Source organism: Cygnus atratus, chromosome 1, assembly GCF_013377495.2.
Source record: "Cygnus atratus isolate AKBS03 ecotype Queensland, Australia chromosome 1, CAtr_DNAZoo_HiC_assembly, whole genome shotgun sequence".
NCBI classification, from domain to species: domain Eukaryota; kingdom Metazoa; phylum Chordata; class Aves; order Anseriformes; family Anatidae; genus Cygnus; species Cygnus atratus.
The window spans coordinates 108,841,535-108,913,623 of record NC_066362.1 but is presented as its reverse complement, the minus strand read 5'-3'; the positions used below and the strand labels follow the sequence as shown (position 1 = coordinate 108,913,623).

The 72,089-nt window shown below is 40.2% G+C and overlaps 1 protein-coding gene across 1 annotated transcript; it reads left to right on the top strand.

The window, feature by feature from the left end:
* The first annotated feature begins 17,900 nt into the window (after positions 1-17,900).
* Positions 17,901-62,378, top strand: ADAMTS5 (ADAM metallopeptidase with thrombospondin type 1 motif 5). Its single transcript, XM_035545966.2, has 8 exons — positions 17,901-19,016; positions 30,260-30,392; positions 45,312-45,479; positions 50,888-51,171; positions 52,772-52,955; positions 53,358-53,533; positions 54,390-54,565; positions 58,078-62,378. The coding sequence occupies exons 1-8, from the start codon at positions 18,114-18,116 to the stop codon at positions 58,646-58,648; spliced, it is 2,595 nt and encodes an 864-aa protein (XP_035401859.1). The 5' UTR covers positions 17,901-18,113; the 3' UTR covers positions 58,649-62,378.
* The last annotated feature ends 9,711 nt before the right edge of the window (positions 62,379-72,089 follow it).

The following is a 72,089-nucleotide window of genomic DNA, read 5'->3' as shown; positions in this document are numbered from 1 at the left end:
TGGTAGCCTCTTACATCATCTTTAATCAGGTTTCTCTCTGCATCATTGTGTGGGAGGCAGTACGATGAGTTTATTCGAAAGCTGTTACAGAAAGTCCAATGTGAGCCCAGGCTTAATGGCCCACTGGAGTGAACGGGGCTTATGGATGAGCTTGAGTGCTTTGCTGAACCAGGGCCAGCATGGGTGACATTACCTCACCAAGGAGCCAGGCGCCTGGTCTCACTTGCTTTGGAGACACTTCCATGGTATGAGATTTGTTGTGTTTTTTTTTCCTTTTATGGGTTTTTGTTTTGTTATTTTTTTTTAATCAGGAATAAGCTCTCCAGAATGAAAATGTGTGATATCCCCTTGTATATGGAAAACTTCATAAATAAAAACAGATGCTTCTCATGCAGAGGCATTATAAAGGCATTTCTTTAGAAAACAACAGTTAGAGACTCTTCATAACTCTCCTCCTTTTCTTGGATGATGAAATCGTTGAGCACTGAGACCTGAGGTGGGTAGGCCCACTAACCAGTTCCGTCCTCTATAAAACAGACACTAAAAGGGAATTTGATCCAGATCCTCTCTTTTGCACATACCACCACACACCTTGGGTCTGAGCTCAAAACCACTGAGGTCAACTGGATGACTCCTCCGGAGTTCAGGGAATATTGTATCTGGTGCAGACTTGGAAAAAATCAAGGAGGCATTCCCGGTTTTGCTAAGGATGTGGGTTGGTCTCATTAATCATGAACTCAGAAACAGACAATTGGTGCTACATTTAAAGTAAAAATTTAGAGAAAACTAGAAAAGAAGCAATTGACCCATTTACATTCACATTCTGTTTTTCACATCACCAAAATATAAAGCAGGGCCTAAGGTGAAAAAAGATTTTGTACTTGCTTTCTTCTAACACAGCTGTGACAAATGGTATTATACCTTTTATTATTATTATTAAAAAAAAAAAAGCTAAAATGAGACAACAGGGAAAAAAAGATCCTTACAAATAGAGCTCATGATCTCTCAGACAGCCTGCACAATGGGTGCCTCCCTTGTCCCTTGCTCTTGTAGGATGGATCCCCTCCAATTTCCCAGGTTACTTGTTTAAAAGAAAAAAATAAAAAGAAAAAAGAAAAAAAAGAAAAAATAAGGAAGGAAGGAAGGAAGGAAGGAAGGAAGGAGGGAAGGAGGTAGGGAAGGAGGGAAGGAAGGGAGGGAGGGAGGGAGGGAGGAAGGAAGGAGGGTGGGAGGGAAGGAAGGAAGGAAGGAAGGGAGGAAGGAAGGAGGGAAGGAGGGAAGGAAGGAAGGAGGGAAGGAAGGAAGGAGGGAGGGAGGGAGGAAGGAAGAAGGGAGGGAGGGAAGGAAGGAAGGAAGGAAAGAAGGGAGGGAGGGAGGAAGGAAGGAAGGAAGGAGGGAAGGAAGGAAGGAGGGAGGGAGGAAGGAAGGAAGGAGGGAGGGAGGAAGGAAGAAGGGAGGGAGGGAAGGAAGGAAGGAAGGAAGGAAGGAGGGAAGGAAGGAAGGAAGGTAGGAAGGGAGGAGGGAGGGCAGGCGGGAGAGGAAGACCTGATTTTTGCAGCAGAATAAGGTTCTGAACAGGCTGACATATAACAATGCCATTATAATTGGGTTTGAGATGATAGGCAGCAAGACGAATTCATTTACTGCATTATAATGTAAAGCATAGTTCAGGTTGGAATGTAACAAGCTGCCTTCCGTTTTACCAAGGGAAAAACTTACATTTTGAGGTATATGAAAATTCTTCTTTTTAATGTTATATTAGCATTAAAATTACCCTATTTAGCTGGATAAAGACTGTTTTAGTTGAAACCCTGGCTTAGGTGAGTCAGTAAATATTTGTATGACTAACATCAGTAAAGGAAAAATTATGCAGGGCAAGTTTGCTTTTGTTTAGGCAAACAGAATTATAAAAATAAAATTGTGTCATATAAAATTAATGCTTTGTGAAATCTTATTTTTTCAATTGCTGTTATTAGGCAAAGCTGTAGATTTGCCTGCATAGTCCTAACATCAAATGCATGAAATAGCAGGACTGTTTTCAATATCATAGTGATAATATTAATAGGTTTTAGAGGCTTTTAGACATAAGTAAAAAAAACTGTGCTTGAAATTGGTTGGGTACTAAAGAGCTCATCTGTTCCAAGATTCGAGAACAAAGTGAGGTAGAGGTGCAGGAGAAGATAAAATATGCTAGCTGAAGTCTACTAGAACTAAAAAGACTAGCCTTTTCACAGGTTTTCCAAAATCTTCTGTGATTTGGAACAATAAATCCACGTTAATGTTTTTTTCCAAAGTATGTGATTTCAATGGATTGCTGAATGTATTACTAAATTATGTGGGGTTTTAGATAACACCATAGCCATTTCTCAGTGACTTCCAATGGCATGTAGGACTTCCAGAAAGGCCTTAGGCCTGGAATCTGGAATGTGAGTTTGGAAACCTGTGGAAACGATTTTGTTCAAATTTCCCGAAAGCTGTCATGTACATTATTTGCACACACTCCAGCTTATTGCAAATTTGAATGGTTTTGGTGTTTGGATGAGGTTCTGCCATGTTCAAGGTTCTGCCGTGTTCAACATATCCTGAAAAAGTCCAAGAACAACAAGGAAAAATATATATATATGTTATGAGCTCTGAAAGATTCCTCATTTCTCACAGCTTCAAGGCCCACCAGCGTATCACGGTTCAGCCAGGATGTCCATCTGACAGTGTACTGGCCTGCCTCTCGTTTCTTTGTGCTTTGATCATCAATGAATCTGCAAGCCAGAAGGCCAAAGACCTGATCCCTCACATAATGAAACAGCAAAAGGCAACGCACAGAGCAGCGTGAAGGACTTGAAGGATTCAATCAGTGATAAATGAGGAGACCAGAAGATCCTTAGAGGCATCAGCATTGCCCTTTCACTGCTAGCAGGCAGCTGCCCTGTGTCTGCTCGGGTGCTGCGGCAGGGCCTGTGCAGCGAGCAGGGTGCTGGGGAGCAGCACAGCCTGCCCAGCTCCAGCATCTGCCATGCCCCGGACTGCAGCCCAGCCTGCTCTCATTTCACAGCCCGTCAGCAGGTCTCAGAGGAAACAATTAATGATAATGGGGGTCACTGTGTTCCCAGGTCAGGCTAATGTATTGGTCCTTGGCTACTTGCTGCGCTGACTTTTTGTCCCTGTTTAAATGAAAACACCTTTGCTGTTGGGCTTGCCTTGGCTCTAGTAGTTTGTTTCTCCAGCCCAGACTTTCCGTGTGACTCTGGCCACAATACCTGATGTTAAAATACCAGCTTTTCTCAGCTGCTTTGCTTGAAAAGGAGAGTAATGTGAACGTCCCTGTGGTGCAATGCCACACCGCAAGTGACTGCAAGAGTCTCAGATGCTGTGATAAAGGGGACCTTGGAGAAATAGATGCTGTTCAGGCTCCTTGCCTGGTGTCAGTCCCTTTATGAATAATTTCACCTGTTATTAGCCTCATTACATGTTTATCTACTGAATCTGTGCAGCTTCCTGCTGTGACTATTTGGTGTCCAGACGAGTGGAGAAATTGGCAATAAAAGAGCATAGTAGTGATAGGGTATAAAAAGCTAGCTTTTGAATATGCTTGTTTACCAAGCATAGCACTAAAACCATAAAGTCTACAGATTTTTATGTATATTCAAGAGGCAGTGGATATTTCAATACCACTGTGCTGTGGGCTTAGAGAGTTCTCCAGTTTCCAGATCAAAAGCTGCTGTTTCTGACATCTATAGAAGCAGACATTAGCCTTGCCAGGTACCAAATCTGTACTGATTTTTAATCGAGGAACTTCTGTTGGTGTCATGCTAAACAAAAACAAAACAAACAAAAAGCAACAACAACAACAACTACTATGGCCATTAAGCTAAGGACAACTTCATTATTTTGTGAAAGCTTTTTTATTTATTTATTTATATTTTTTATTGCAATTGGTCTCATTTAATTTCAGCTCCTGTTTCTCAACAAGAAGACGCTCCTGCCTCATCCCTGTTCCCTCCCCAGCTCCATGGCAGGGAAGGGCTTCCAGGCAAGTGAGAAGTCAACTTGGCGGCAGCCACCAGCCCTTCCCAGCAGGACACAGCTGGAGGCAAACAGCCTCATGGCCATTGGGAAAAGGTGGAAAGAAGCCACCAACCCACACAGCCAGGGCAGCTGGAGGCCACACTACCGGCGTTGCCTGAGCAGAGGACACTGTGCCTGTGACTGAGACCAACAGGAATACTGAGGCAGTACCTGTTAGTGACATTTCTCAAAAGCACTGCTGGCTGGAGGTAAGGGAGCTGGAAAGCACAAAGTGTAGCAAATGTAGTGTCACAAAAATCTCCCTGGCTTTCGGTGGGTTTTCATCCTTTCTTTATGGAGGCAGACAGAGGCAAAGAGGAGGGAAAGCAAATACAAGTTGAACATTCACAGTCACTAGATACTGCTAACAATCATTAAGCACAATCACCTGAGTCAGTAAAATACCTGTCGTCTCAGCCTCTGATTAAAATGCTACCTAACATCCTTTTGGAGTACACCCTTTTTACAGATGAGAGGTTTCATTATTTTTGGTTTTGGTTTTGGGTGAGTTTTTTTCAAAGCTGTAGGCAGCATCAACATAATGTAAAAGACAGATATCCATAAGTTTGACTTTTCAGGGTAAAAGAAAAAAAAATAAAAGCAGAGGAGTTATTCTGTACTTTTTTTTAAGTGTAACAAAATTTTCATAATTATTCAGCAAACCTCATGTAGAAAGACTTCCCACTACCACTTTCCTCCTGCTCCTGTAAAAATGTTGTGAAAAAAAAAAAAACTTGGAAATGATAGATTTAAATTCCATTTTGATAAAGTAAGTAGGCTGCCAGTGACAAGGAACTTTACCTAAAGCATCTTTCTGAGCCTCAAACAAAACAAAGACTATCTTATCTCCACATCAGTTTACATGCTGTAATCCAGAATGCTTCCATGTTTCATTTTGTTTGAAGTAAAAAAGATTTTACAGGAATTTCCCTCATTTTAAAATGACCTAATTAGTCCCAAAGTTTGTGTAGATTTAAAAAAAAAAATGTGCAGTGAGATATGGTCATTCTTTGCTTTGTTTACCCATCTGTTTCTCTGCACTGGGAGTAAGGGGGGAATGTGGCAGAACTACTTAATGCAAATGGTACTGAGAATATGGAACAAGTTACCAGTGCTGGGAGTTCGTGAAGAGCATACATGTGTTCAAATTACCGAAGATTTGTTTCTCTGGTAGGGAGGATTGAGGGATGAAAACACAAAATCATGGGATTCAGCTAAACTAAACAAAGGAATTGATACTGTATTTTGGAACGGATGCCTTTTTCCTGAAAAGATTTTGCTTTCCAAATGATTCAGGTGCAAACTTGTTGTCTGCAGAGACCGAGAGCCTTTGATATTGTTTCTGGGTGTGACATGTGACTTCAGGCTAGGGTTTTTTTGGTTGTATTTTGTTGTTGCTTTCCCTAAAGCAAGGCTTACCATTCTTATCTGTAAAATATGTGTACTAGGAAAGGAGTTCTACAAGCTTCAGTTGAGGACTGGATTTTGGCCAGGCGTGAGTGGGTACAAAGGAAGAGAAAGATGGGCTGGGGGTGGGGTTTGGTAGGGAGCTGCTTGATCTTCCCGGGAGAGGCTGCTGGGTGCAAGTAGGTACTCTCTGAAGCTGGGTGTATGCTGAGCACTGGTTCTGTAGAAAAATCTGTTGAGCAAGAGGAAGGGTTATGTCATATGCATAACAGAAAGTAGAGAAACACGTACTCCCTTACATGTTTTTCTTCTGAGGCAAAATTCCTCTGACATCCATGGAGGCAACGTGCTCTATATCACCTGAGGACTGAGGTTTACCTACAAGGCATCATCTCAACCCAGACGATTGCAAGGACTTTGATATCTGCTCAAACACAGAACTGAGCTAACATGTCTACAGGACTTCTAAATTAGAGCTGGCTCCTGTCCAGGCAGCTCGGAGCGTAAGCAAAGGAGCCTCAGGTCTGTCTGCAATGTCCGTACAGATGGATTCTCAGATAGGATGCTCTGAAGTGTTGCCTGTTGTGGTTACAGCTAGCATGTGGGTGGCTGAGCTCTCTGAATCACACATTGTAAAAACAGCAGTTTGACAGTCCCATTAACAATATAGATGGTTTTGGTTTCAGTATGAAAACCCTTCTTTTTGGAATTCCCCAGATCTGAGGAGAGGATTGAAGGAAAAAAAAAAAAATCTGATGCAGAACTTGAAAGGAATTCATGTCTTTCCCACAACATTTACTATTGGGAAACATTACTAACTTTTACTATAAGAGCTATTGACCAATAACTCTTTTAGCATTTCCCTGCTATCCCAGTAAAGTGTAAGTACAGAAGCTGGAGTGAGAGAGATTTGCTTTCCAACACTGAAAAATAAAATCATCTCCACCATGTGCAGCCAAATATATACACCTACCTACTTCCTTCAAATCTGCAGAAACTCTGAAACTCAAAATAGTGGTTGAGCTTACTAAAATTCACCAGGCCATGTGAACAGAGGGTGCTTACACCACAACATAATGAAAGCCATCAGAGCTCCAACTTCATGTGGCTTTCATGGACCAACAGTGTCTGCTTACTTTGTTTTGGAATTTTGCCTCTACCCCATGCATGTCACTGCTTCAAGAGAAATATGTGAAGGAGTCACTTTGGGTTTGCAGAGCAGGAGCAGCAGGAACATCTGAGCTGAGTTGTTCTGGGTGCTTGTAAAAACAGGTTTAACCAAATGAGAGAGGAGAAAGGTCCATAAGGGATATACAGCAGAGAACAGACAGTCTGATACACCACTGCCTTGCACTTTTGTGCAGTCATTAATTTCCTCATGTGCAAACTGGGAGCAAGATTCTGCTGCATCGTAATTCCCTTGTCAGTTATAATCTACTCTGTATCACTGTTAATGAACATGCAGATTTAAAAAAATAAAAAAGAAAAGAAAAGAAAAGAAATAAAAAAAGAATAGAGGGCCTCAGCTTTGACTCCCTAAGGAGAAATGGAAATGGAGAATACAGTATATGCACAGTGATATGTATTAAGTCTTTTTATTGAGAATATGCAGATTTTCCTTCCCTCACCAAATGTATTTGCCCATAATTCTTAAAACATAACAGGAAGTGAGACAGCTATGTTGCCCTTCACTAGAAACTGGTCTGAGTTTGACTTAAGAGTAGAGTTAGGAGGTGAAGGTCACATGAAAGTGTAGACAGACCTTCTGAATAAGAGAAAAACATCTGCAATGAGAAATTACCAGGAGGAGTTCTTCAGAAGATGCAGACAGGAAAAGATGGGGGGTTGTGTGTCTCTGAGAGATACAGGAGGGAGTTGCTATTTGAGCTCTATAAGTAGAAGCATGTAAGTATGAACAGACAAAACAGAGTTGGAGTGAGGTCACGTCTTTGTCAGTGCCACCCAGGAAGCATCACATTGCTCAGTGGGACCCCGGCAGCAATGTTCTAGACAGCAGCCATGGGCCTGAATCACAAATGCTCCAGCAGACAGAGGAAAAGAAAGTCACTGTAAGACAGACGGCTATTATTCAGCCTTATTACAGTGTAGTTGCTCAGTGTGGTTCATGTGGATTTGCCTATGCATAGAAAATATGCAGCAAATGTTGACTGTCGAAAACTGATAGACCTCAACATGTGATTGTAAAGAAGAGCTCATTATCAAGCCAGACTTTTCTGCTGCATACCAAAGACCATTGTTCTTGGCACAACACAATTTTGTATTTTTATCAGTAACCTAGAAATAGGCATAGAATCATAAAATAATTTCAGGAGGCAGTCTAAGCTTTAAAATGGGCTGGTCGCTGACATGAATTTAGGATCCTGAAGAATAACTACTGGGCAAAGCAACACATCTGGAAACAAGAGATGTAAGCCCTGACCTTAGAAGAGGGACATGCTCTCCAGAGAAGCAGGGACTCTGAAGAAGCCCCAAGAGGAAGAGGCTGTGGCAGTTAATAGCTAATGTGAGCTCCCGGTGTGATGCTCTGCCCAACGGGGTTACAGCAAGTCAAGCTGTATGTGTATTCTACACTGGCGTGAGCAGCGTCACTTTATCCAGATGCAGTAGCTGCAGCTTAGAGAGGATTTGCTAAATTGAAGGAAGCTAAGAGAAGAAACCTGAGATTGACCGAAGTATTGAAAAATATGTTTGCATAGGCACAAGGTACTTATTGCATTGTAGCCTCACAAAGAAAAGGTTAGAGCAACATGGCCATTATTTGTAATTTTACAAACTTGGTAAAAAGTAGCAGATTCTTCAGACTGGCAGGCAAAAGATTTACAAAGTGTGATGGCTGAGCACTGAAGCTAAATGAATTCTGACTAAAAGTCAGCTGCAACTTTTAAATGGTGTAGGTTAATAAGTGTGGGAACCCCAATGGCTGTCATCTCCTCCCTGGAAATATTAAAATTGTGTTTAGAAACTTTTTTAGAAATAATCTGTTCCAGCTAGGGACAAAATCAGAGAAGTCCAGTGGCATCATTAGGCAGTGGGTCAAGTTCTGCATTTTGGGTGTAAGCGTGTAGCCCCTCTCAGAACCAAACAGACACTATGTACACTCACCCCTTCACATAACCTGGAGGCTCAGCTTTAAGGCCTTTCCAGCCACAGCAGAGGAAGAGGCTCAAGCACAACTACCCCTTAACACCCTTCATCGCTCTCAGTGCCTAGGGCATAAGGCACTGACCACATTAAAAGGTGGAAAGGCTGACAACAGGATAACTTAAAGTTGCCAAACACAAACACAATGCTAACTTTCATCCTTTCTTATGCAACGGCAGAGAGAACCTTGCGGTAGACCAGGTGATCACAGTGGTCTGGTTTCCTGTGTGAAAAAGTTGGGTTTTGGTTGGGAAGGGTGGGAGAAGAAGGTTTGTTTTGTTTCTTACTGTGTTTTGTTATGTTTTCTTTTAAAACATGTCACCATATGGTTTCTGTGTTTTGAAGTAGCAAACTCCTGCTCTGTGCAAAAGAGAATGGCTTTCCTACACAGGGGATGGGTGAGTTTTTATGAAGCATGGAAAGTCATGCTGTTCATCGGCAAGGGCTTGAGTATACACATTTTTCAGTTCATACTGGAGAATATAAAACCCCATAAACCTCAGGGAGGAAAGGAGGCTGTGTGGTGTGGTTATGATCTGGACCGTGACATGCACATTTCAAAATGTCCTCTTGGGAGAAAAAATATCTGAAAATATTACAGGCAGAGGAGCAGAGAAGCAGAAGGGTTCTGAGAGATGGTAGGTAATTTGGGAAAAAGCTTTGAAGCTATGATGAAATTTCTGTAACTCAGATTAAATAGGAGAACAGAAATTTTGGTTGATTCAGAGGTTTCTTGCCCTTGTCCTAATACCCATATTTTTATACCATGTTGACAGGTAAGCTGCCTCCATGGGTGCCTGTCTTTTGCACACTGCTTTGTAGATCTATTCCAGGTCAGATGAGGTAGGAATGGCATTATGTAGAATGATGCATATTGAAGGTATGGTTGCTGCCTAGTGGACCTGCTCTGATTTTTCTTTCACTGAACTTCATGGTACACGGATTTTGATACACTGGTTGCTCAGATCAACATAAGATCAAGCTATTCTTTGCTCTGCCCATATGATATATCTGCTGGTAACTCCATTTGTTCATTTATCTGCAAATTTATTTGCAGCATAGCAGCTGAAGTTTGTCAAGACTCATATTTGATGACATTCTGAGTTTCCAGCAGAGTGGGGAATCATTTCCTGTGGTACATTACAGTATCATGTAATACAGCTCCAGCGAGATTTGCCCACTCCCTTAACACCCCACCCCCCACTCCCCCTGGAGCAATGGTGAAAATGGAGTCATGATACTTAGGGATTTCCACCATTTCACTTCCTGAAATGGAAACCATAATGAAATACCATGCATGCTATAATACCATATGATCAGGAAAACTAGACAAAGTCTTCCATTGTACCAGTCTGTTTGTTACTAGCGAGGATCTGCCCACTTCGGTGTAACAGGATGTGCTCCATATTTTGTAGTTTTGCCCAGTGCTCCAACCCCTGTGGGCTAAACCTTTTCAACACAAGCAATAAAAGAAGAAAAAGATTGAGGCCCTTCTCTTCTACCACTTTTATTTTAGGGGGATATTAAATACAAAGAGTTTCACTCTTGGTGGAAATTGTCCAAGTGACTCCAGGATACTGTGTAATCATTAGGAACTGGAAAAACTCAAACTGCCTGTCTGTAGTGGCTTGGATAAGACCTGCTGGGTGCATTCCAGAAATGAATATTGCAGCTGTGATGAGACTTACACTAGGTCTCTTCTTTTAGGGTGAATTGTACCCTTATGCCCAAGGCCAACATGAGTCTTATGCACCTCTTGAGAACCATTTAAGCCCTCAAAATAAGAGTAACATAGCATTTTCATGTTACATGGACCTCCTGACCATTTTGAAGGGGTGCATACCTTACAGGATAAGTGCTAATCATTAAAATGTATGCTTTTCAGCATTAAAGATGGTAAAATATATTCAGAAGACTACCTCCCTGTCTTACGTATGTGTTCTCTTATCATTTCTTTGTGCAGTGTCCTAGCCTGCAGAAGTATCTAAAAAATTTGCAACTGAGAAGGAATATTGTGCATCATTTGGCTGATACTGCAGCCTGTTTGTGTCCCTCTGATGTTCCTCAACAGTAGTAACAATGAGTGTCTGCTTTAACGAGTAGTGCAGGTGGAGGAGGAGGAGTGCAGAATAGGAGAATAGGTGGATTTATTTGGGTTATCTCTAGTGCAGTTCCGTGCCTTTTACACCCATTGAAGCATACCTTCTGGTTTAGTTCCATCCCAAATGGATCCCATTTGTGTGCTCAATGACCTCTACCTAGGGTACACCAGAACAGAGCAAGCGGAAATGACTGGGAGTCTCTCCAGAAGCACATTCATGACCGTCCCACAGATGGCACGTGCCCTGTGCACACCCATGAGCCTTCTGAGACGAAGGACAAGACAAAGAAGTGCTCACAAAAAGCTCCCACCTGTAGGTTGCTCTTACAGTCATTTCCGTGGGAGAGGAAGTAAGCTCTCAAACTCTCCCTTTCATGGGAGAGGTTGTATTTTGAGTGAGGACAAGTAACAGGGAGATCTGTGCCAGGCAGTGGTGCCACCTGACAGCGCTCCCCCCTGCCTCCTGCTTCAGAGGACCTGCAAAATGCTCTCTCCTCAAGTTCCAGGGCAACTGGGATTCAGATGGAAAAATCTGTGCGCACGGCAACCAGAACTTGATATCTTAAGTGGTGCCGTGTGTGTATTAATGCCAGGTGAGATCTGGCAATTGAATGTTTGTTTTAAATTTCTCTTTAATCACTCTTTCAGTTTTAACTTTGAAGTCTAAGGAAGTACATTTTCTGGTTTATGCCTCAGATGACATGGAAAAAGATATTCCACCTACAGTACTGGAATATCATTTATAGATGTGTAAATTCATAAAGCTATGCCTCTAACAGTTTGCCCACATGGAACTATCCCAATTTGTATTAACTGAGAACTTGACTTATATTTTTTTATTATTATTATATTAAAAAAAAAATCAGTCATTTATTTTGTTGTAATTGCCCCAGTATTTCAGATCCAGCTATTTCAGGATATATGCAAGAACATATACCCGGCCTATGTGCAAAAAAAAAGAATGAACAAGATTTGGGTAGAGGGGAGGAGAACAGGTTATTTGCCTGATAAATCTGTACTGAATTGTTTTTTGTTTAGACATGGCTCATTACAGCAGGGAGGACAGGGAGAAGCTGAATATACAAATCTTTGGAAAAATGTTTAAAGAAATAACCATAAAAAGGGGTAAGGTTTGGAGGGATACAAGTATACTTGGATTTATTTAAGTTCTGTTTTTCTACTACAGATGTTCTGCTAACTAGAGCAGAGATGTTCAGAGGCCACATACTGGCTGTAAAATTCTAGGACTGAGATTAATTAAATGTCTGCTGCTCTTCATACAAACTAGACTCCAGAGTTTTTCAGGCCTTCTAGTCTTCTGAAAGAACAGCTGTAGAATACATCATGTGCATGTCTTGCACTCCTAAAAGGTATTTTTATAACAAGTGTCATTTTTTTATAAGTTTAACATCTTACCCTTCCTCTGATTATGTTGCTGCTGTTCAGAAAAAAAAAAAAAAGGATAAAAAGGATAAGGGTCTTATACTTACTACACTAACATCTGATACTTCCTGCAGAACACTGCCTCCACCCAACATGTGTTTTTAAACGTAATTCACAGTAGGTTCAATGGTCACAATTATTCATTTATGTTATGGTTTATGTGAGTTCATTTCTTGCATCAGTTGTAGAAAGGTGAGGGACTCCATTCCAGTCTTTTCTCTAGGTCAATATCTAGGAGATATGATTTGTAATTTGTGCCTTCTTTTCCTACTGACTGGACAATGTCATAGCTTCTTTCGATCAGTAAACACATCCCTCCTCCAGATCCTGCTATGCAGACAAGAGACATGTTTTTATGATGCGATACATTTTTATATATGATTAATCTTACAAAAAGCTTACTATTTTTTTCTTTTCCTCCCTATAAGTGGATACCTTAACAATTTGACTTCTAGCCAGGCCTCAGACAATTTCCTTTTTTTAATTTGATACGGTACCCACAAATTCACAATATTCTTGTGTTGTTACACTAAAACAATTCAGCTATTTAAGCTGTGCCCAACCCAGCCTTAACACTACACCCCTTAAGGCTGCCTCCTTAGCCCTTATAGAGAAATGAAGCTGATGTCAAATGTAAAATTTTCAGCCTGCTGGAACTGTTATATACTTGATACATTACTTACACATGCCACTTATAAAAACATAAACCCCAAGCCAAAGGCGTCTCCTTTGCTCCCACATGGCTCTAGTTGAAGAAGATGTCATTGACCATAAAGAAGCAAGTAAAACATTTTGCCTTAAAGCTACAGTGCTTCACACCCAAAAGACTTACAATTTTTACCAAATACAACTACTTTAAGTTCATGATTTTATTGTAACTGAAGACATTTTTATTGTAAAAGTGGCCAATTACAGCAACCACAGCTGCTGGTCATGTGCAGTGGTGGCTTGTCAGAGGCACAAATGCCATTCGGGAGCTCACACACCTAGGAACACCAGTCTGTGTGTTTTCATTATGAAAATACTTTCTAATTGTTTGAGTTTTCTGAAGTTAAAGTCTGAGTTTTCATTACTAGACCTTTAATTTAGGGTCTACAAAAACTTTGTCCTGGACTCCATAGAAATGACAACCACGTACAGAGGAAATGCCAGCCCTGAAAATGAGACAACGCACAGACAAGAGCAAATTTCTCACTACTATCTTTGCAACATGCAATATGAGAAAAGAGGAAGAAGTTTGCTCAGTCTCCAGAAGCACTCAGTTCCCGACCCATCTGGTAAGACTGGTGGGAAGGTACACCAGTAATGGTGATGTTGGCTTATTTATCAACCACAATCCTACTTCAATATCAAAAAGCATGAGTTAGACTCAGTCAAAACAACTACCAGGAGGTCTCCATCCTGAATGGGTTTCCAAAAACATTTAAGCCACTTAAAGACACGTAGTCCAAATAAGGGACACCATAGACTATGCCATTTTCCTAGGATAAGAGTCAAAAGCTGTATAGCTTATTCCAAATACCAATATATCTAGACCTTTCCAGAACATTAACCAAAAATATACATTTTCAAACGTTCTTTGCAAAATGACTTATAATGAGTATTTTATTTAATAATGAGCAGTTGAGAAATAAATGCCTTCAGTGGTTTTAATGCATCACCATAGGAAATCTTTAAAATGAATAAACTTGACCATTATAATCATAATGTTTGGATTGCTAAAACTGCTGACAAGACCAATAAACCATGGTGAATTTGAAAGGTGGTTAAGTATCACTGACTGATAGATTTGTGTGAGATAAAGACTGGAACAGCTTCCTGTCACGTGTGAGCTTGATCCTGCTGATATGCATATTTAAAATGTCCCATAAAGTAAACAGAGGCTTTCTATTCTCAGGAGAGACAAAGCTGTCCCATGTTAGGAAGCATGTTGCTGCAGGTAGATGCTTGGATTGGCACTTGCCAAAACCTGGGTCCAGTTCCCACTATCAGGTTTGTGTTGATCAAAGTTTATCAAATGTTGCATGCTTTATATTACTTTAGATCATATTGAGCAGGGGATTTTCTTGTGTTTGATTCAGTCTTCCTATAATTTTATAGAAAAAAATATAGTATCCCCCATATCAATTCATCTGTGCAATTACAGGCATTCTTAACACCTAAACAACAAAACCTGAAGAGAAATTAATTCCCCAAAAGAAAGAGTTAATCATAATTAAGAATTAAGTTCCATGGACAAAACCAAAGGCTGAAATGCAGCCTTAATGAAAGCAGATTGCAGAGTCAAGAGGACTGCATCTTTTTACATCAGGATTGAATTTGGTCCAAAGTGCACAAAACTTACGTTGTGCCTTAAAGCTAATTGAGGATTTGTGGCTCTCTATCTCTCAGTTGGGAAAGGTCAGTTTTGTGATTTCCAGGTCAGAACTGTTTGACAAGGATTTAGTGCCATCCACAACTCGGGATATGCTAACAGGCTTTCTTGTTTAAAGGGTATGCTGTAACTGTAAAAAGAGGGCAAAACTGGGAGGAAAAAGAAGACAACTTGTTTAAGTGATTTATCCTTCAACTTCAAGAGTCTCAGACTAGAAGAGGCTTCGTCTTGTTATATGAGGCATGACTGACCTATCTTTCCACTGTCGCACTGCTGAGTTATTACAGTTTCGAAATGTAAATAGGAAATACTTCATAATCTATGGGGTAATCTGCATGGGTTAATTTGTATCTTCCTGGAAAACCTAGATCCTTGCCTGGCGAAACAGGATGTTGTGGAAAGTTAGCCAGCTTTTCATCTCAGTTGGGAAATCAAAGACAACACAGCAGACAAGCAATGAGACGCACCATTTAATTACCGTTAACTCATCTAAGCATTTCTCTTTTTCCTAGGCTATATAGCTGGACAGTTGGAATTATGCTGTAGCATAGGAGAACGTTATAGTGGCCTCTTGTGTGCTATATGCCTATTCATGGACAAACTAACAGTTTTTTAATGAGAGTTTCTGAGGTTGTTATCCAAACTACATTCCGTATCCCAGATCTCATCTTTAGCACCTCTCCCAGAGGTATTGGGGAGTTTGAACCCAAACATATATGTGAATCCAGGACTTGATCAGGTCCCACTGAAGTCAATAAAAATTTTGGTGTTGCTGAACACTAGGCTTAAATGAAAACTAAAAGCCATCCAAGAAAAAGTAGAAGACAAATTACAGGTTCTTCTTTTAATCAAAACATGTCTTATTCTTCTGTGTCTTTGCCTCCCTTTAGAGGGAGAGAGAGAAGAGAAAAAGAAAAAAAAGGAGAAAGAGAAAGAAAGAGAATGAAAGAGAGAGAAAGAGAAAGAGAAAGGGAAAGAGAAAGAAAGAGAAAGGGAAAGGGAAAGGGAAAGAAAGAGAAAGGGAAAGGGAAAGGGAAAGGGAAAGGGAAAGGGAAAGGGAAAGGGAAAGGGAAAGGGAAAGGGAAAGGGAAAGGAAAAGGAAAAGGAAAAGGAAAAGGAAAAGGAAAAAAAAGAAAAAGGAAAAGACAAAAATATCTTAACTTTATAACTTTAAAATAACTGAGAAAATGTTTAAATTTGAAAAATGTTGAGTAGCCTTGGATCAATGCCCAAAAAATGTCATGTGACCTTCCTGATATATAACTCAGTTTCGGCATTTACTGACTCCAGTCAAGAACTTTGGTGATGGTAAAATGCTGAAATGCTGAAATGAAAAGAAGTACCAGAAGTCTGAGAAATGAACTTTGTTTGCAGGTATCACTGTTTCCAGAAGAAAAAAAAATGGGAAAAGAAAAAAAGAACACCTGCAAAACTCTGGTGCGTTAAATATTTCATAAGCATAACCCCAGGGTGATCTAATTAAAGATTGGGTGTATGTTAATGTAATCTTTTACCCAGGAATATTATTTTTTGAAACGTTCGTGGCACCAGTAAACCTGTTCTTTGCAGAAGGGCTAGGCTCTGGGGGTGGAGCACCGGGGTGCCACCCCGGCGCACCCCACCACCACGGGCCTGGCCCCGCATCGCCTTGGCCCCGCGCACGTCGGCCCCTTGCAGCTGGAGCCGTCGGGCCGGGGGGCTTTTTGCACACTCGGGCGAGGCTGGGAAGCTGCCTCCCTCTCGGAGTCCCGCAGCTACGGAGCACCTGCTCCCGGCACCCGGCTCGAGGCACAGCAGGAGCCGAGAGCATCCTTGTGCCTGCGGGGGGACAGAGGCACGGAGAGGCACTGGCTGCTGGGGGGGGCACCTCGGCGGGGGTCGTGCACCCACTCCTCTGTCCTGAGCGAGCCGCTGCCCGTCTCCTCTGCCTAGGGGCAGTGCCAGCGTGGGCAGGGCAGATGAAAAAGTCAGCCCGGACGTCTGCCCTTTGTGCTGTCCTGTCGGAGCGCGGAGCCGGGAGAAAGGGGGCAGGGGGGCACGGCGCGAGTGGACGCGTGTGTCAGCCCGCGGGGGATGATCTAAGCATCTGAAGTCATCCGTAAGGTCAAAGCAAGCGCTAACTCTTCCCCGCCCTCTCTCCTCCTCGGGGGCTCGGGGGAAATCACGGTCCGCCCAAACTAGATGACAGCTTGCCGGGACTTAATGACAGCCTGGGCGCAGGGCGAGCCGCGGCCGCGGAGACAAAGGAAGGGGACGACGAAGCTCGGCGCTGCCGCTGGCCCCGGCAAGGTGCGGGAGCAGGGGACGAGCCCGGGGGACCCCCGGACGGCTCCGGCCGCTTCCTGCTCCCCCCCCCCCCCCCCGGCAGCCGGGGGCGAGGCTGGCTCAGCCCCCCCCGGGGCTCCGGACGAGCGGCAGCGCCGGGAGGTAAGCACGGCCCGAGCGCCCCCGGCCAGTTGTGAAATATCAAACCGGCGGGCGCCGCTGCGGCTTTAAAGCGATTCAAAGGAAATCTGGTGTTTTCCGTGCACAAACATTTTCGGTCGCTCGCTCCTGCCCTCCCCGGCTTCCTCCCTCTCGCTCGCTCCCCTGCCGCCCTCTCCCTCGCTCCCTCTCCCTCCTCTTCTCCTCCCCCCGCGGCCCCCCCCCCCCCGCCTTTCCCCCTCCCCTCAAGTTTCTCTCCCTCTGTCTGATTAAATGAGAAGGAAGTGTGGGAGTGGTGGTTTTGAAGCTCTCCCTTTAAGAGGCAGCCTGCAGTGACGAATTGTTGAAATTGCCATTGCAGGATGGCATTCCGCTATAAATTCATTGTTCCACCTCCTCTCATCTTCACATTTCTCTCCCTTCTCCTCTTGTTCACATCGGCAGACTGGGGATAACAACAACAACAACAGAAAAAGATAAAGGGAGGGGGCTCGCACAAAATTCCGGGACGTTTTCCACTTCTTCGGCTTTTTTTTTTTCCTCCTTTTTAACCATCATCTCACCGGAGACGATCGAGACGGCTTTTGCTGCCTGATTTTCTTCTCACCCCTTCTCCTCCTTCTCTTCAAAACAAAAGGGGGCAAAGGAAGGAAAGGGAGCCACCGGAGCCCGAGAAAGTGCCGAGTCGCAGCAGACCTGCCCCCTGCCCCTGCCGCTGCTGCTGCTGCTGCTGATGATGATGATGATGGTGATGATCCAGTGACTACAGCTGAGAAGTGCAAGAGGAGTGGGAAGTGCTCAAACTTCTCCGCTTGCCGGCTCCGAGCCTCCTCTCCTCCTTTTCCTCTCTCCCCCCCTCTGCCTGCCCACCAGCAGCGATTTGGGATTTTCGCCTCTCTCTCTCCTTCCATGTGCTCCCGGCTCTTCCCTGCAGAGAAACACAAAGTTCACACGCGAGCGGCTTTTGTTGACATCCTTACCTCTCCCACTCACACTTGACTCGCGCTCGGGAGGGACAACTCGCCTCTTCTCTCTCTCTCCTCTCCCTCTCCCCCTCTCCCTCCTTCTCCCCTTCTCCCTCCTTCTCCCCCCGTTCCTGTTATCGCCACCGCTGCTCGCTCCGCCGCCGCCGAGCCAGGCATGCTGCGGGGGCTGCTCTCCCTGCTGCTGGCCGCCCAGCTGCACCTCGCCGCGGCCCAGCCGCCGGCACCTGCCGCCGGAGCCCGGCCGCCTCCGCCGCCTCCCCCGTCCCGTCGTGGCCCTCCCCCGGGGCCGCCCCGCGGGGCCAGCGGCGTCGTGCGGCGCCTCGACCCGACCTACGCGGGGGGCGGCAGGGCGGGCTACGTCCTCTACGCCGGCGGCCGCCGCTTCCTCCTCGACCTGGAGCGCGATGAGGCGCTGGGGCCGCGGGACGGGGCCCCGGCGCGCTGCTCCTACCGCGGCACGGTGGACGGCAGCCCCCGCTCCCTCGCCGTCTTCAACCTCTGCGGCGGCCTCGACGGCTACTTCGCCGTGGGGCGCGCCCGCTACACCGTGAGGCCGGCGCGGCGCGGCGGGGAGGCGGCCGGCATCTACGGGGAGGGCCCGGCCCGCGTCCCCCACCTCTTCCGCAGGGACCGCTTCAGCTTCCAGGCGCTGCCCGCCCGCCACAGCTGCGGCACCCGCGACGCGATGGCTGTCGAGGGGGCGGCGGGGGGCGGCCGGAGGCGGCGGCGGCGCCGCTCCGTCTCCCGGGCCCGGCAGGTGGAGCTGCTGCTGGTGGCCGACGCCTCGATGGCGCGCAAGTACGGCAAGGGGCTGCAGCACTACCTGCTCACCCTGGCCTCCATCGCCTCCCGGCTGTACGCGCACGCCAGCCTGGAGAACCACGTGCGGCTGGCCGTGGTGAAGGTGGTGGTCCTGGGCGAGAAGGAGAAAGGGCTGGAGGTCAACCGGAACGCCGCCACCACCCTCAAGAACTTCTGCAAGTGGCAGCACCAGCACAACCGCCTCGACGACGACCACGATGAGCACTACGATGCCGCCATCCTCTTCACACGCGAGGTAGGTGAACCTCAACAGCACGACATCTCCGATGGGGTGCCCCGACAGCTGCTCGCCATCCCACAGGTGTCTTGGGATGCTTGCAGCGGAGTCCTTGGTCTCTCCCATGTCTGGAGGGCTACCTTGGAGCCACACCACCATGCCTCACCTGGTGGTTGCCTTCCCACTCATGCCCTTGGCCTTTTGGTCCCTGTGTGACCAGCACCCAAGTGTACCACTGCCAGGGATGGATGAAGTGGGACCAGATACCTGGCACGTTGAGGCCATGTCTGTGCGTGTGCCCTCCCCTGCAAGGTTGTCCGCACCGCGGTTCTGCGGTCATCCATGTCAGTGTGGTGTTGGGACTTCTGCCAGGGTGGGGAGGTGGCAACCTGTCTGATCAGGGGGCTTGGCTGGCGCCATCCAACATAACCCCGCTTGAGAGATGACAGCGTGTCCTTCCCTAACAGGCTTTTCACACCCTTTCTCTGGGAGGTGGTCTGCGCAAGGGGCTGGCAGCGCTCCCTGCCCTGTGTCAGTCCCCACACGAACCCATTCTGCTGTTAGCAAAACTGGTGCGGAACACCTTAAAAGTACACGCGACTTCCTCACTGAGTGGGTCAACACGCTATTTCCAGCATGAAAGGGTAGCTCCGCTGCAGTGGAAGCCAGCAGCGCTTGTGGTTCGAGGCTGGGACGTAAATGCAAACCGCAGGTAAACAGAGCTGGAGAAGTCAAGTGAGTTGGGCTGCTGTTGAGGGGATGCAGCCTCTTTCCTGTTCCTCAAGTGAGAAGTGGGTGTCCTGAGCAGCTGCGGGTCACATCCTACCAGTCACCCACGTGGAGCTGTGCCTTGCTCCCTGCCCGGTTGCTAATTAACTGCATTGCCAGAGGTCATTAAGGGACATTGCTGTAGTAGACATGTGGTAGAGTTTATGCAATGAAGTTCTTCTGTAAGAATATTCCCTCAGCGGTCTGGGTTTGGTGTTTTCTTTTTTTATTTTTTTCTTCCCCAAGTACGAAAAAAATAACTGCATGACTTTCCGTTAGTTCGAGCTCTCCTGCTTTTCTACATCACAGGAGCCTGCCAAAAAGGATGCCTTGGATGGTTTGTGGAAGAAGTTGCTCCAGAAGTGGGGAAAAAAAGTGCCTGGCTTGCTTTTATAGCTGTAAATAGTTGAAACATTAGGTTCTGTGTCAGTCAGGCATCAACTTGTGCAACAGGAGCCTTTTTTTGGCAGTTTAAAACCCATCAGTTCAATTTGCAAGCTTTTGGTTTTTTTTTATCTTTACAATCTGAATGAAAGCAGGCTACCTAGGATGGGTCATACTGTTCTTATTTTTTGCTATAAACATCCTTTCTAATGGGTTATTAATTAAGCTTGGGCCAGAATCCATCACTCTTTCACTAAGGGGTGCGTTTCCCTGCCAGTATTCCAATTTGTTTCCCTGAGTTTTCTTGTGATTCAGAAACTCTTAGGGTAGCAGACTGTCAATCCTAACGTTAATTATTTAACTTAGTTGGATTAATGTAGGATGTGGCTTTAAAGTGCACTTGCTTTACAGGTACTTATTTGTAATTCTTTGGATGGACGCCCTCACACCAGAGTAAGAGTGTGCTGATCAGTAATCCACTTTCAAAGACTCCAGAGTAATGCATCTTTCACGCGTAGAGTTACTTCTTTTCGATGCATGTAGTACGTAAACTAAATGTTGCAGTGCCTGTGATCACCTTCCCCTCTTAAGATGCAAATACCATTTCTATTGTTGCTTAGGGACATAAGTACATTGGAAGAGAAAATCACAGGCCTCAGTTTGCCTGGCTTACGTTTTAATGCATCTAACAGTGCAATCCAGTCTAACTTAATCTGTTTTAATGATTAGCTGCGTGCACAGGGACATTGTTTGGCATAGTATTTCAGTATTTGGCTCAATGAAACTACAGGACTATAGTTTCTCTCTACATGTTTTCATGATGTTCTTTGTAGGGAGTCCACGCGATTGTTATATGCTTACAGTCAAAATGTCAACATGAAGCTATCTGCTCTTCCTGGAATGTAAACAAGAAAAGGGTTAAGGAATGAGAAAGGAGCAGAGATGTTTCCCGTAGAAAACAGCCACACTTTGAGCTAAAGCGAGATTTTTTCCAGTTTAGCTTTTCAATCAGAGTGGCAGCAATTGGCAGGAGGATCCAACTTTTACAACTATGTTTTGAATGTATGAAGTGCATTGCTTAGCTACGAGACGCCAAGCCATGGCTGCGTGTTTTGATGGGCTGTGAATACCATCATGCTAATTTTTGAACATCCAGATGTCTTCCTCTAAATGGCTTGTTTTTCAGGCACGGAGTAAATGTGTGAGGTACATTTTCCATCTTTGTTTACTAACTGAGGCCACCTCGAACTTTGTGTCTCTGCGTCAACAGAATAATATTTGCAAATCATTTGTCAGTCGAACATGTGTCCTCAGCTGTATGCAACTGTTTATGAGGAGCTAGAACCTGAGTTATGCATGCCTGTTTCTGTACAAGTCTCTAATATAATAATTATCTTTATCCTGTATTGACATTGACTTGGGTGTTATTTTGACATCAAAAGAGGCTCACTCACAATTCAGCACCATCGCTTCCTCCTCTTCTGTTGTCATTACTTGTTTAAAGATAAATGAATAACCATTGATAGGCTAAGAATGCTGGCAGCTCTCCCTTATTATAAAATTTGTGGTACTAGTGGTACCACAGTACTAGTGGTTCAAATCATTATCGTCATCATTCATACTAGAAATATTTCCCATGGAAAAAGATTTTTAGAGGGAGATTTACTCATTCTGGATTAAAACGTCTATTCACTTTTGGTCATAATTTAATCTGAAAAGTGTTTTAAAGCACTCACGCTGCAGAGTATAATAAATAGTAAATAAACATGAGCATGAGTTCAGTTTTGGGTGATACAGGTGACTTGTGTTAAAACTAAGGTAATGCTCTATATTGCTATCAGTGGGGGCACAGACCATGTACTTGTATCCATTAGCTGCAGTGAATCCCACATTTACTCTGTAACAACCAGAAAACTACAGTAACGTCTGGTCATTATTATCACCTGTATAGGAGACTGCAAAACTTCAGTGGATGCAGAAATTATCTATTACTCAATATTGCAGAAACTCAGTCGGGCTCCACAGTGATTATTTTAAATTCCCCATATCTAAGTTTCCCAATCTGTTATTTTGACCCAGTATGTCCTGTATCAAGCAGAACGGGGGTCTGACTTCTCAGTACTGAAATATAACAGAAAGGTAGTATGAGAGCCCTCATTAGGGCCGTATGGCCTTAACAGCCTTAGAGAATACATGGAGCCCCTGCTGTTCAACTACCTCGTGGTTGAGTCCTTGGCAGGAGCTGTAAGTCCATAGGGCACGTGGATCCTCAGAGAATCCTCCACAGAATACACAGATGCAAGGGTTCAGTCATCTGGAGGACAGGCGAATCCTGTGCCCTGTGTGGCAGTAGAGAAGCGGCTGCATGGTGGGAAGGAAGAAGAGCTTGTAAACCCCTGTTCCCCTAGAGATTAGCTCACGTTGTTCTCCATGTCAGTGAAGTCAACAGCAAATTTCATCTGCTTTGGACTCCTTTATTGTCAACAGTTCTCTGAAGTTGGAAACAGGTTATCCTCAGTCTTCAGGTCTTTACCAATGCAGAAAATACGTGCCAGATTATTTGTCACAGTACAAAAACATATTAGTTGTGACTTGCAAACTGCACTTGAACTCCAACTGTTCTTTTCTGAGGTCCAGCCTGCTCTGTAATTATCCTCTAGAATTCTTCCAATCTATTTCATTAGTGACTCTTAGTTAAATTTCAAGTGAACTATTGAGTGCCCTTGGACAAAATCCAGTTCTCTTCCTTTCCTTTTCCCCCAACTCTGAATCATGTGAAAATTAAAACACATATTTCTCACAGTAGATACAGGCAACGAGAAAGAATACTTTCCTAAGTGCTTGCAAGTATCATCTGTGACAGTGCCATCAAGCCTGGCTCTAACACAAAGTTCATACTAGAGCCAAAGGCCACTGTCCTGCCTTTTTCCACACAGTAATTACATGGGTCCTGTGTGTGTGATTTAGTTTAACTGTCAATCGGACAGTGCTGTTGAAGTTTAACAGCAAGCTTTGGATTATCTCAACTCAATAGATAATAATTTCTTTGAGTGGAGCACATGCTTTCTTTGGCTCTGTTTTTTTTTTTTTTTTTCTTTATTATCATCCCTTCACAATTATTATCCTGTATTAGTAAAATAGGTCACCGTACCAATTGTCAATAGAACATATTTCACTAATGATTATTTTTATTGCTTTGAGGAAATTATAATGTGATATCGATCAGTTTTGTAGGTTTTTCACCAGTTTTGTTGCAAATCCATTACTTTTAGATAATGTCCCACGGAAAAATAAGGTGGGCCATTTTATTTGTGTGGGAGAAGTAGGATGATTAGCGCCAACCTACAGAAATTGTGTGGAGTTTCTGCGCTAAAGATTTATGGGACAGGAAAGCTAAATCAAATACCAATCACCTGTTTCACATCTGAAATTGTCTTTGCCCTTCCCCTCCCCATGTAAAGTGCAAAAGCTTTCTGTGCTTTTTGTCAATATATTAAAATAATCTGTGCTTTACATAATGCTACTGCATTTTCTTTATATGCTGTAGGAATAAAAGTAGTTTTGTTACTTTGTCCATTCAGAGCACAAAGACTTAGTCCAGTTTAGGCCATTTCTAATACTTCACTGCAGGGTGTCCTGGGATGGCAAGGGAAGAGTAAGAACATGTCTAAATTACCAGTAGGTCTCAACAGGACATCACAGATACCTTGTATTTTCTTGAATTTCTCCTCACCTAGAATTCAGAAAGACTACTCAGTATTCAAATACGCCAAGCTTATTCCTGTCTTTAACTCAGTAACCTGAAAGGGGGATGACTTCAGTTTTTAAGTTAAACTACTGAAGGAAAATATATAATTTTTAGTTTGTTAAGTATGGCAGTTATCGCCACTCCTGTGTTCCCCAAAAGTTAGCCAGGCTTCATTCTCTCCACTCAAAATACATCAGGGGATGACAAAGCAGTGTCTCAGCGGGTCTGACTGGGGTGGGTCTGACTGCTTCACAGCGATGGCCAGGCCTGCTCCCTTATGCCCCTACCTGGACGTCCGCATCAGCCAGACCCCGCAGTTTCTCAGGAGGAGGACTTCTTACAGCAGGCTTCCTCCAGAACAGCGTTGAACCATTTGGGCTTGTAAAGTCTGTCTTTTTAAGTGTCATAGTATCAGTTGAAGGGTAAAATAGACCGTTCCCTAAGTACTTTGTTTACCAGTTAGCCCATGTTTCCAGTATACCGTTAGTGGTCTGTCGATTTCAGTCTTGCACTCCTTTTGCCTTCCAGACATCATGCTCTCCTGGGGTGATACTGGTAATCCTTTCTGTTTGGACGAGCCTTAGTCTTTCTACTATCTTCTGTTTATTAAGATTTGTCTCCAAATGTGCTGTTCCCTGTTGCCGCAACGTTAATAAACTTTCACCCACTTTCCGGGGTTGAGCGCGGGAGGACGGATTTGTGGGTCCCGAGTTCAGAGCGACCCCACCCTCCTTTTATAGGCCTGCAGTGAGAACACTTGTGCAGGAAGTTGGAAAGTCATGTTTAATTCCTTCCTCTGCCTGAGGGATTTTAGGTCTGTATCGCCCACCTCCCAGGAGAGGTCCTTAACCAGTAGGTTGTAAGCTGTTCCAGGTGTTAAGGAAACTTTCCACCCCTCTGACCAAAGCTATGTCACTGTTTAGCAAGTAATTCAAGATACATGTGGTGGAAAGGAGAGAAATCATGACCTGAAGCTGCCGATTGGAGTGCACTGCTTCGAGCAAGAAGGCATGTGTTCCCAAAGGGTAGGGAAGACTGTTTCTGCAATTTACTGAAGGGCTGTTGAATGTAAATTACAGAAGTAGTCTGAGGAACAGGGACCAAAAATGAGGTCCCTCCATCAAGTGCTGGAAGCACTAACTGCAGTCTGGGCTACGGAAACCTTCGGCACGTGGGCTGCAACAGGAGGATCCCCGACTCCCCGCATGCACAGACGCATGCATGACTTCATTGCAGACCATAGTCTGGTGGTTAGGGCACTTTTCTAAGAAACATGCTTCTAAGTGTCCTCATCCCTCAGAGGAATTTGAAGCTGAATCTTTTGGGGCAAAGTCTTTAATTGCTGGGCCATCGTAATGAAAGCAGAAAAACAAGCAAGCAAACAAACACAGAGATATAAAAGCTTTTAGCTGTGATTTAAAAGAAGATGATGTGGAACTGTGTCCAATAATCCCATCTCATAGATACAGTCTGAGAGCATCTGTAGGCTGGGGTTCCCACAAAAGACAAAGGTTGAGAAACACTAAGTATCTGCGCTTTAGTATAAGCTAAGTGCTAAGCTGCTCAGGACTGTAAAACTGTGGTACTTTGAGGCCCCTAAGGTCACAAGCTACAAGCCCCATGAAGGATAGGGAACTCAAAGACCAGGGGACACATGAGCCAGTTTTGTTCTTCTGCACTTACATTCCACCAAACTGTTTGCATTGGTGCTTAAATACTGTTTTGGATCCAGTCCACAGGCTCTGGTCTAATATCAGGTTCCACTACCGTTTATTCTCATTTTAAGGCTACTGCACAAATGAAAGAATTTCAGGTGTAATAAATGAGCTGTTTCAGCAGGGAGCCACGACAGTTATCTTCATTCACAACAATGCCACGTATACTTGGCTAACAGCCAGCTGTTCTTGATGTACTTACAAATGCCAAGAGAACTTGGCCTCTAATAGGCTGTCTAATTAACTACTAGTCTTATGATGTACAGCTCATTTTTCCTAAGTCATTCATTTGCCAAAGCTTAAGGCTTAACATCTATTGTCTCCCGTGTAGCAAATGCATTTCCTATTCATTCTTCTATTTTGAAACTACTGTAATCTAGATCAAAAGCCAGACTGCATTCCTTCTTTAGAAATATCAAGAAACACTTATTCTTAGAAGTTTCTGCTGCTGTTTGGGGGCAATTAAATGAGTATTCAAATCTGAACGAGCAACCAACTTTTTAAATGGAAGCTACACACCATGGAGAAATAATTGTTCAAAACTGATTTTAAGCATCATGTGACTCCCTGCTGTCCTAGTGCTTTAGCTGGAGTTTGAAAAATTAAAGAGATGCACACGGATTTTCTTAGATTATATCAATATATCAGGGCCTGTTTTTGAGAAATTGTTTTAAAGGGAAATGAGATGTTTTTAAAGGGAAATGTCCCAGAAACTACTTTAGAAGAATCTGAAACTGCTTTCCAAAACTGTCCAGGAAAACTAAAAATGCAGATATTGATTCTGTTAACAGGTCATCTGTGATGTCAAGGAGGTGTAAGTCAAAAGAAACTTTGCCATAAAGATCTAAATGAGTGGAAGTGTAAACAGGTGTGATTTTCCATCAGAAAAAAAACATGCTCTTGGGAAAGACTATGTAACTGGGGAATGAGTTAGGAAAGAAAAGACCCAATAGTAGAATTTTCAGAATATTTGTCTCAGAGGTGCCACTTGATACACTTTAATTGCCTGTGTACTATGTACCATGGGATGTTATGAGAAGAAATATAGTAGAGTTCAAATCATACAGAGGCAGGAGAAATAACGAATAAGTGAGACTGTGAGTTGAGAACACAGTGGAGCCAAGTCCCGGATAATCTGCCTGATTATTGACAATGTCAGCATTAGTTTAAAAAGTTCATCTCGTGCAGTCACTGACTGACATCTGCAATCAAAACCAGAAGGCTCTGTGCATGTTCTCTGTTCAGAGTTTAGTCACACTGCTCTGCTAGCAGATGGGCAACCTGTAGACATCCCTCCAGTAACGACTTCATGCAAAGAAGCTAACACCAGAAAATATTTCCTGTCCCTGTTTCCAAGACCCTTTACGATGTTGCTCCACCGCTGCCCAGCTGGAATTCAGTAGCTGGCTGCAGGACTACCCACGCCGTCTTGCTCAGCAGTCCAGATGTGGTCACTTAGCTGGCTGAAGGAAATGCAGTTTTACTCAATCAGCCCACAGCTTTCTGTGCACAGTGAAGTTGTTCTCCTCTCTTCTCCCTTATGGGATCTCTGGTCCCACACCACCGCCTTCCCGCTATCTGAGGACAACCATTTTCCAGCTGCCCATGGGATGTTGCAGGAGCTAGGTAATAGGTGGGATATTCTAGGAGTGACCATTAACTAATAAACTCCATCAAGAAATTCACTTTATCTGACCTGAAGTTCAATTATATCTAAAGAAAGCATAAAGCCTGCTTTGTTATGTCTAGACAACTATTACACAAATGAGCTTGAAAGTTACGAGTAAGATGTTGAGATGTTTATATATGTGTCACACTCTGGGAAGTTATGGAAATGGAGGAACAGCAGTTTGATGAAGTGACTGGGCATGCAATATAGTGTAATGTCAGTAACACATAACATATGAAAAGTAACTGAACATTGTTATTTCCTTTTGTGGTTGCAAATGTGCAAAGCTATTTTTTTGATGTCTAAAGAAGGTGGCACAATACAAACCCATGCATAGCTTTGGAAATTTTTAGAGTAGTGTTACTAACCAACCAAAAGTCAGTGTAGATGCTTATGATTAACAGTCCTGACATAACTTTCCAAAATCCACAGATCCCATCAGAAGTAACTGTAAGAAAGTTTCTGAGATTGCCTATTTGGAAAGACTGTATTATTTTAATTATACTCATGTTGTTTAATCCAGATAGTCACTGTGAGGTCTGGTTGTGTCTGCTGGTATAGCTCCATAGCCATATCACTGGCTTAGTTTTTTCTTGTATACAAATGGAAATAAATAATGCACTGGCACGAGGCGTATGTGTGCTGATGTAGTTGTACCATACTGGGAGTAGTCCTGATGTAAGCAATAAAGAGTAATAAAGACACCCTAGGTACAACCGAAGAGCAGATGACATAGAATCTGCATGTAGAGACAAGGCCCAAATTAATGTATTTTATACCATTCTTGGCACACTCAACATGAGAGTAGTTCAGACCTCCTCTAGTAAGTCGCTTTCTGTCTGATTTATGTGCTTTTTGGTGTTTGCATAAGAATTTCAGTTCAACTACTTGTGTGGATTCAGTTAAAATTGAACTACTATAAAGGTATCCTACTTCCTATACAGCTTACACTCATTCATTTAGACCAATTATATCACCATGAAAAGGTATTTATACTGGTATGATGCCTATGTGTTTTTCTGAGTTTTGTTACCTGAACCATGCTGCTGTAGGTAAACCACTTAAAATCGCCTTACATAAAATGTACCCTTAGGTTGAAAGGGCCAGGTTCAGAGTGGTGCATAGAGGGCTAAATTGATACAAACCTAAGCAAAACTAACACAAATTTAAGTATTGCATCTTCCTTGTTGAATATGCCGCAGATCATAGACAGTATATTAACATGACCTCAATTAGGGCATCTCCGACCTTGGTCCAGAAATGCTGTAAATGATAATATTTGCCCAAATAAAATTTGAAAAACTGTATTTCTTTTAGAGTACTTGGAAACATGCATCCTTATTCTGTATCTTCCCATAACTGGTGCAGATTCAGAAGCAAAGTCTGGGAATCTAATTGGATGCCCAGGTTAGAGAGAGCTCTGACATAAATACAATTCCCTGCATATTATCTGCATTGCTGCGGAGAGGAAGTTTTGCTTAAGCCATGGATTATACCTGCGAAAATTTGGGAATTGAAATATTTTTGAACTTTATTCCTTCTCTTCTGGTAAGACTGTTTTGTTCATTGGTGTTTTGGCATTTAAATCTTGACATTAAGTAGCACCTAGAGTGCACTCACAGAAAAGAGTTCCCAGACACCCAGACACCTGGAAGCTGGAAGAACTGATCAGAAATTCTTGCTCCTTATATGTAATATTGCATGTAATTTGAGCTTGAATTTTTTTTTTTTTTGGTAAAGAAATGTTCCCTCAAATTATCTGTTAATTCAGTGTTTTCTTTGACTTCAGTGAGACTTGAATGCATTTTCAAACTTGCATGCATTTGAAAGTGCTATAATCAGTGAATATTGTTGACCTGGAGCCTCATACAGGATATCTGTAGATGGATTAATTGTGAAAGGTTTCATTAAAGAAATTCTTTATAAAAGGAGATCTGAAGGGAAGAACAGAGTCTTAAAAATGAAGGGGAAAAAAGTACTCTTTGATCATTCTGATAATAACATTTGATAATACTGTAATGCCTTGAAAATGACATTTTCATTCAACCACAATAAAAAATCTAGGAGTGCTCCAAATGCCATGGTACCTACTTTTCCTTCTCAACCAAAAAAAACCCTATGTACATCTGTCCATTCGAACTGATATTCTTTCCTCTGCTTCAGCAGCCGTACTGAAAAGTTATTACTAACAATTAAAACCCTGTATGTCTGACCAAAGCTGCCTCTTTCAGTAGTAGTGGTATCCTGGAATGGAAAGAAAAAAACTAGTGCTACGTGCATGGTTTCTGGGGACACCCCATATCTGCAAGTAGAAAGTACGTGACCTAGCCGTTGAGCTAGTAGGACTAGGAATCAAGGGGGTTTTACACTCTGTCCTGTCACTGACTTTTTAAGCAACTTTTGAGAATTGCTTAAATACTTGGTATATTGGGTAATACATTATTAATCATTGTACTACTTGACAGATGTGACATGAGGTTTAATATATAACAATCTAATTTCTTTAGGTACAAGTATAAGACTTGCCTTTTGAAAAGGAGGGCAAACTGTAGTTCAGGAACTGATTAGGAATATGAAACTTGCTCTCAGTGTCTGGGTTCACCTTCTGTAAATAAAGAGGATATTTCTTCTATTTTTATAGTCAATGGATAAATGTTTCTGTGGCATGTGTTTTGTGTACCTAGCTCAATCCAAGTTTGAGCATCTGTATGCATTGCAGAAATACAGATGTAAATAATAATTAATTATAGATCATATCCAAACCCCATTAAAGTCAATGAAAATTCTCCCATTGACTTTAGCAGGGATTGGATTGGGACATCATGCTTTTAAACTGCATTGAGATCTTGAGGTGAAAACTTCTTTTGCTGGTTTTATCCGGGTTCTGCTGTTTGCAAAAGACCAGTGACTTTAGCCTGTTCTTACCTATGGGTGTAAAAATTTATTTTAATGACTTTTTTTTTTCCTTCCTGGTCAGGATTTATGTGGGCATCATTCATGTGATACTCTGGGAATGGCAGACGTTGGGACCATATGCTCTCCTGAGCGCAGCTGTGCAGTGATTGAAGATGACGGCCTCCATGCAGCTTTTACAGTGGCTCACGAAATTGGTATGTAGTGCCTTTTCTGTTCACTTGCCAAATCAAACACTTGTAACAGCTGCATTAGTAACCAAAATACTTTGCAATTAATTCCAGATTTCCCCTGGTCCAGATACTCGCTTGGGGATTAAGGCTGTATACATATGCACTTCAGGGTTAACTAATAAGGGATCAGAAGGCAAGTGAAGGCGCACAGTAGGTGTTTCCTTTCTGACAGTGTCGTTTTTAAGCAGTAGTCAGAGTGAAAATTCAAAGGCTGCTGCTACTGTCCAAAAATGTCAATACATGTCGCTCCTGAGAAGGTGTTTAGCTTATTGGCTTACCTGTTATAATTTATATTCATTTAGTGTATACACAGTGGAAAGTAGCACACCTTTTTGAACTACTTGCATGCTCTGTTGTTATGAAACTTTCTTGGGAAGGTGTACTGCCTGCAGACAAGGCTTTAGTGGAAAAGAGCAGAATTCTAATATTTTTCTAATGGTATTGAAATTCCACCTTTATAGTAAAATGTGGTACTAATCTAAATCCTGAAATAAGTGAAATAGTATGTAGGTGCTAAAGATTTGTTTAAAAAACTGCTTAACTTCAGTTAATTTCAGTCTTCACTTCAGTGCACAGCAATTTAATGTAGCAGCCCTACTTGTACCCTTCAGAAAGATCTAAGATAGAATTAGTGACAGAAGAAATTTTGTATTCTGGCATTATACATTCCTTGAGGGAGACTGCTGCCATCTTGCTTATTTTTAATTTACTAATGTTTCGTGACCTGTGTTCACTAGAAATACATATGGTATGTGGGCTATTCATTTTGGTGAGTGAACAGCAATTTAAAAGTGGAGAACATTTTTTTTTTTTAACATTCTTGGAAGGAAATAACAAGGAAAGGAGAACTTTGAGAGAGCCAATTTCTGAATTGCCTTGTACCTCTTGCCAAACCAAAGTAAAGTTTGCTTTGGGAGTATCATTGCAATAGTTCAATTTTCAAGTAGCTAGCAGGTAGAGCCTAAGAGTTCTGTGTTTGCTATATACCTGGCTCAGCAAACAGAGGTCACCAAGTATGAAAAATCAGCTTGCATGTTAGTATCCAGGCCCTTCAATGATTAGTGATACCAACACTACAGCTTACAGTACCTCAAAGAATTGAGGTCAGAAGCTGGAGAGGGATCATGTGTTGCATGAAAGTATAAAATCTTACAACACAGTGAGTCCCCAGACTAGATACTTTATTTCAATAAACAAGATGGTTTGGTAATAAAAGAAAAGCTCTCTGAAATTGCTAGTTTGGAGCATTTCGAGATAAGTACAGCAATACATCAAAGACAGCTTAACAACAGAAGAGTTTAGTGGCATCAAACCTGGATGACATAAAGCTGACAACTCATCATGAATCTGGTCTAGAACTGGGACAAAACGATAGATTGGCTCACTTAGTCTATCATGCAGAGGCCACCAGTCTGATAGAGGGACTGCTTGTATCTTCTGACATCCAGAAATGATATTTACTGCTGACAGTTTGTGGGCATTGTCATAGTTGTCTGAAGGACCTTTTTGGGACGCTTGTGTTGTTGTATTCCTGTTGTGTGAAGCCATGGGCAATGTGTCTGGACTGTCATTTTATCAACAATAGATATATGTGCAATAGATTAAAAATGAGAAACATAGATCAGTCAAGATAGGGATGAACAGAAAATATGCATATTATTAGTTTGAATTCCACTCAAAGAGAATGTAAACACAACTGAATTATTTTTAGTAATCTAGAGGCACATTTTTGAAAACGAGCCATTTTCATACCTTGGAAGTTTATAGGAATCCATAAAAGCTATAATTTTCAATGTAAAAAAGGCAAGAATTGAAACAGTTGGATAAATAAGTACCCTAATGGACAAAAAAACTCTAGTTTGAGGTTGTTTAAAATAACATCCCTTTTTTTTCTCCTCACCATAAGATTTGAAGAAAGGAGGGGTGTCAAATCACAGAATGACCTTTGTGTGTGTGGCCTCAAGTGGGAGATGTTTAGAAGAAAACACAGCTAAAATTGCTTGAGTACTTACATTAAATTAAAGGTCAAAAAAGGCTGAAAAATTGAAGTGTGGCACAGATACTCTTTAGTTAAGCACTTTGAGGAAAACCTTACTTTATTTTATTTGGAGACCACATTTCTTCCTCTGATCCAGAAGTCTTAAAGTTCCCCCTTGTCCTGTGGGTAGAGTGTAGTTTTAATTTTACAGCAGCTTAGTTATTCAGTGGAGTTCACCTTGCAGGGTAGGAGATGCCCTGCAAGACAGAGGGGATTCTCAGGGCTCAAAGCGTAAGCTGGTTCTTTTTGTCAATATGAAGAGCAAGGTGAGCTGCTAAGCATACTGGAGACACTGTCTGCAGTTTTTTAAATAACCCTGCCATGTGTGCATCTGTAGTAGATGCAGCATCATTAGTATGGCCTTGTTCCGAAGAAAGGCTGTGTGTCCTTACTTTGACTTCAGGGTGACCTGAGTGCTCCTGTTTCCTCTCTGAAGGATCCAAGAGCATTTTTGAGGATTGTGTTCTTTCCCTGGAAGGCAACCAAAGTAAATGGAACTGCAGCTCAACCAAACAGGACAATGCACAGCCCAAGAGCTCAGGTTGGATACATGCACAGGAAGCCAAAAAGCAGCCTGCTGCGGAATAAAGCGTGCTACTTGAGTTGCCAGGGTTTCTACCACATTATGTATTAAATGTTTATTTTATTCCTTTTAGAAAAAATAGATGGATTTTAACTGGTGGTTTTTGAGGGGGAGAATATGAATGAGCAGCATAAACAGGCAAGATCTCTAAAGAGCTGTAAACAAAATCACAGAAAGAAATAGATACAACCAAATTCTTAGTACACTGGTTAGATGACAATAAGATGTGAAGACCTGTCTATAAAGATTGACAAAGCATCTAGAACCCAAATCTTGTCCTAGTTGCGTGTAGCAAAATCAGGAATAATTTCTGTCCAGTGTCAAGTGCATAAAATGAGGAAAATACAACAAAAAAACAGTACTAACAAGGATATCTTGTGGCTTTGAAAGTGATAATGTGGTCTCTCCTCAGAATGAAGAGTAGCAGTGCTTACATCATAAATGTTATTTTAAAATCATAGCCTGTCAAGACATTCAGCCACTAATGGTAAATCCATATACAGTTATTTTCTCACAGGGGACGCATTGTTTTCAGTTTAGACAGTAGTAGCTTTGCTGTCACAAAAACAGTCTTTTGGATTCTTTCTTGAAATCATGAGCTCAACTCCATGTTGTGGCACAGAGATGTCTTATGGGACTTTAAGCAACTCCATAGTATGCCTCCATAGCTCTGCACTCCATAGCTTCTGCTCAGAACTGTCTTAGGCACAGCATATAGATATTCTCCAAGTCTTTGTTATCATCAGACTATGGACTATAAAAAGAAAAAAACGATGCTTCATTATTTCATGTACTTCCCTGCATCACAGAAACATCTGGAGTAAAGTGTTAAAGAACCCATGATTACCCATGATCTCAACATTTATTTAACATTTTTTCATAGGTCAGCGCTGGCATATTGCTAATCCATATATCCCTTACTAAAATAACTGTCAGGAAACAAAAATAACTGATTTTAATTTTTACTCTAATACTCTAGCCTTTTGATAGGAGATTTTATTGCTTTTCTGATGCTGAATTATAAACCAGCCTGTGCATCCCCTAAAGATCTGTAGTATAACATCTTCGAAAGATACAATCAACCCATTTCAAGTTACGTTTAACATCTCTCACGGTGGGATATACGCAATATATGACAATTCTCTGTTTAGAAGCCTGGTGTTGTGTTTTGTCATGCAGTAGCTTTCAGAAGGCTCTGATGACTTCAGCCCTTCCTATGCTGGAGTCCTGCATGCTTCAGTGCAAACAATCCACCAGCCTGAAGGGTGTATCATCTACAAAAACAAAATAAGAAGAGTTCAGGAGAAAAGAACTGGAGCTACTGCCCATTTTATCAATCGGTAATTGAGATACAGAAATTTGGTGACTGCCAAAATCACAAACTAAGTCTTAAGGAAAGCCAAGGATTAAATTTGCCTCTTGAGTTTCAATCTGCTCCTTAAACACAAAAGCATCCTTTCTGCAGTCTTTAAGCAGGCAAGACTCCAGTTTAGCTCAGTGAAAATTACATGAGTTTAATAACTTAAATTATATGCATCTTTATTCTTTCCATCAATCTTAAAGATTATTTTTTTAAGAGGGGATACAGAGAAAGCTCTGCCTTCTTGTCCATTTGACCTTTTGCAAAGTTCCTATTTCTTTGTTATGTAATTGTGCTGGCATGCTATTACTCCTTGTATCCTCCTGAGTAATATGGTTTACTGATCTTCTTTCCAAGTATTTTATTTTTAGATTATAGCTTAAAAAATTCTACATGGAACTAATTAAACCTCTGTTCATTAATTTTCTTTATCTCTAACATGTGACTTTTGAGATAGAAAGACTAAAGGGGAGACATAAAAGCAGTCTTCAAATATATCTAATAATAGTTGCAAAAATTTACATAATAAATTATTCTCCATGTCCACCTGGGACAGCACAAGGGGTAATGGCCTTTGCATTGCAGCAGGGGAGCTTTTCTTTAAGCATTAGCCAAAGTCATCTAACCGTACAGACAGTTCAGCACAGGAATGAATTGCCTTGGGAGGCTGTGAAATCTCCATCAGTGGAGGCTTACAGGAGTCAGCTGGCCAAACAGCCGTGGCTTAGGGGATGCTGATCCTACCTCATGGCAGAGGGATGGACAAGATGACTTTTCAAGGTCTCCTTTCAGCCTCATTTTTTTATGGTTGTGTGATGTTATTCCAGCCTCCTCTCCAGCTGTGTTACATAGTTGAACACCTAAAATCAAGGACCTGTACAGAAACTAAAACTAGAGAACAACATTTTTAATGGCAAATCTTTTTCTGTATGCCATCATTCTGTGGCATCTACCATCACTGAAGACAAAAATAACATGAATGCTGTCAACAAAGTGTAGTGATTTTATTAAAGAGCACAATTTTATGTAAGGAAACCATTTCAGAAGTGAGGTATCGCTCCTGGAGTGAACTGAGGCAGTTCACTGAAATACATCAAAAATACCATTATACAGAGTTCTGAGTGGGGTTGAAAGTATTTCTTCAGGGCCTGAGCCTGAATTAGAGTTGTAGAAAGAGGGCCATCTATACCACATCTAACCTATGTAAACTTTATTAAAAAAAAAGTATGACTCTGACCGTTCTCCAGGAGAAACTGAAACCAAGAACAATGTGTATGATGTTTAAGTAGTAGTCTTGCTTTTGATGTACATAGGAGAACCAAAAAGTACTCTAATTCCCTGTTTTACCACACATGGTCATTTTATATACACTCAAAGTAATTAAATACAGAGTCATCTTTTCTTTGCCACTGCTGAACATTTAGCCCTTTGATTTCAAGGCTGTCAAGATAAAGCAGATAACAGAAAGCTTCAGACTTGACAAGTACAAATCTTTTGTAGCCTTTCATTTCAAGGGGGATACATTGCCAAGGGCACAGAATCTCAGAGGAACATGAAAAGATGGTGAAGGATATTTGACTTTCATATTATGTTTCTTTCATGACAGACAAAGTTTAGGCAAATATCCAGGTAATGATAATTAGGCAGAGTTGCTTTCTTAAAACAACAAAAAAGGGAGTGTGAGAGAAAGAATGTAGAGTCATCCAAATCTACTCTGATGACATACATCAGCAGTATTATTTGATTCCTTCTCTTTGAACCTTTTTCAAGGTTCTATTTTAAATTCTGTTAGCAGCAGCACTTGATTTAGGCCCTCATCAACATATCCCCTTTGATTAAGAGAGAAGATGGAGAGTCAAAACTTAATGAGAGGTGAAGAGTAGGGCAGAAACTTTAAACAATGTTTCAAAACACAAGTATCTGATGTACAAAAGGGTGCTGGTTAAAAGTTTTGACTAAAAATTCCTCATTTGTCCAACAACAGTGTGATTAACTTCAGTTATATGCAAGGCATAATAATTGTTCCACCTGCAGCACACATGGTGATTAAATCTAGCATTTTTAGTGAAGCTGAGCCAGTTTGTAATGGCCTTTGTGTGGATAACTGGAGATAGGGAAGGAGGAAATTGGTATGATATGGAAAAAAATGAGTCCTCAGGACCTGAATATGCTCGAGCTTTTCGTTATCTACCATGTACTGCTGAGTCCGACTAGATTAGGGATCTTTGCCTTCTCACCAACTGTGAAGCTATCCTGAACAGAAGCAAGGGGGTTGAGGGCAAAATTCTCTACCAGAGACTTCAGGAAGTGACTCAGACACAGCAGCAGCATTGCCTGAGTTTTCGGAGGTTTTCTAGTGTTATGTTGATCTTTGTATATGTGTAACCTCGTGAAGAATTGGATTAAACAGTGAGATGCTTTGAGAAGCTGCTGTGGATTCTGAAACATCATAACAAGAAGCAAAATAGGTGGAGCGAAATATCAGTATCTGTGCAACCATAAGGGAATTGAGAGTGAAGCAGGGTTTTGCCAAATGTTTCAGAACAGTCATTATCAATACAAGTTCACTTTGTCTGTGTGTGCCTGAACCCACCGTCTTCCATATTGCAGAATAAAGTAGGGATTACTTTCCTCCTTGGCAGATAAACACTATCATGTAGTTTTTGTGAAGTCAGTGCTCCAACCATATAGAGGAAGGCAGAATTACCCAAAAAACAGGCAGCAAGCAATGTAATGTATTCATTGTTCCACTATCTACTCTCCTGGAGTTCATTCATTTACAATGAGCAACAGCAAATTATATTCCTTGTGAGTTACTCTGAGTTGGGAGACATGAAATGGGAATCACCACATCCCACTTCATTAAAATCTTGACTTCTCTTCTACATGGCCCATAGCATAGCAGATGTAGCATGGACCACATCTTTTAATGATAATTTGAGTCTTTGTGGTCGCAGTGGTTTCTATTGCCTAGTCTGCATTGCCTGGACAGAATCTTGCCTGCAAATTGTCTGTCTGACTGGGGTTGTGTATCTGAGATCTCCCACAGAAGTCTGTTATAACAGGACATTTCAGTAGAAGTTTGTTTTGTGTAAAGTCTGCAGGACTGGTGTATGAATGTCTGATTGTGGCTTTTTTTATGTCTGCTCCTGAAAAGAAACTGCACTTCAGACTATTGTTTCTTTCAGTCCGAAGAATTCTTTTAAGCCAGAAATATTAAAAACTGCCTCTGGGCTGGGGATTTAAAAGAGAGAGTGATTTTTTTTTCCTTTCATAAGTGATGGATAGCAGTCAAAGAAAAAGAACATTGGAAGGAAAGTTCAAGTATGAAGAAAGGGGAATAGCCAGTTTTACATTCTGTGCATGTTTTTTGTAAGCTTGTGTAATTCAAAACACTGCTGTTTTGTAAAAAAAAAAAAAAAAAAAAAAAAAAAAAACACTTTATTAATTGTTATTGCTTAGGTTCATCATTTGTTACTCAAAATTCCCATGACTTCAAAAGGATTTCTATCTATGAGTGATACCAGTGTGCAGTTCTTAATGAGGAGCCAAGTACTTGCACAAATTGGAAAAATAGTGCATGCAGAAAGAAATGGCTTTATTTTAAAAGAGTTACTGCATGCAATCTGTTATTAGAAAAGGAGAGAGCAAGAGCGTTGCGCAGAATGCATGGGGTGGTGATTAGACCAAGGAATGTTGAGCCAGGAGGTTCCTGAATCCTGATCCCAGGAGATACGGTTACTCACTGGGTAACCTTGGGCAAGTCACTTGACCTTCTGTTGTACCTCAGCCATCCCCACTGAAAATTAGGTGAAAGGCATGAGCTCACTAAAAAACACGTGCTTAATCTGCACTGAGCTTTTCTAAGAAAACAAATTACAATGCCTGTAGCATTTTTTAATGTGCTGTGTCACTTTGCATGTGTGCTGTGGTCAAATTCAGTGCAACAGCAATACTTTGGTATGCTTTTCAGATCAAGCTCTAGAGATCTTGGTATGTCCATAAACAAGGGTGTTCCCTCCAAAAGAATGAACCATCATGATTTACATTTTAGCAAAAGCTGGCCTTTACTTGCCATACATTGGTGCTGCTTTTTGCTTTCTGTATTACTATGCTTGAGATATCAATGAGATTATTGTAATTTTTGCACACTATTGACTCAGAGAACCTCTACAGATAGTCTGACAACATATTTTAAGAAAATTCGGAAATATCCAAACTTCTGTTTTGCTTCCCAGTGCTCCTGCTGTATAATGTGCTTTACCACATTTCTAACATGGTTCTGATGTGCGCCAGATTTACCAGCAGAGCTCTTTGCATCCTGATACTTAGCGAGGACAGAAATTTTAGCTGACTTGCCATAAATGCTTTGGAGTATTCCCACCTTAATTCAGGAATATATACCCCATTCCTACCAGATGCAGGAATTCTTTTTGATCCCATTGGGGTTATTCCCTTTTGGGCTGTAGTAGGTGTTGGCCTTCAGTAGTTGTTTGGGTAAGGAAGCTTGTACAGTGCAAAGTTCACTATCAAGAATGCAGAAAGTGGAGGTGAACTAGGGTCCAGGGGCTGATGGCTGCTGCTGACTCTTTCATTTCTTGTTTGAGGATCTAAACAGACTGAGCTGTGCCAAGAGTCCCTTGCAGATTACATTCCAAAATATATTGGGGTCCAAAGTCTGCAGGTTGCTTTCATGCTGTTCTGCCAGTTTACTGATGTAGTCACACCTGCTCTTACTTCAGGGGGAGACAAAAGGCTGTTAGGAAAAGCTGTCAGTTCTTCTAGCCGGTTGGTCTTTTGGCCATTTGGGAAGGGAACGATCTACAAGAAGACTAGCTCCTCTTCATTTGCATGAAGGGTAAACCCCTGCTTCCTCTCCATCTGTTTCTTTTACCATTTTGTGCATTCCTACAGCATAACTGAACTAAACACCATCCTGCTGGTAAAATTATATTATGTCATTTTCACACAGTGGGAATTGTCAACACCAGTAAGATGCTTCATTAAGTAGAAAACATAGATGATCTACTAACCCGTTCTCAATCAGTCATCATTTTACACAGCTGCTGGGAGCCCTTTTTCTTTTTTGAATAGCCTGGTTTGAAGTTCCCTAAATTTGGCATAATTTTTCAAAGCTTTCATTGTAAAATTTGTGTTCCTTACATCTCTTAGCTTTTGCCCAAAGCTTTCACTGGAATTAATTCATGCTTACATAGAGGATCTCCTGAAGAATCACCTATAACCTTTTCACTTTGGTTCTTATGACAAGAAGCACCCTACCAGTAAATGCCAGTAACTACCCTAATATCCTGAGCAATATGTGATGATAATACGAGCATGCTCGTGCATGTGAGTGGGAAAAGGACAGACTTTCCAAGTAGAAAGGGAAGTGTCCCTACTTTAGTTCTTAGATCCAAAAGGATGAATGGCACCGGTGCAGAAGTACTCTGTTCCTGTTACATCTGTACTAAAAAGAGCATACCTTGGAGATCACAGGTTGCTGTGATATTTTGAATTTTGATTGTTTCTAATGAGAAGCCAAAACAGTTTTAAGAGTCGTTGGAAGTTTGTCATATATTTTAATCTGTATTGAGTCTGGCAGTAATGCTTTAAAAGTAGAAGTTAGGATGGAGAAAAATTTAGGTTGTTATAAGAATTGGGAATTTTAGTTTCATAAAATTCTTTAAAATTTGCATTCTCAGTGTTTGTAAATATACATACAAAGTTAACAGGCAAATCAGTATGGACAGATAGAATTCATATATTTAATGCCATGAACAGATATTACCTTCACTCATGTCACTGATGGCTTATTTAGAAGGTCAGATCCAGACAATCAGAGTTCAGTATTTTGGAAATTATTCACTACTTCTTTTCTTATGATTGTTCAATGATTTTTTTTTGAAAATTTTAAAAGTAGCCAGAGACATTTACAAATACTTTGAGAAGCTTCTCAAAAAGCTTAGGTATGCTGTGTCTAGTGTCTAGTGTCTAGTTCTCATCATGCATTAGAACAATGGCCTAATTTAATATGACAAAGTAGACACTTTTAATGAGGTATGTCCTCAGTTCACCTCATTTATCACCATGAAGTTTAGAAGTTACAGTGCACTCTAATTAAAGGTGAAGCCAGTAGCTTGACACTTTCCAGAAGATGACCCTTTTTCAGTTTCCTGTACTCTTGCCAAAGTATTTAGGCTGAAATGTTCTGTGTTGAATAGTTGCCTGAGAAGCATTTCATCTTATTTATTCTGAACTACAGAGACTGTCCAGCCATTTCCAAGAGGGAGATTAATTTGCAACCATTTTATGGAGAAACTTGAAGCCTCTCTGCTCAAAGAAAAGGTCTTGAAATTTGACTGTAAGGTTGCTCCTTGTTTATGATGGATATTCTTTTTTGTCCTATACGCAGGAGGAAAAATGAAAGGAAGTAAACCAATTTCAGTATGCAGTTCAGGAGTTAAATTCTGTGTAGAGACAGTGCATCTCGGAGGCATTGTAGCTCAGGGCTGTTCAGTTTGGTCAGGGCTTTCCCTCAGCCTCAGCAGGCTGCTCCACTGCCAGGTCCCCAACACCCCAACATCACCTGTGCTGATTCCTGTCCAGGGAGAGGTCCATCCTCATTGTGCTCAACTCACAGGACACAAGAGAGGATGGTTGGGCAGGAGAGAAAAGAGTAAAGAAGCACAAAAACTACGCCATCTTTAGGCCTGGAAGCCAGGAGCAAGCTCAAGCACGACGTACTCCCTGGCCTGCGCATGGGGCATTCACATTGCCCAGCTATAGGATATCCATGGTTTAATGTGCTGTGACCAGATTGCTCCAACAGCTAGGTAGTCTAAGCTAAGGTTTTTTTACAAATCTCATTGCAAAAGGAGCAGGGGCTAAAAAATGTGGGAAAAAAAGTTTTCATGTAGGATTTCTGTCAGTTATGAATACTGAAGAATGATTAGGCAAGAAAGGGGTTCTTATAGAGAGTGAAGCTGTATCTTAAGAAGAGCGTTGCAGAGTGGTACAAGAGAGTGTTAATGTTAAGAAACTTGAATTCTGCCCTACAAGACTGAATACTTCATATCACTGAGTTTGGAATAGTTCTCAATGATAGTACAAAATGTTGAGCACTCTGAAGAATTAGGCTCTCTAATTGCTGTTTCAGATCCAACTATTATTCATATCCTACACCAAAAATGCACTCTGTGACATATAACGTTACTCAGCCGTACCTTCTAGAACTGTCCTCCAGCTTTTGTTATTCACACAGAGCTGTTCAGTACCAAGTCCAGTAGTTTAAAATGAAACTTCTTTTTCACTAACAGAACCTCATTACTTTGTTTCACAAACATGCTGCAGTGAAGTAATTTCTTGCAGTGTTACAACTATGAGCCATCTTGGGACAATAAATACAAATTCTTCCTGCGACCTTTAAGCATACAAGCTGTCTCAGAGAAGGTTGCTATTGTGAGACTTAGGTCTAATCAATGTGGTATTTTCATGTTTGTTGGGCTTATTTTGTGCAAATATTTCTGTTTAATTGGTTGGAAATATATGCATATTCAAGTGGACAGATTCAAGCAAATCACAAGAAACTGGCTGAAACTCCTGAACAACTCAGCAAAACACTGTATATGCAGACCTGATTGAAGTGTGGAACCACACTGTATATACAGGGGTACCTCAACAAAAGTTAGTGGATGAGTCTAAAGCCCTCTCCAGTAAATGTTTGCTTATGTTTGCAGAGTACTGGTGAAACTTGCTACAAAGAGTTACGTAATGTCAGCAGAAAATAGTTCTAGTTATATTACTACTAGACATTTGTTGAGGTTCATTAACATGTCAGCTGTGTTTGTTGTTCTTCTCAGAGATGAGGTGTGACCTGGTGCCATTCACTGCATTAGCATGAATACAAGCATAGTGATAACATCGTATATAAAGGCAGCCAAAACCAACACCATCTTCACATTTCCTGAAGATATTCATTGTCAGCATATTAAGACTTTGGCAAAGTTGGAGGTAGCCCTCATTGGCACAGTAACTGCTGATTCATTAAATGTTTAGCCTGTGACACCCAGAGAATTTGTTTGAAGTTAGAAGTGATGCACTGATTATTTGGTTACTTTGTCAGAGAAATGTGTCTGTTTGAAATAATAGTCCTACTAGTGAATTCTTTTGCTCAACACCAGCTTTTGGCTTAAATAAAACAAAGATGTCATCTCTTCAGAGCAAGTATTTTTATAATGCTATATCAGATTGAAATTTGACGTGTACCTGCTAACATTCAGCCTGCGTGACAGTGCAAAATAAAAGTAGCATTATCTGGCCCATATATAATAAGTATCACCAGAGGAAAGTGTTTTTACCTATAAGAAAATAATAGTCCTGAATCTAGCATATGAAACATATGAGTAATTAGACATGCCTTTCATAGAAAAGTTTGAATCACTGTGTTCTTGTGGGAATATATTTGTGGGTGCTGCAGTGCAGCATGGCAATAGCAAATAGCAGCAAGGAAAGGAAAGGGTATTAATTATTTGACTCTCATCACCATTAACCCAGGTAGCTTGAATAAATTCTAGATATCATGTATAATTGTACAGGGCCTTTTCTTCGAATAGTAGCTGTAGTTGGTTGATGTTGGTTAATTGATGGTTGGACCAGATGATCTTGAAGGTCTTTTCCTACCTTAATGATTCTGTGATTCTACGATAATGCGTGCATAGCAGAAGAGAGGAAAAAAAGATAAATGCTCTCTTCGTTCTCCTTCTCACCTCCCCTCCAGTGCGGATTCAGTAGCTGTGGAAGTAAGACTGGCTGCTCTTTGTCATCACTGGTTGAACTGAAATGACAGATCAAGGTCCTCGTGTCACATCTCTTGTAGCTCCATCCTTAGGTCAGGAACCCAGCATCACTGGGAGTAAGGCTGCCAGAAACCATGATTTCTGGTCTTCTGCAGCCTTATCACATATTTCTGGTCAGATAGTTACTTTCCTAATCTCAAGTATGGTTAGACAGTGAGTTTTGCCTCCTTCTCTTTCCTCTTGGCTTCTCTCCAAAAGCAGATAATAACAACATATCAGAAAATTTATATAAGGCAAATAGATATTTGCTGATATTCTGCTTTTTCCAGTCAGTATTGTAGGCATTGTAATTATTATTATTGTTGTCATGGCTATTACTGTGGATATCAGAGTACGATATTCTGCCATCAGTGTTCCTAGTTTTGCCACCTTTAAGCTAGGGTACAGCAGTTATACCAAAGCATAAAACTATGTCAGATTTATTCCTCTGCAGTGGCTGTGATGGGCTGGTGGTCTTTGCCTTTATCGTTAAAGCCCTCTTGGTCAAACTCTGGATGTCCAACTAACCATCTCCTTGGCTGCATTAAAGACCGTGAATGTTAAGTTCAGGCTTGAGCTCCCTCCAGCTTTGGTATCCATTCAGTCTTCTACCTCTTGGATAGTAAATTGGCAATAAGATAATCCATTGTGGGCATGGAAATGTTAAACAGGATGTTTACAGAGGGTACAAAGTGGGTTGCCTACAATCTGTTATTGTTGCCCAAAGGCTAGAGAAGGTAGGGATCTTTGAACTACAGTGAAAGTTGCTGCCACATTTATAGGAAATAATCTCTCACTGAAATGAACTCTACCAGATATTCAGGATTTTTGCAAGTTACATCATGTGCTGTTCTGTGTTCACATTGTTTTGTGTTCTGTAGTTTAAATACCCAATACTATATACATTTAAAAATAAAAACTAAAGCCCTAACCAAAACAATACTAAAAAGCACCCTCCCACAAAATAAGACACAATACATAGAAGAGGCTATTGGAAAACATTATTCAGATTGTTTGATGTGTTGTAGAGGGTAGAATCATAGAATCATTTAGTGTGGGAAAGACCTCTAAAGGAGGGTGACTCAACTGCTGCCCTGGGCAACCTCTTCCAATGCATCACAACCCTATCAGTGAAGAATTTTTTCATAATATTCAACCTAAACCTCCTCTGGTGGAACTTGAGGCCATTTCCTCTTGTTCTATCACTTGTTGCTTGGGAAAAGAGGCTGCCTCCACCCTGCTACAGCCTCCTCTGAGGTAGGTGCAGAGAGAGATTAGGTCTCCCCTAGGCCTCCTTTTCTGTAGGCTAAATAATCCCATTTCCATCAACCGTTCCTCAAAAGACTTGGCCTCCAGACCCCTCACCAGCTTTGTTGCCCTTTTTGGGACACACTCCAGCATCTCAATGTCCTTCTTGTAGTGAAGGGCCCAAAATTGAACACAGCATTTAAGGTGTGGCTTCACCAGAGCTGAGTACAGAGAGACAATCATTTCTTTAGTCCTGCAAGCCGTGTTATTTCTGATACAATGCCGGATGCTGTTGGCCTTCTTAGCCACCTGAGCACACTGCTGACTCATGGTTCATTCAGGTGCTCACAATTGAATATGGAGTGCAGTATAAGAAGTCACATACGGTTTGCTTAGTTATTCCATAAATACAAGCTGTTGTGTTCATTTAGAAAAATCCTCCAACATCTTTCTGAACAGTCACATAACTTCTTTACAGCGTGAAGTATTAGTCTTTCTTGCTGTAGATGATTTGGTAAACATTGAGGACTAAATTCATGGCTAATATAAAAAAGTACTGTTCACTGTAGTCTTCATCAGATCTAAATCAGCACAATTTGATGGCATATAAGCTGCTGGCATTGCTATATGTAATGATATAAATTATCACAGCTTTTTTATTTTTGAGCAGAGATACCAGATTTTAAGTGGCCAGATTTGGGCTGCTGTTGGAAATTTGAGAACAAATAATGCATTTCATTTTACTTTGACTATGAGTTCCAGCTGGTAAACTCTGTTATGGATAATCATTTCATTTTATTTATTTGTTTCATTTCTACAGGCCACTTGCTTGGTCTTTCCCATGATGACTCCAAATTTTGTGAGGAGAACTTTGGCTCCATGGAAGATAAGCGCCTTATGTCCTCCATTCTGACTAGCATTGATGCTTCCAAACCCTGGTCCAAGTGCACTTCAGCAACTATAACAGAGTTTTTTGATGATGGTCATGGTATGTATCTTTTGCTTCACACGCTTAGCGTCAGTTTTTGCTGCAGTCCATTTTTGGAATAAGAACATTTTATGCCAGCTTTTTCATTCCTTGCTCATCTTCAGGACTATCTTGGAAGTGCTTGCAAAACAAGGCAAAGGTCTAAAAGGCTGTCAGGGTCTCACCCCCACTTTGCATGGTTCAAATGCAAGAGAAAAGAAAAGAGTTGATGGAATGTGTGCTGGCAGTAATTTGTTTTGAAACATGGAGTATTTTTTTTTTCTTTTTTAAACATGAAATTAGACTTTTCTTCCCTAATGCCACAGATAGGAGTTCAGAGAGTATTTTAAACAGAAGACACAAACAAATTCCTTTTCCTCATAGCAATTGAGGTTACTATGGTCTACATAGCATTAGACTACAGATATGAGCAAAGGGTATGTGTTCTTCTTACCATTTACAGCATTTATTATTACAGTATTTATTATGTTTATTAGAGGAGCCATAAGCAAGTATTAAGACTCTTCTATGCTGTATATGAGAAAAGTCTGCTTCTGCCCCAGCAGCTTACCCTCCAAGTCATATAAGTAATATTCGATAAACATGTCATTTACCCTTTGGAGAATAAGTACAAAACTTTCATTTTTTCCAACAAGTAGTAATAATAAAGTATAGTCTGCACTCTTAAATGAATTTTAAAGTCTTCATTGTGCTTCCAAAGCAACTGCAGTTCTTAAACCATTCAAATTCCAAAAAGCTGAGATAAAAATGACATAATTGAATGAATGGATCAAGTTGTTATGGTAACTGAAATACTTATGGATAAAAAGTATGGTAAGTCTGCTGAATGTAAAGTTTTTGCTTTTAAATATTGTGTTGGCTAATTTTAGTGCTCTCTGAAATATTTTCTCCTTTTTTCTCCTATCTGGAGAATGACTTCATTTTTTCTCTCCAATTTTATTAGATCCATTAATCTGTGCTGTCCGATTTTATGGTCCATATTGCTCTGGCATTGACTTAATATTACCAAGTTAGTTTCCACATGTGAAGAAATCTTTCCTTTTTGAGTTTAGTTACATTCATTGCCTTTCTTCTCACCTGGGAGTTTTACAGTATGTGTTCACTGGGGTATAAAAGGGACCTTCCTCACCACCCATGTATGACCCTGTACAAAGTGTAAAGATCTATGAATGTCTATCTATCTATATCTATTCTCTTCTGTTCATCTCCTATCCAAACTGAAATGTTGTATTCATTTTTTCCCTTTTTTGTGATCTGGATTTTTCACTTCCCTATGCATCCAGCCAGCTACTTCCTCCAACAGTAACAAAAAGAAAGAGCATTTCTCCCACACACCTCACCTTTGGCTTGTTTGCAATGCAGAATGCTTGAAATTTGGACTCTTATCCATGATCGATATCCTAGTCTCAACATGGAAATAAACTAGGCTGTAACAAACTATCCTACAGGTCTAAAAATATAATTTTGCCATTTTTTTCAGCACAAGTTGGTAGGAGCTTCAAATCCTTCAGGGCTGCATTATGGTCTCCACGTTCAGCATGAGTGTTGCCTTCCTGCACAAGAAGTTTAGCAGTCCTCCATTGCTGACACTTTTCACAAAGTCATGTATTCTTTGCTGCACACAAAGTGCTTAGGATCTGTCAGTTTGTTAACGGATGGGTTAGGGTATATTGCCCTTTCTGATACTCATGAGTAGTTACCACTCAGGCGTGTAGTCTCGAAGAGTTATCAATAGGATGAAATAACTCACAGAAAATGTGAGCTTCCAGTCAGATCTGTGAACTAATTTTGTTACTGACACTATTGGTACAATTTCAAAACTACAATTTTTAGGAAATCTGTTTTCTTGATAGATTAGGCCTTTAGAGACATTGTCTACGTAACAGTTTTCCTTTTCTGTTGAAGTTTATCATTTTTAGCTATTTATTTTAAATCAAAGATTTGCCTTGGCAGAACACAAATACAATCTATGAAATAATGATGAAGGTCAATGATTTAAAGTGCAGTTTCTTCAAATTATTGTGCTGAGAGGACATGCGTTATTATAGGAATGGAACTGCTTCTGGTTTTATTTTCTTCCAGCCAGTGAATAAATCCATAGCTCTGTAATTCTCATTTGTAACACATACTGAGTATACCAAAAGCCACAGAACCCTAGTAGAGCATGACGCCGCCTTTCAGACTGCTTTGGGCTGATAATAAAACAGCACAAATGTGCCATATTTCCATGTTTCCTTCAGAATGAGCATACTTCTGCTTTTGGGGTTCTTAGTTTTTTTTTTCCTTAGCTGTGGCAGATGTACTTACTTACTACTTGTGTAGTTACCGTGCTTTCTCTCCCTTTTTGTTTTAGATAAGGTGCTCTTTTGCAGTCTTCCTATTGAAAGGAGAAAATCCTATATCTCTCAAGTGCTGCTAGCAGAGAACAAAAAAATTACCCGTTCAGATGTAATTTTGAGGAGTGCTGCAGGCATAATGTAGTCAAAGAAGGCACAAAATATCGGTTACAACAGAAGGATGAGAAAATGTAGATCTTCATATACCAGGCTTTCTTTTAAGATGCTTGTGAGTGGTTTTTGTATAGTCACAGGAAGTTTATGTGGGAAACACTGAGCAAGAAGAGACTCTTCCATTCTTTAATGTGCAACATAAGCACTCTGCACAGTGCTTTTGGTCTGAATGGGCATGAGCTTATGCAGTGTGCTTTGTGACAAACCAGGAATGGCAGTATTGGTGTGAGGAAGTAAATATATGAAGTACTTCATCTGCTGCTCCTTATGACTAAACAGAATGAAATGTGAATAAAGTCCAGAAACCTGGATCTTTGAGTGGTATTTTATTATAAACAAGTAGTCAATGTTGTATCAAAGCTTTAAGTAAGTTATCCATATAGATTTAGATACTCACTGTATACCACTCCAACAGCAAACATCATCATCTTAACTCTTGAATTTTGTGACATCCATTTGTCAAGAACTGAGATTTGTATTTTATATATTTGGAAAGTTGTATTGATAAGTGGACTCATCTTATTAAAAGTGTATATTTGCTATGTAGGTTGCTATACCTAAAGTAGATATTTACGTTCCTATCGCATCATGGAGGGGTGTCATCAATGGCATTAGTGGTTTGATGTCATCAGTTGCATTAGTGGCAGTGAATTACACCACAGGCTCATTTGCCTGTACTAACTAGTAAAACATCTGACAGCTGACTGAATTGCAGACACCAGCATCACATACAGTTATGGTCAGCTAAATAAATTTCAGTATAAATATCTCACCCAAGGTCAACCAGGAGGGCTGGGGATGATCAAGGTGCTGATTCCCTGTCTCCTGAGGCCCACTCTGAGAATTCTAATCATCGTTATCATCATATCACCATTTGTTTTACACTCATAAGATGACCCCAGACAGCAGTTTGACATTTAGAAAGAAAATGTTCAATTAGTGTCCAGAATACAGTGACATTTATTTCCATCTGTTTTTAGCCAACTCTTTCCTAAGATAATAATTGCCTTTATTGTCATGCCAGCCACTAGACTGTAGTATTATTGCTTGCAATTTATTGTGTTTAGTCAGAGTGCTTGGTGTTCTTTGTAACCTGAAAAAAAAAAAAAAAAAAAAAAAGGACTATTTATATTTTAATTAATTTATATCCTGGTTATCTGCTTCCTGCACAAATTTTATTCTGCCTTCCAGGCTATATTGCACATAACACTGAGGAAAGAGAATGAGGTGTCTTGATTAATACTGTCATCAGTCAAGTATGTTGCTCTAGACCAAGGCACCCTAATGTTCTTTGATACTCAGGACAAAAAATGAGAGTAGTAGTACATACATGTTCTGTACATTATAATGTAGTGAATTGCTGTTCTTGCTTTTAAAAAATAGATTTTTGACAACCCCAGGAAGAAAAAAATCTGCACTTCCTCACTTTTTACCATGTCTTTAACATTTTATTCTATAAAAGACTTTGAATGCTAGGATAGTTTTAATTGTCTTTATCTCATGGTACCCAGCTCATCAGTTAGCATTGGCACACCTTGTCTTTATTTAAGCTAGCATAATCCAGGTGAAAGATAAGGCTAGAGTAAATCTGGGTCAGCAAAGGATAAATAGAACAGCAAGTTTAACAAGATAGCTTTTTGGTAGTAAGCGATGATGTAGAAAGACTTTTTGGCTCATTTGGCTAATTGTCCTTAGCCTTAAGAGGAAAAAAAAAAAAAAGAGAATAGCTACAGTGTATGTTCTGGAGGGAAAACACAAGCCATTGAGTAATGGGGTATTTGATTTACTTAAATTCACTGCTATAGCTTGAATTTCAGTTCCAGTTAGTTTAAATAGTGAAGTTTTTCTAGATAGCCCTTTTTCACTCATGATCCAACCGAAGAATACTGGTGTATGTTGCAAAGTGATGTAAATTGTGGTAAGTTATTTTGGCCAAGGATAAGTGAAGCTTGCCCAGACCACATATCCCTTTCATGGGTTGTAAAAGAGGTTATGCTGAATAAATAGTTCTGCATGTCAACATCTGAGTTTTTTCAATAGTAAAAAAAAAAATCTATTAGTAGCTTGTCTAGAACCTAAATGCAAATTCTCATTTTTAGAGTGTGCCAGACAAATTTTTACTTCTGCAGTATATCTCAACACACATATTCAATTCTGTATTTTATCTTTATGCTATTTTTTCCTTGTCTGTCTTTTTTTTGTTGTGTTTTTTTTTTGAGTGCATTTTTCTATAAAATTTATAGCCTTCTTCAAGCTAATTCCAGAAGCCGCCAACTATCATTCTTTACAAGAGAAGCCCAGTCCAGATTTACCACCACCATTAGTTTCGATATGCAACTTCTGTTTTTCCTTTGATCTTTTTTGTGTTTTGTTTGTTTGTTTGTTTGTTTTTATTGTTGGTGGTGTTTTTTTTTGTTGGTGGTGGTTGTATTCAAGTGCCTCATGGGCTAGATGTCTGTTCTTTGTGATTTTTCTGGCTTCCCTTTCTCAGCATTACTGATGTTCTGGCTCAAAATTCAAATGGGAATTTTGTTTACTTTGCCATGAGTCTTGATCATTCCTTAAATTGATTCCACATATTGATAGAGTGGAATGTATTTGGAGTCAATTCAAATAAAGGAAAACAGAATGAAAGAGCAAAGAGACCTGAATAAAACTCGTTTACACTCCTGGATTGGAAATAGCTTGGCACCTGGTATACTCCTGGGAGACACAGCAGTTGCAATAATATAACCTTGTACAAAACCTGATGACACCTCAGAGAGCCTTTCCACTGACATCAGTGTCCTTTGAATGAGGTTCACTGTCATTATCAGTTCTTGTAACATGAATGACAGACTTGTAGCACTGCAGAGAAAACTAGGTAATGAGTAATAATAGATTGTATTGCTCTTTTAGGTAACTGTTTGCTGGACCAACCAAGAAAGCAGATCCTGGGCCCCGAGGAGCTTCCAGGACAAACCTACGATGCCATTCGTCAGTGCAAATTGGCATTTGGATCCGAATACACAGTGTGTCCCGGTATGGATGTGTGCTCTCGCCTGTGGTGTGCAGTTGTTCGTCAAGGTCAGATGGTTTGTCTGACTAAGAAGCTGCCTGCTGTGGAAGGGACACCATGTGGAAAAGGGAGGATATGCCTCCAGGGAAAATGTGTTGACAAAACCAAGAAAAAATACTACTCGGTAAGTTACCTGCTGTGACCCTAGGGAATTTTAGAAGGAGTAACCCTCAAAGGCACTGATTTTTGTGGGAGTGAAAGGGACTTGACAAAAGTCAGATTGAAAGTTACCTTATATTTTAGCATGTAATTGGAGCATTACTGGTAAGGGATGCAGGAAAAATGCTACTGAGTTTCAGGAAGTTTCATTCAGGAGGTTTTCTTCTTGAAGTACGGAAGCCTTGGATCATGGAAAACTGAGAGCACCCCTTCAGACTAGAGGACTCACCCATTCAATAAGTCAGGTCTCAGAATGTGTGGAAAGATTCTCAAGGAAATATTCATAGCTCCCTGACTTCTTGGCAACGGACTCTGAGGTAAATTAAATCTGTAAATTTAGTTCACAGCCCTCATCCAGAAGTCTCCAGGGACCTAACTGTAGTGAAGAGAAAGATCAATGAAATTCATACAGGATACAATTTCTGGATCAGATAGTTTGTACTTACAGTGACAGAGTCCCCTCTGTCAACTTAATACCTCTTAAGAGTCCCCAGGCTCAAGAGAGTGGCCAGATTCATGAGACAACTGCACAGTTCAAATGCTTTGAAATTAACTTGGAAGACAGTAAGTAGCACTGCCCCTTCTGTTATACCTACAGGAGAGAGACAGAATTGCAGAGCTTTGCGAAGATACTTACAAAATACGAGAGTCATTCAAATCAAGCTACAGCCTTTATAACACTGTTTTTTATAGAATGGTATATTTCTTCATGCAATGTCTGTTAATTGTTGCAATATTGTATTTAGGGAGCCAAAATAGCAGAGTTGCAAACTATCTGACGGCTCCACCTCTTGCCAGTACTCTTGAAACATTAACTAGTTGGTTCAGAAGGAACTTTTACTCCACTTTCCCTGCCAACATTTTTGTTTTATGCCTTCATTTACTGCCTTTAAAACACTCTGAAATTCAATATGATTTATTTACAAAGGGAAAAACAGCAACGATCACCTACACTTAGACTTAGGAGACTACTACTGCAATTTGGACAGATAATTCATTTGGCAAAACTATGGGTGGTTTGTTGTATTTGTAGCATGTGTGTGAAGTAGGTCTTTGGAAACAAAACTCATCAACATAAGGGATTTTGTCTCTCGTCCTTTAGAATTCAACATTGAGGTATGCTTAAGATTGCTTGTATATGTTGTTTAGAGCAATACCTATTCATCATAATAATTGCATTTATTATTTGCAGGTAGCCTTATGAACATGTTCTGGGAGCTAGTTTATGGGGGCCTGTTGGTGGGAATAGCAAAAAATAAGAGAGCAGCACATGAGAATATAGTCCATATTTCTGGTGCATGTGTGTCTTCCATGAATGGGCTGAAGCTGGCTTTAAGAGTAAGGCCTAGATTGCGCTTGCATGCACAGTGCCAAATCAGGTGCCATCAATCTGCAGATAAAAGACAGAAATAAATTTCACTGGGAAAAAGAAGGCTCCAAAGCCTTTTATCCCCAATTAAAATGACCAAGAAAATGCCTTTTCAATTGTGGAAAACATTATCAGTGTCTCTGAGATTTAGCACCTTTATTCACACCCTTACCTCCTACTGTTCTGTATGTTTCAGGCATCAAGCCATGGTAACTGGGGGTCCTGGGGACCTTGGGGACAGTGCTCCCGTACCTGTGGTGGAGGCGTTCAGTTTGCGTATCGTCACTGCAACAATCCAGCTCCTAGAAACAACGGCCGGTACTGCACTGGCAAGAGGGCCATCTATCGCTCCTGCAATGTCGCACCCTGCCCAGCAAATGGTATGTTACATACTTGCTCCAGCCTCTGTTTTCATAGATAGTAAATATTGAACATCTACTGAGAAAGGAAACAACAAAGATCTATTGTACTTTCTCTAAAATGTGCTTACCAAGGCAAGACATTCATCATTCATACAATATGGTAATTCTTCCCCGGTCCCTACACTGACCACAGACAGAAAGGACATTGAAATGAAAAGAAATTTGTCCTGGAAAAATGAGCCATCATGCTAGCTTTAGTCCTTCATAGCATGGGAAGATTGCTAAGAAAAGTTAAAAAGAGGTGAAGTGTTATAACTTCAAAAATTAAGTTAAAAAGAAATTGGAATAATAGGTGTGAGTGCATAATGATTTTTACAGCATGGTCTGCAATAATCACTAATGATTTGAATAATTCTACAGCTAAATCTTTTCGACAAGAACAGTGTGAAGCAAGGAATGGCTATCAGTCTGATGCAAAGGGTGTCAAAACTTTTGTTGAATGGGTACCCAAGTATGCTGGAGTGCTTCCTGGAGATGTTTGTAAGCTCACCTGCCGAGCCAAAGGAACTGGCTATTATGTGGTATTTTCTCAAAAGGTAATGGCATCTCCAATCATGACTTCATGTTCAAGCTGAGAAGTGACCTGTATCTTAGAAATCTTTCCCTACAACAAGGGAAAATAAGTTAGTCATATGATTTGAAGTTTTAAATGTGTGATTAGATATAATGGTTTGATCCAGAGGTTATACAGTAAGACCAAAATTGACCTCTGAAATTAGTCAAGTATTTTCATATTTCAGTATGCATGTTCATAAAAATACGGGTCTGATAGTGGATTCTGCACTTTCCATTAGTGGGTAAAGGGGTTTCTGCCTGCAGACTCATCCGTGTGTCTGGCGGCTTTTGTAGGAGACAGAGTGCCATGAGTAAAAGAATAAATTTTACCCTGAGTTATGTTAAGGGAGTCTAGAGTAACTCATACAAAGCCAATTAATATAAACTATTTAGCCAATTATTATAGATGTGACTTGTGGTCAGTTTGTTATCTCAGATGCAATTTGAACTAAAATGTCTCCTACACTTATACTCTAAATGTTATGAGGATATATGCATTAATAAGGTGAAGTGAAATGCTCAAGTGAGAGGCTATCTACAAGTACTGATATTGTTATTACTAATAAACTGTAAGCTCATCATTAAAGTCAGGGTCACTTTAGTGTTTTATGCTAGAGTCATCTGTCACTGCTTTCAGCCCCTGCCTAAACTTCATCTGCTTTAGTGCTGTGAATGTTAGAGAAACTCAGTCTGGGCTGCCAGGATAGGAACTCTGTTCTATATGGGTCACGTAAATAAGTAACTTTTTTCCCAGTCAGATTCACAAAATTTATTTTTGAGATTCACAATTTTTTTCTCCTGTGGTAATTTTTAACTAACAGGCATTTGATTACCTAGGTAACTGATGGTACTGAATGTCGACCGTACAGTAATTCGGTCTGCGTCCGGGGAAAATGCATCCGAACTGGTTGTGATGGCATCATCGGTTCAAAGCTCCAGTATGATAAGTGCGGGGTGTGTGGAGGAGACAATTCCAGCTGCACAAAGGTCATGGGAACCTTTACCAAAAAGAGGTATTGATCTTGAGTATTAGTAAATATTTCAAAAATACTTGCTGTGCAAATAGTATCTCTACTTGTCTGTGCCTCCCTCCCTCCCTTCCTCCCTCCCTCCCTTCCTTCCTTCCTTCCTTCCTCTGAATTCAGTTTACTTTCATATGAAGATTAAACAAAAATGTGCATTGCCTGTGCTTTATTGCACTTTTCAGATGTTTACAGCTGGCCTCTTAACAATACCCTGAAACTTACAAATAATCACCTGTCAAAACACTGTGCCCAGTTCATTTCTGACATAAAGTACCAGTGATACAGGTGAGCACCCAGTAATAGGAAGTCTGCGTAGACTAAGGCATAGAATCTTATGTTATTTGCCAGTTTTGCTGTGGCAGATGGCTTGTGGTTTGTAGAGGAGAGAGAGAAGGGAAGAGAGAGATGCATCAGACAGTTGTTGAGGTCAGAATAATCTGTGTGTATCTGAAACTCTGCATTTCCCAGGTGATGCTGCATTAGGAAGTTCCTATGGGAATGTGTTTGATCTCATCTAACTTTGAACAACACTAAGGATGTCCCACCTGATTAAGCGGCAGACTCCTTGTTAGTGGAGAGAAGCAGCAGATAGCATTAGAGCACAGCTGTAAAAGTCATCCTTGGCAGCTGAGAGGGATTACACCCTAAAAATACCTTTTCACACCACTCAGTATACATGGAGCTTAGACGACTAGATGAGATGTCAGAAGTGGCATTTTCTACATCCCTTAGTGTTCACTAGGATCATATTGATCTCCAGATGTACTTTTTTTAAGTTAAAATATTTATAGCAGTTATCTGTAAGACATTTTTCTGTCAGAATTCAGCTTTTAACTACAATACATCTTAATATGAACAAAACAAAAGCAACATCCCCATGGTTTTTCCTAACCATATTGAGAGCAGCAGCAAGCTTTTTACAGATTACCAATGTCAAATAAGTCTGCCTTCTGTCTGAATTCTTGTTTCCCTCCCCCTTCCATACTTAAGGTTCATAAAAGGATGAGGATTTTTTTACTATCATTTGTATAGATGCCAAGGTTTTAGAGGACCACTGTAGTGACCTACTCTTAGAAACTTTTAGCTGAACATTTATACTCAGCATCTTGCAACAGAATTAGTGTTACAGCTTTTAAAATTTACAGAAACTTTATTTTGCTTAGTATCTTCCAAATTCTTACATAGCATATGGAACGCTACTAGAAGTTGAAATCTGACTCCTGAAATGACCTTTTATTTCTATACATTTCAATATACTGATTAATAGCAGTCAAAAATATCTTTAAGAGTGTTTTTTTTTCTAAAAATAAACATAACCAATCTTCTTCTCAGTAAACCAATGATTACTCACCTAGGGATGACAAAACACCTCTTCCAAAAAGAATGACTTTCCATCTAATATAGTACTTATATAAACCAGATCTGTTCTAATCTGTAAATATTGAAATGTCTGAGATGTCTAAATGAAGAAGACAGTGCAAGATATACTTCATGTGCTTTAGCAATGATCCTTGTGGTGCATACCAGGCTCCAGCAAAGATGCTAAAGGGACTCCATGAATTTTAGTGAAGCCAGATTTGTAGTGTAGATATACTTGGAATCAGTGAGATTCTACTGTAATTATTCCTATGAAGGTACCATCTTATTCCAAAAATCATGACTTTAACTGAAATGAGACCAGTCAGAGAATAAAATATTAATTCAACCTCAGTGCATTTAAAGAGCTGTTCCGTATAGAAAGTAATAAATAATTGAATGGTTCTAACTTGATTTTGATTGAATTTGGGGTGTCAAGAATTTATTTTTTACTGGGAATATTGTTTGAGATGACTCCTTTATGCAAGTAATTGACTTCAAAAAAAGAAAAAACAAAAACTTCATTAAAATAGTGAAATCTTAATTGTGTGCAAATTGTTTTTGTATATGAAAGGGCAGTGGCTCTAGTAAAATTATCTTTCTCCACTGAAAAATAGCAGCTCCCTCTTTGCTATCCACTATAAACCAAACTGTAGCAACCTGTATTTTAAATGTACAGGGAAATTATTAAATGTATAAGAGGAAACTAGTATTTTCCATTGTAGACAATTGCCATAACAACATTTGTTATGTTATGTACTTTTTTCCCTTAAAGCAATCAAAACACAATCTTCTAGAAAACTCTTTCGTAAGAACTTATTTTAAAAGGCTGTAAAGTTAAATAGTCAGAAGTTGGGAAATAGGAGAATTAAAGATGCACGTGCTTCTTTTTGCACATGAAATATTGAAGAAAATGTTGCATTCTCTAGCATTTCTTTTAATTATTGAACAAATGATTTTGTAACTTTAATAACATGTTTTAACAGAGCTCTTTTGGCAACTGTTAAGTAAAAATATTTGTGCAGTGCTGTGGAGCAGTCACCCAGCCTGTTTTTTGCACCATATTCCTTCATGTTTATAGAGGTGCTAAATCAAGAGACTTTTAGTAGTTGTCCTGTAACTGCTTGAAATAGCATGGGAATAGCACTAGTGTTGAATCTGCAGTCTCTGCAGTCTTTTACTTTTGCAACCAAAAATTTGCAAAGGTTGTAGTCTATTCTTTAAACAATTCCAAGGGACCCCGTTCACTTTTATACATTTTATTTTCTCATTCCCTTTCCTCTAGATGTTTCAGCACTAACCTTTTTAGATATGAGGTACTTGCAGAATAGTTTTATCACAAAATTAGAAATGAAAATAAATGTTTCCAAAGTCCAGCTGGTAGCTTACAGCTTTGTGCGGTGTTCAGACTTTTCTCTGTTTATCCGTATAGTTAAAACAAATAATATACTTGAGATAGTAAAAGTTTTAGCACACTTGCAGGTTTTGAATGCTTGTCACTTTTGGTAGAAAAGTTAAATATCTTCTTCTAAGTCAGCATTAAAACATTTCATAAGTAGAAACTAAGAGAACTTTGTGGTACAAATTAAACATTTGAGTGTACCTTGTGTTAGACACTTAACAATTAATCTTCAGCTTTATGAATTTCAAAGTAAACAAATTTTTTCTCAGTGATCAAGATTATTATTAAATGTTCCCAAGGTACCTCTATCCAGCTGTTACTCTGCTCATGCTTCCCTTAATCATCATTATAGCAAAGACAGCAAGAAACAGCTGTAACCAATGCATATCTCATTATCTTTCGTTGGCAGGCAGAATGTGCATCGTATTTTATATCTCCCACCCTTTGTTGAAATATATAAGCTATCTGTTATTCTTCATTCCTTTTGTATCTGACTCATGTAAAATTATTACTAATGCTAAAGATTAAGCAATTTGAAGTAAGTGCAGTAGAAATTTCTTCAAGAACATTAAGAACAGTACACAAGACAAATAACGAAACCTGGTTAAACTAATCTTAGATGTGCCGCTAGCCAGACGGATTCAAGTAAAGATGCATCGTACCAGTGACTTCATTAGACTTAAGGTTTACTTCACATCAGCTACTGAATACTTTCTTTTTTCTTTTTTTCCCCCTCATTCAGTAAGGGCTACACAGATATAGTGAAAATCCCAGAAGGGGCAACTCACATCAAAGTTCGGCAATTCAAGGCAAAGGACCAGAGCAGGTTTACTGCCTACCTGGCCCTGAAAAAGAAAAACGGTGAGTATCTTGTCAATGGAAAATATATGATCTCCACTTCAGAAACAATCATTGACATCAATGGGACTGTCATGAACTATAGTGGCTGGAGTCACAAAGATGATTTCTTGCATGCGATGGGACACTCTGCGACAAAAGAGGTTCTTATTGTGCAGATACTTGCGACTGACCCAACTCAACCCGTGGATGTCCGTTATAGTTTCTTCGTGCCAAAGAAGCAAGGGCAAATGACTAACTCTGTCACCAGCAGTGGCAGCAACAGCAAAGTAACTCCACAGCTCATGCAACCCCGGTGGGTTACGGGGCCGTGGCTTTCTTGTTCTCGAACATGTGACACAGGATGGCACACCAGGACTGTCCAGTGCAAAGACGGGCATGGAAAACTAGCTAAAGGATGTCTTCTCTCTCAGAGACCATCAGCATTTAAACAGTGCTTGTTGAAAAAGTGTTAACCTGTGGTTGTGATCTTCTTTAAAAGAGGTTTGATGAAGCCATTGTTGACATACTGGTATTAGGTCTGCCCAGACAGAGAGAAGCAAAGGCTTCAATGTACTTACATATAGTCTCAAATTATGGGCAGAATCTGCCTATTTGGACCAAATGAAGATGTGCACTGCTTTAAAAAATAGTAGGGTGATCTTAATATGCCAAAAACCTAAGCATTAAAGTTGTTATAAGCCCTCTGCGTCTGCAAAAATATAAAATAAAATAATAAAAAAGAAGAAAAACTAGTGAATGGAGGATCCTGGGATATTTGAAGGTTACAGAATCATCTCCCCCTTTTTCACCTACCTCTAATACAGTATGTCCTTAGAAAATGTCACATGTACCCATGATACCACAGTAGCTTATTTTATACTGTTTTGTAAATATATTTGATTTGGTATGTCACTTTATATCACTTGGTTCTATTAAAAAAAAAAATCAAAAGACAAACTATATAAGCAAAGTGATTGACCAAAGTATATCTGCAGCCCTGTGGACTTGGTCGAGTCTTCAGAAATGGCTGCAGATGTTTTACTGGAAAATGAAGAGCTTGCTGCTGGTTTTAAAAAGTAATACCTTTTGGTTTTGACAAAAGGAAATGCATTTTTGTTCCAGGAATTTCCTGACAGCAGATCATAATTCTGACAAATACTGTGTTTCCACCAAGAAATTCTCAAAAGGAGCATTGCAGCAGTTCACAGACCAGGGATCCCCACAAGTACATTGCTCAAATACCAGCACCATCAGCAGCTCCTTACTATGTGTATGTCAGATAGCAGGAGGTTTTGGCTGCTAGAAAGAATGTGTGTACCTTTGACTTGGTAAACCTTCCATTAGCTCCAGCTGTGTCACAGCACAGGGTCCTTCTTGTCGATGAACAATAGCTGCTAGTTCCTTCTTTCCATAAAACAAAGGCATACTGTATTTTGTAGAAACTAGTTAGAGAACCAAAAATTACAGGTAAGGTAAACAAGTGTCTTCTAACTCAGATATTCTGAGGCTGTATACAACTGCTTTCTCTGTTATTTTCTCTATGGCTTCCACCTTGAATCTAACAATGTGTAATGTACCTACATCTTTTGAAGAGGCTATAAAGGTCAAAAAACACAGCAAGCAGTTAATATTTTATCACTGTTTTGTCCATCATGTCTAACTCTGGTATTCATCTTACCAGCAAAAGTTTGTAACTATTTGTCTTTTTGTTTGTTGATTTTTTTTTGTTTTTATTTTTTTTTAAGCTGTAGAAGTTATTCATATTTTGTATATCTACCACATTTGGGAGGAAGAGGGGTCATTAGAAAGTCAAACCACATCAGGATGTGGAGGACTTACCCAATATCAATAAGACTGTTTCCACAGTACAGGCAGTAGCTAGTAATAATTTTCTTTGGCAGCAGCTTCTGAATCCCATTATTGTCTGGTGGAAGTTGTGTGACCGAGGAAGGGTATTTCAACATATGCAGGTTAACAGGTGGAGGCTTGACACCAACCCTGTTAGAATTGCTTCCTTTTTATCATCAGGTTTTGAATAAAGCTCTAGAATAACAGGTACCAAAAGAAATGGTCATGATCTGCTAATGAAAATAGAAGCCCATCTGTCTTTTATTTTTCAATTCATCCACTCAGGAGAATGTGAAACTGTAGGAGCATTTTCGGACACAGCTGTGAGTCAGTGGTACTTGAGCACTGAACTTCCCTAGACTCTTCTAGGAAAAATCCCAGTCATGAAATCAGTAAAAAAACATGTTGGTTTGTGTAGCGAGAAGGTCAGATCTCACTCCAGGCGGACATAAACATGTTTTTGCAACTGTGGCGTGTTTGTGTGAATTCTAGAAAGCATGTGATGATTTAAAACAGCATAGAGTTGCTACATCTACCAGTATGAACCTGGAGAAATATCTGTTTTTGTACTCTATTACAAGTAAACAGGAATAGGGTTAAGGCCTCATCCTCCCTAAAACTGAATTACAAAGGAATGTTACTAGTCATCGTCAGCTTTCAGGAATGGTGTGACCTAATAGAAGGAAGTAGTCCTATAAAAAAACATGGGTCTTGAGGAAAATTCCCCTGTTAATAACTGATGTCATCCTAATAACTTAGATCAAGGATCTGAATATTTGCAAACTTCTGGAAAGTTAAGATTTTTGCCTCCTCTACCTATTACCATGTTTGAAATGTCTTATTTTCATTTAAAGTAATCTGATTTTTATACTTATATATATAAACACGTGTTCCAGAACCTCTCACGAAAGTTCATAATAAGTAGAAACCATCAGGAGAGGAAAAATAAGGAGATTTAATGTGCATAGACTTAATATTTTGTCTTGGCATACAGCTGCTTTATTAAGTGGCATTTATTTTTCCTGTGTTTTATCAGAATAGAGAGAGAATGTACAAGTATTTGTGTTTGCATCATAGTAATAATTTATTATATAGTGAATGAAATGAGTAAAGCTTTTGGATACTACTCAGATTCCAGAAGAATAATACCATAAGCTGGTATAAATTTAAAGCTTTCTTAGATCAAGACTATCTTTTTCATAGAAAGATTATTTATAAAAATTAAATAAATATGGGAACTAAAGAAAGCAAATATATGTGCAAAAGAAGTTTCCTTTATATGGTGAGAGGGCAAAGGGGACAGACAAAGGAAACAATCCTAAAAATGCAAGATGAACTAGACCAGCCTGCTCTATTTAACACTTGCCTTTTAGCTGATCTTTGTAATCAGACTCCAATTCCCAACCTTGCTTTTTTCAGTCATAGCTATTTCATGTAACTGATGAATGAAAAATTGATGCAAGGTATGTGACTTTGTCATTTCAACTTGTGTTCCAAACTAAATTCTTTGTTGGTCACACTGTTACGTCATTGCTTATATTACTACAACGTCATGCCAAACAAGATTCATAAAATGCTTCCACTAGATAGAGACACTGTCTAAGAAGCCCAGAGTATTACTCTGTGCATGGAAATAAACAATAGTCAGTGTTGAACTCACTGCAGGCTTTTGGGGACACATCTCCACAATGCCTTAGGTGGAGTTGGTCCCCTTAGAATCTGTGTTGTTTAGAGCATCTGCTTTTCAAATATGACAGCCTCATTAGGAAAAAGCCTATCATCTATGGTTTGTCTGTATACCTGAAATTCAATTTAGCTGCCCTCCTGTGGAAACAGTTTTATCACAAGGGAGAGAGGGAATAATCTTGTGGATTAATCACAATTGTTTAAAAAAAAAAAAAGAAAAAAAAAAGCAACACAGCACTGAAAAAAATAAAATAATTTATTGTTTTTACAACTGGTATGTGAATGGATGTAATGAATTTATTTATTCTTATTTAACAAAAATACCAATTGTGCAAATTCTATATTTAAAATGTTTACTATCGTCTCTGTCTCTCTCTTTCTTGCTCTCTCTAATTTATGCTTCAAATTTCTGTTGAAAGTACACCTTGTGAGTTTACATAATGTATGGCACTGGTTATTTTTTGTTTGTTTTTATTTAGAAAGCCTTCTTCATGAAACAGGAGTATATGTGTATACATGTGTGCACACTGTATAGATGTATATTCTTTTTTCTGCTACTACCTTTCTTAGACAAGTTGTAGATTTCTAAGTTTGTGACACCTCATGCTCAAACGCTCAAAGGAGCTTTGTTACACTTCAGCTCTAAAATCTCTCAACTAGCAAGTCATAGAGGTCTGTGGATCACCAAAAAAAAAAAAAAAAAAAAAAAAAAAAGATACAGGCTCCTAAAGCGATCAGACAACAGACTCCATAAAAGTGCGTGCAATTCTTGTTACGCACCTCGGTAATTTACCACTGAAGGTGGTAGGAGTCTTACCATTTTTACCAGTGGGAGCAAGCTCAGGCTTGTAGTGAATTGGAGTCCTCCATATGTGAATGAGGTTTCTCTGAGTTTTCAGGGTGGCAAGCGAGTATTCTCTCATGCAGCTTCTTCTATTTAAGGGAAAACTCTGCAGAGAAATTCTTTTGTGTGCCGCTCTGAAAATATAGCTGAAATTATGTATGATTTGGTTTATGAAGACTGAACCATTAAAAATGCTACCTTTTCAGTCTTTTCACTATTTATATACTTGCATACGTATTTATCTGTAGCTATAAAAAGTTAAAAGCACAATTTGGGAGGCTTTGCAATGTTTTGCTTCATTGTACTCCAGCTCTTCACACCACGTCAGGCAAAGTTAGACACTAAAATCCAGCCAAGCATGCATTCCAAGTATTTCCTTGAAAATAATGGTATCTGCTTACTTCCACTTTTCATCCAGTCCAAATTCTGCTGAACTCAAGGAAACTTGCACTGGACTCATTGTGAGGTAAAAAATGCAATATAGATAAACCCATAAAATCAATTTATTTAACAATACAAATTATTTCTGTAACCACTTCACTGTAAGGACAGTACTACAGACAGCAAATAATCTATTTCAAATGACCAAAAAGTATCTTTCTCATCAGTGCCCAGATTCACACAAGTTAAATTCCAGCTCAGCCTCTGTGCCCACTGTTTGCTGCCGTCAAGGCACTACCCAAGACCCTGAGCCAGCCACAAGGCTTTAGATAAAATTACGAGAACCAGTGGGTAATGGCCTCCCTTAAGACCCACTCCAAAATGCCAGGAAATGACAGTAAGCCTCGACTTTGATAATCTTTAGGGCAGGCTTTAAATAGGATTCGTAAGGATGAAACATTAATAACGGTGGGTTTTCAGCAAAACGTTTAGGTGACTGTTTTTTCTCATGTTCATGAATGCTGTGCTGTTCTTTGTCACTGAGGAAGATGGAGCCTACAGCAAGAGCCAAAATTAGATTCTCCGAGCATGGGCTGCAATTTTCAGGGAAAAAAAAATAAGAAAAAAAAAAGTTGCTGATTTTGAGGCCTTTGTTCCTTTTTTTAATTAACTGATTAGTTTTTATAGAGTTGTGAGAGTACATCATTGCATTCATACTTATAATTGGTAACATTTTCAAGACGGCTTTTTTGTTCTTTTGTTTTTTGTTTTACTCTGGGTACACTGAATGCTAGCTTGTATAGTAAAGGTAGTTCAACATTCTTGTTTCAAAAAACATTGCTAGTGCAAATGTTTATCATGTGTAGTGGTAATGACTCTTAACCTGAGACAACTTATCAGATACTCAGCTGGCATCACAATATGTAGCTCTGGAGTAGCTCTGCCAGTTTTCAGTGACAACATACAAACACTGAAAAGCCCCAAACACCTTGTTAATCTTCTAGATAAATGTCTGAAAAACTTCTCTCCAGATACCCTGTACCAAACATCTTGATAGTGTCCAGCCACTCTGCACAGTACAGAGTTACAGATCAAAACCAAAACTCACAATGTTGTTTGCCCTGAAAGCTGTCTGCAGAGGTTCACAGTAGCTGTAAGGACACTAAAAACATTTCCACATATGTCAGCTAGAATCTTGCATAGTCTGTGTTGAAACGCATAGGTGGACACATAGAACTTAGCTATAGCTAAATGGAAATGTATATTTTTGTATGTGTGCTTGCATATACTTGTGTATGTATAAACATGTTCACATACGTATACACATGAACAAGTATTTGGGTCTCCATTAGTCCCATTCACAGGGCAAAATACGTAGGTATAACTAACACCAGTGCAACTAAATTCAGAGTAATTTTTTTACATCATTTGGCTTTGCAGGAGCTGCTTCAGACATATACCACTTTAAGTGAAAACAGTTTCTCTTGTACTTTATAGGAACTGGTTTACACAATTTATCATATGAACTGTGAAGTTTTCTAATAGTTTTGTCATATGAAACTTACTCCTTGACAGTCAAGCTTATATGCATTGCTAAAATCTCATCAGATACGGGAAATAATACACTGTATTCAAGTAAATTGGAGACAGTGCGTACCCCTGTATAGCAATAGATATACTTAATTTCTATTGTGAGGTCATTGCCTAACATCAGATAAAATTAGAAAGGTATTCTAGGGAAGACTAACAGGAAAGCACAACCTTTATTTTTTCTTAGTTTATTTCATGTGCCTCTTTGTACACTCTATTGGTGTCAACATATTCTGGAAAGTGTCACTTTGTGCATTATAGATAACTTGACTGAAATACCGGTACCCTTTGAAAACTAAGATGTGTCACAAAACTTTTTTTCATTCTAATTTGTGTCTAATCAAAGAGAATTAACATTTTTAGAGCACTACTATGTCAGCCAGTTTACACCATAATTAATATGTTATGCAAAATATAAATTCATTTGAACTGAATTGTACAAAGTCTACACTGTACTATGACACATTGAAGGCCAATATTTTGTTTTGTAAACTATTACATATGTATAATTTACCAGTTGTAATCTTAAAACATTTGATTCTGTGATTTCAGTAAAAGTAATAAATATAAACTGTATTATAGGTCCAGGTACTTGTTCCATATGGTATATTTGTGGGCTATTGTTTGCCATTTGTGACCCACTAAAATCAGGTAAGCTAAGAGAGACTGAGCTGATCACTAAATTAAGGCATATATATTCTATATGAAAATATTGCACTTGCGGAGTTCTGTGAAAGTGTTCTTTTGAGTCATGAAGTGTAACAGAAGAGTGCAGAAAACAGCATGCAGTACCTTTCCAGAGCTTTAGACAAAGTCCAGCAGAGATGGTATACACTGGTGATCTCTTGAGCCCCTAGAAAGTTCCCATGAGATCTGTGAGACCTGTCCAAAAGCATCATCCAACAGAATTAGACAGTGGATTAAGATAGTCAGAGTGAGATTCATAATTATCAATGTAAACCTAACTAGAGTAGTAAAAAACAGCCAGAACAGGTAATGGAAACATACACTGTGTGCAAAAATGGTAATAAAGCATGTATCGAAGGAAAGAAAAAAGCAGCAACTAAGGCGATTGGGCTGGTAAGAAAGAATCACATACACACTCCAGTTGAAGCATGGCTCTTAAAGCACTTTAGTACTGACTCACTTTTCCAATAGAACTGTACTATTATATTATGCATTATAATTTAATTTCCATGCTGATTTCTTGCTTATCCTTTCTAATTCCATAACACTAAATTGGAGTTTTTCTTGTTCCCTAAAATGATGTGCTCTTTCCAAAAGTGTAAGCAAACCCAACTCAGAAACTGTCTCACCCCATCCATGTGCATGTCTAATCTATTGTTTGCTGACTTTTTTTTTGAATTTTGGACTTTGCTTTTTTGTTGTTGTTGTTGTTTGTTTGTTTATATTGTTTTACAAATTCTAAATTATGTTGATTCTTATTTACAGAAACCATTTATTCATGCCAAAGAACAGCTTTTCTTCCTAGGTTGTTCATACAATGGCAGTGAAGCTTTACAGAGTGGCCAGTACCTATAGAGACAGGCCTGAGGTCTTCAGAAAAAAATCTATAATAATCTGTTACACTATGTACAAGTTTGCTTGAGCCACATTACATGAGAACTGTCCCGCTAGTGCTTGGTACAGTACATGTCCAGATATACATATATATACACACACAATATTATATATTTGTATATACTATGTATGTATATAAATGTTTCAGAAAATCTTGTTTACACACTTACACTAGATGTTTTTAAGACTGGTCACTGCGCATCAGAAAGAATACTATGTTCAACATCAGTAAAGGATGCAGTGAAAAACCTGTGCAAGAGTGCATTCTTATTGTTTATCCTGCCTAAAGGGCTGAGGGAGGTGATTCACCTGCTCCACAGTCTCTTCAGTAATAGCTGACTAAACAGGTTTTCTTCCTTCCCTGCATCTTTCTTCAGTCAGGATCCCGGGTCAGGGCAAAGCCTCCACCCGTTCCTCATCTCCCCCTGCCCACCTGCAAGTAGAAACAGCAGTTGTACAAACTATTCCATAACTTCGTCCGCTACTTTTAAGTATTTTTTGTCTATTACAGGACTCCAGAAGTGTTAACACCTCAGTGATACTTCAGTACCTCCTTCATATTTTTGTCTGCAAAACAAGCTGCAGTGTCACCAAGTGATTATGGCAGGTGCTATCTTCCCAAAATTATGTTTTTATTTCCCATTTTAGAGTTTGCAGTAGCTCAGAGAAAGCCATTAGTGGGAATGGAAATCCATTCATATACAAATCAAATACAGCAGAGACATCAGTATAGACTTTCTCAAACGTCCAAGGCTGTCATAATTCCATTACCGTGCAGGGACTGTTCTGTATCAGGAAGATGAACTCATCCTCTCTTAATGTATTTTCCATCCCTTCATAATGTGACATTTCACCTCTTCAGAAACCACACGTAATTACATATGATGGGGGAGACTTATTCCCAAGACTCAGAACTTTTAGACCCAAGTCTCATTTTTAGTTTGGGATGCAAGATGCATTTGATTCAATTTTAGTCTTCCAGCCAAACTGATCCTTTAAAAAATATTTTGGAAACCAAAATATATGAAATAATCAAACAAGAAAATGCTCAAGTCTTTCCACATTGCCTACACTGTTACCTCACTCTTCTTATGCTATGCTCTGCAAAGTCCGAAGTAATGAATTCATCTTGCTTACACCACTCAGCATTCTACGCTGAACCAGCAATAGGGTTGAAGCAAAAATGTAGGGGAAAAATATTATAGCAAAATCCATGGAAAGAAATTATTATTTTCCATGCTTTCCCTTGATTATTCTGGGAAAAGTATGCTTAAAGGAAAATGCACACACTTAAAAATCTTAAGATTTTAAGAAAATCTTAAGCAGCTGCTTGATAAAGCTTTGTTGTAGCAATCGTGCAATCTAAGGATTTACTTATTAAACTGGCCATGGTGGCTATTACCACCACAGTCTCACTACTCTAGGTGTTGCAGTTTGGTTCATTGTCTCTTTACTGCTCCTGTTCTTCCCATTCCTCTCTCCCAGTAAGACTCTACCTAAAGAGCCCATGTCTACACAACTAAAAGCAAACCCTCTGACTGCTGCAGTCCAAGTTCTGCTGCCCAGACTCACATTAGTACCAATGCTTCCAAACAGCCCTCAAATGGAGCCAGGTGGGTGCCAAAGGACCCAGGCTCCCTGCCCTTGCAGCTGCCAGAAGCACAGCAGTGGGGAGGTGTGAGCCCAGCACTGTCAGGCTGTCCTAGCAGGTGAAGCCAGCTGAACCTGCAGATCCTGCATATGTGCAAGGACATGCCTATCTCCAGCACAACTGAGTGCTTCACACAGGTGTGCATTATAAATACGTTCTTTTTATAGCTGCAGCTCTGTTAGTTACTGTTTTTCTCCTGCTTACCCGTTTGTGGCGTGGTGTGGGTTTTTTTTGAGAGAGAGAGTGCAGTCAAGATGGTTTTTACATTTTTCGCTCTGGAGGCACTGGGGCTCCTTTCAAGCTTGCCTGCCCAGAGCTGCTCACTTGCAGAACTGATGTTGAAATAACTGAGACAACCGTGTGTGCTTATTAAACACTTGGAGTTGAAACTTCCCTGTTTTCCACAGAAATTTAGTAGAGCATGAAGCGAGTGCCCTGGCAGCAGGTGCTCTGCCTGGACCCTCTGTTAATGGAAGCTGGATCTTCTCATGGTGACTGATAATTTTGCTTATTTAATAATAGAGGGCCATTATGCCCTGATGAGGTTTGCAGATGTAAACCCTGCTCTAGCCGTGTGGATAACTACTGAGGGGCACACACGCCTGGGTCAGACACACAAAGATTTGCAAAGAATGTGCAAATTACCCTCAGCAGGCAATCCCGCAGAGGCCTGCTGGAAACCCGCTGCACGCAGCCACAAAGCAGTGAAGGTACCACAGAGAAAGATCTGCTGGTGGACCAGAAATGCATCTGAGAAGGGAACATCACTCCGGTACCATCCCCAGCAGTCTCAGGTAACTAACATCTTGAAATAGTTGAAGCCTGGCGGCCGGCCACCTCACCAATTGCTGACATGGCAGCGACCCAACGAGTTGGCAAACAGGCTGCTATACTACCTAGTAAAGGTGGTCTGTAACTAAAGGGTAACGAAATTATACTGGAAACTTTCTGAGCACTTTAAAGTGGTCTATTTAAGATGGGGCCCTGCCCACTGGAAGTGGTCCTTACTGCAGGCTTCGCTGTACTTACCAATGTTTTTGTCCAGAAAAAACAGCGTTACAGGCATACTGTGTGGGCTGGGAGGAATATTTTCACGCTAATATTTATGTGGCATGCTGAGATCTAACAGCCATCCAGAGGCTTTTTGACTAATATTTCATTTAACTACATGCTGCTGAGAACTTCCAAACAAAAGCACGTGAAGAGACAGGCTACTCGGGGGCAAACCAGGTGGCAGAGGGGCCACCACAGATAGTGGTGACAGTCTCTGCATGATGACCCAGTGGCTGTGGAGAGATGGGCTCCTTTGATAGGAATTTGAGTTATGAAAGGATTTAAGGGGAAATTACCAACCAGTCTGGCATTCAAATGCCAAAATACACAATCAGACTCTTGGCCATACAGGCAAGCTGTAATGTTCTTCAAAGGGAGAAAGGAAATGAATGGCAGGACTTCTCTGTGCAAAGCTCAGCCTCTTAATGTATGCAGGAAATCATCATCGAAATGCTAGCCCTTAATCAGGTTAAAAGGAGGTAGTGAAGTGAATTATTATTTATGAAGAACTTCTCCTTTGGAGGAGAGGAGAAGGAACCAAAGGATGTTTTATTTCTTTCTCCATCAAAATAATTATTATTTTGGAATGAGTTCATTATGTATTTCTGGCTATTATTTTTCCCAAAATAGTTTCTGAAGGCAAGGCAGAGTCAGAGCCAGAACCCAAGGCAACCTGTGAGGTTACTGCAGAACAACTTTGCCTCCAAAAGGTTTCTGCCTGCCTCAGCCTGCAGAAGGCCTTTCCAGTGAAACTCCAGTCTGAGGCTCGTGCTCCCCAGAGCCTGCACGTTCTACCCCAAGAGCTTTTTGCTTTGGCTGCATTCATAATGCTTATTTAAATCATCACCTGGTTTGTCTTCAGACCTAGCCAGATTTCCAAAAGTATGTAAGAGAATGATAAAGACCCAGCAGATTAGAAAAGAGGGATATTGGCAAAAGAGAGAGAGAGAAAAAAAAATGCAGTTATTTTTCATTTCCAACTACAAAGGAAAAAAGGGGGGGAAAGGTCCAAGGAGCAGTATCTATGAACAGTATCTCCTCTATCTTGAATCTGGATGTAAGCCATAGCCAGGCAGTGTCCAAAAACTCTGAAAATCTTAGGGAGTTGAATTTGATATTGTAGAAATCAATTTATTAGGGGGAAAATGTAAAATACAAAGTAAAACACCTAAAATAAGAGAGTATATAGAGGAAAATGCTTTTCCTTTCAATTTGATACATTGAAGGACAAGAAACAACTAATAAGGGAGTTCAGTTTAGGATTATTTCATATAAGATTAAATTTACCAGATGAAGGTAAGCAAAAAAAAAAAAAAAAAAAAAAAAGATTCTAAAATACCTACAGATTTCAAGATTTCAATTAGAAATTAGATCTTCAATGAGATGAAGATTGCATAGCTCAGAATGTGGATATTGTTACTAAAAAAAAAAAAAATAATAATAATAATTACAGCCCAGATGGGTTTAGAGGTTTAAGCCTTTTTAACAACTTAAATAAAGTCATAGTTGATTTACTGAATTAGATATGCCAGGAGGCTCCTACTCTTGGACTGAAGCAATTGTAACTGCAATATACATTACAATTCACAAAGGGGGGGGAGTGAATAACTCATTCCTGACGCACTTCCTAATATAACACTTTCTTTTAAAGCAAACTGTTAGTAGACAGACTAGAAAGCTTCTTTGATACATGTATTTTTGTCAGCAGGATATACTATAGGAAACACCTCATAGACAAGGGCTTTAGATGTGATCTTGACTAACTACCACCCCAGGGCTCTTCATGTCTCAAAAGAAAGCCACTGGCTGAACAGAAAGGGAGAGGGGGCACACTCCTCCTCTCCGCTGGACCTGAGTAGGGGTCCTGGCTGAAGGAGCATCATTACAATGAGTAGCAAAGGCTCACTGAAGGACAGCCTCATAGGTGCTGACCCAAGACGCCTGCGAGAATTAAAGGATAAAACTTGCCTGGGAACCGGAGTTCAAGCAGGAGTATGAGTCCAATTCACCTGACTGGTTCAGTAAAGGTGCCATGAGTAAATGAGCCTGGTCATTTGGGACACATCTCACAAAGCACTGCAGGAAAGTAGCTAGTGGACCACAAAAACTAAATTGGTAATCATATGGCAATGAGCAGAGGTTATTTCAGCAGTGTGAAATATTTTCTGATTCCAACAGCAAAAAAAAAAAAGTGCCAAAGCAATTTGCCAGTGACAATAATGTGTGGTGTAATTTTGAGGATGAAAAACTTTTTGCTGGGATTGACCCAGTATAAACCACCCCTGTAGAAAATCCCTGGGCCTACTACAGTAATACTCAGTGTTAACCAAATGTATCTGTGCTTTTTATCTAAGTAGTATCTGCCACTTGAATATTGATAAATTATGTCTACGCTTAAGGCAGAGTCCTTGGTCTTGATTTAAGACTAGCTCATGCCTTTAAATCATTTCAGTGAATTTGTAAATCCCATCCTTAAAGTTTATGAAAAACATGTATGTGTATATATATATATATATATATTTCAGTCTGCTATTTAACACCACAGTGTGATTCTAGCCAAGCCCTGAAATCCCACACAAGGCAGATTATATTCAGTGCTCTGGCTGTCTACATATTTTCCTCCCCTATGTACCTTACAAGCCAATGCCTGAATACAGTCCTAGAAGCATATCCTTAGCATACACCCAGGAGACCACATTTAGCTTTCTGTCACCCATCGTATTGAACTGATTGATTCTACCAGGATTGTTAATAAAAGCATAATTTCAAAAAAGTATCTTTACTTAAAGGCTTTTTTTTTTTTTTTAATGGTATAGTAGTTATGGCAACTGCTTCCTGCCACCTCCGTTGCCAAAAGCCACAATCCATCCATGAAAAAGAGTTCCACCATCCAAACACATTTTTCAGTGGACAGCAGCATTCCCTGGCTGGAGCACACTCTTCCCTTCCCTTCTGGCAAACTGGAAGCCAAACAAAATTTGTAACAAATGTGAGCTGAGAGTGAGGAATTAAGTGAACTTCTTACAAATGATTTTGTGTTTTTACACGTACATACAAGGAAGAAAAAAAAAGGAAAGAAAAAAAACACGGAGGGGTAGGATGGGGTAGAAAAAGCCACCCACCTCCTAAGGGCTGTTCAATGAAAGAAAATGTTTTCCTTTCCTAGAATACGTTTGGGATTCAAACTCTCTAAAAGTCTTGGCATAATAGTAATTAAGAAGTTGGAGAGTTAGTTTCCCCTCTCTCTCTGTTTTATTCTACCTTAGAGGTAAGTGACGTG

Coding starts and splice junctions, on each gene's coding strand:
- ADAMTS5 (XM_035545966.2), top strand. CDS start 18,114: ATGCTGCGGGGGCTGCTCTCCCTGCTGCTGGCCGCCCAGCTGCACCTC. Junction 51,172..52,771: donor CCAAGAAAAAATACTACTCG/GTAAGTTACCTG, acceptor TGTATGTTTCAG/GCATCAAGCCATGGTAACTG. Junction 54,566..58,077: donor GGAACCTTTACCAAAAAGAG/GTATTGATCTTG, acceptor CCCCTCATTCAG/TAAGGGCTACACAGATATAG.